General features: G+C 49.1%; 1 protein-coding gene and 1 non-coding gene across 2 annotated transcripts; one reads left to right on the forward strand and one right to left on the reverse strand.

The window, feature by feature from the left end:
• Nucleotides 1-9065: 9065 nt before the first annotated feature.
• Nucleotides 9066-42641, forward strand: UPRT (uracil phosphoribosyltransferase homolog). The gene is made up of 7 exons (XM_078607258.1): nucleotides 9066-9595; nucleotides 15067-15109; nucleotides 15865-15934; nucleotides 17554-17616; nucleotides 36615-36776; nucleotides 38490-38588; nucleotides 39785-42641. The coding sequence occupies exons 1-7, from the start codon at nucleotides 9081-9083 to the stop codon at nucleotides 39889-39891; spliced, it is 1059 nt and encodes a 352-aa protein (XP_078463384.1). The 5' UTR covers nucleotides 9066-9080; the 3' UTR covers nucleotides 39892-42641.
• TRNAA-AGC (transfer RNA alanine (anticodon AGC)) lies at nucleotides 18252-18324 on the reverse strand. The gene has a single exon. It is a non-coding gene; the product is annotated as a tRNA-Ala (tRNA).
• Nucleotides 42642-72089: the final 29448 nt, after the last annotated feature.

Consider the following 72089-nt stretch of genomic DNA (forward strand, 5'->3'; position numbering starts at 1 on the left):
GCTCACTCTGACTGCACTCGGTACACCTCGTTTGGAGGCCCACCCGCTTAACTGCTCGCTCCGGAGTGAGAAATGATATATGCTATGTGTTAACTTTACATACCTGTCAACCCGTACGGTTTATCTGTATTCTTGAAGAGGGAAATTGAGTTTTTCAGATCCATACGGCGTACAGCCGTTTCAATAAGGGCAAAAACATGTTTTTGGTCTGTTTGAGTTTCTCACTTGTGATGGGACTTTGTAGGATGAACGTTGAGATTTATAAGGGCACGTGGTGACCAATAAGGTCTGAATTGGTCAGTAATAAGGGGGTTGACAGGTATGAATGTATCACATGTTCGCATGGCCACGAGGCTGACTCGCGCTTTGAGACTCCGACCATATGCAAAGGCGCTTCATAAAATGCCTGTGCATACAACCGCGCCATGCGTCGGATTGCTAAACTAGCCATAAACATATGCAATTGATGACAACGGGTGGATGTAATTTTCGTTCGGGTTGGGTGTGATAACATTTATGTGTCACTCTGTTATGTTCGATGGTTAAACAAATACGCGTGTTTGTGCGTTGCAATAAACTCTGTCGCCCGTGTGTGAAACATGCTGGGGTGTTGTTCCTAATTCATGTTTTTGTTGAACCCGGGTGAGAGAATTTCTAACGGGCCGAGGAAGCGGAGACTCGTTCGCAAGAGAGACCTGGGTCAGAAAAACGACGACGACGACAAAAAAAAAGAATAAATTGCATTAAAACATAAACACCGATCTTGATTCGAAGCTTTCGTGACTGCAGGAATCCATACTCTTTGGTTCTTTCGGTAAAGTCACGTGGGTAGAAATAAAATAATAGATCACGACGTTTCGATCGCAACACAAGCAATCGTCAAAACTGCTGAAGTAGGCAGTTTTTTTCTTGCTGTGGTTGTCCCACCTGATGACGATTGCTTGTGTTGCGATCGAAATTATAATCCGTTTGGAAATGTCACAGAGAAATGCGTCCATTGTGTGGCGATCGAAACGTCGTGATCTATTAGTTTTTTCTACCTACGTGACGTTACCGAAAGAACCAAAGAGTATAAACACCAAGGACAACAAATGAAGTGAAGAGAAATCTGAGCGACAACAAAAACAAACGGAAGAAAAATCAACCGTCTTCACAAGAAGACATCGAAAACCAACAGTGCACAAATAATTATAACTCAAGAGGAGATCAAATACGTTTCCCGTCATTGGAACCTCATTTTCCAGTAAAAAAATATGATAATTGATTTTTTACCCTTCTATCTTGCAACAAAAAAAAAAGGTGTCAGTTTTGTTCCCAGATAGAAGTGTAAAAAAACAGTTATCATACGTTTCCCGTGTTAGAATTTAAATCAAGCGCGTGTTCTCTCTTTTTCCACTAAGCCAACCTGCACGGGGGCCACATTTGGATTCCCAATGCCAGTAGAACGTGGCATGTCTGCTCGTCGCATATCCGCCCTGACCAACTAACGCCCGCACCCACTACAGTATATTTTTAACCCTCACGTTTACAAATCCGACACTTTCACGTACACTAACATTCTTCATATCACGCACTGTCCATTTGCATACTTCTAAAAGCACATCTCAGCATTTGCCCACGTTAAAAGCAGCGTGCGCTTTACATGCGCACAGTTACCTATTTGTGTACGGCGTCACTGTCATTTTCTATGGATGTTCACACGGTGGCTAGGAGATGTTAACTACCTCGCCTTGTATACAGGAGGTCGTTGGTTCGATCCCGACCCTGACGCCTCTAATATCTGGAGCGTGTGTCTCTCTCCCCGTGGTCGCATGGATTTTTCTCCGGGTCCTCCGATTTTCCTCTCCACATTTAAAATGAACGTGAGTTTAGAGTATTTGGCTGCTACAAATTTACACAAGATGATTAGCCACTTCGTTGAGCTGTCATTTGTGGCCAGGTTGCTTCTGAAAAAGAGCTATATAGCTGAGTGGGCCTTTCCTGGTAAAATAAAAAAAATATCTGCCTATATATACCTCTGTTCCCAGCGAGTCGTTTAGGCGCCTGGTGCGCTGAATTACCGTATTCTCTTCATTATAAGACACGCTGCGACCCCCACCGATCCCCCAGTATTTTTAAGAAAACGTTTATGATGCGTCTAAGTGTCTGTGTGTGACCAGACATGTTTAACCTCATTGACACGGGGCTGAAATTTGGGATGCGTCTCACTTTAGAATTTTAATCTCGACAAAACGGTACCCAACTTTCACGATCCACTGTGAAGTGGACAGAGGAGGACCATATCGATTCTAGCGCCATCACGCAAAACAGTTGGCTGTGTTGTGCCCGTGTCAGAGTCCACCCGACAAACACAGTGCACTCCTTTACAGACTAAAAATAAATAACTAAAGCAGTTGGACTGTATGCCAATGTGGCGGGAGTGCGCAACCGTCACCCAGTAAACATGCAAACATTGGGTCAACGTCGGCTGTCATTGGGCCAACTTTGGCTCAATGTGCAGATGGTCAATCCCACTACAATTGACCAATATTTTACAACGCCATTTATTTTTATTTCCAGGAAAGCCTCCTATAGCGCTCAAGGCTCATCTTTCAGTCAAGGCCAGAGCGACGTCTTGCCCAAATGTGCATTAAAGCGCTGCTCTCCTCCTGTTCGCAGTGGTGCGTAAATCCTCACGACTGTTGTGGAGGCGAGTCTCTCAATTAAGACGACCACTGATGACTTCCCCACAAAAAAACGGCGAACTCATTTGATCAACCCCAGGGGCATGACGGGCCGAGTCAACCTTCAATTGGGATTTGAACTTCGCAATTAGCTTGCAATTGAGAGGCGCCTAAACGTTACCGAGTAAAAACGGCCACATCCAGGAGGCTCGTGCTGTGTTCCAGCAAGGTTCCAAGAGGGTTTTCTTTTGCATCGAGACGTTTGACCAATTGTTGAGCAAACTTGTGTGTGTGTGTAAACCTGCGAGCCCACAGAAAACCTCCACGCAGCGTTATCACTGCCACAAGTGCGGTGTGCCTCTGCTCCCTAACCATCAGCAATCATCCTGTCCCTACTATAAAGTACAGTGCTCATTAATGATTTACTTTTGGACCACTCAAAAGAGACCCCTTATTGCCGTGGACTCTCACCTGGCCATAACGCCTTTGATTTGCGTGTGCATGTTTAAGAAGGGAAGAGAGAATGTGAGAGGCAGATAATGCAAGAATGAGAGCCAGAGACTGGAGAAAAGTGACAGAATGAACTCACTAGCTACATCATTAAATTACGCCACTGCGTGGATCTCAACCACTTCACGTAAACACTTGCGAGCTTTTTGGCATGACCGCCCCTACTTTTATGCCTCAATACTTTATATACGTATCCGCAAATGATGGGGTCAAAGGGCACGATTTCGAAAATATTTCCTTATTATCGCCTTCCGATTAAATGCCACTCTGACTGTGCTCATCAAAAGGGGCACGACAAACTATGGTAGGTCTATGTCATCGTTTGTGCGAAGATAGGCCTGGTTACGTTGTTATTTTTCCAGTGAGCTCCTTTATGGTGTGAGATAATAGCACGGTTACAGAAATACTTCACGAGCAGCAGCAGCATCTATGCATGTTGTTGTTTCTAAAGGTTCACCTTCACACACCCAGACATGATGGCCTTTTGTCGCGCGATATGCAAATACGGTAACAATTGTTCATTTCGAATGACGTGGGCTAACCAGTTATTTTATATATATAAAACAAGCAATAAAGTACTGAGACGCGATTTTACCGCAGCGATGTCAAGCCCAAATGTAAATTTTCAAGATTGTCAAAAACTCAACGCTCTCGTGTCGGTGCAATGGGCCAGAACTGTTGCGATCTTGGTGCTCATATCTGAAGTAATGTACACAGCAGACTCACGATTATCCGACGTGAGGTTTATGCGCTTTGCGGATTAACCACGCACCTGCGATTTTGACATAAATTAATAACTCATGGATTTTCATATTCTTTGGTTCTTTCGGTAAAGTCACGTAGATAGCAAAAATAAAGTAATAATTAATTAATTTCCTTTTTTCTTTTTACAAAAAACAAAACTCACGAAGTTTCGATCGCAACACCCAAATGAATAAGTTAGGCCCAAATGAATAAGCTAAAACAGTTATACATTGTTATTCTTGGACATTTTTTATTCCAAACAAACACGTGCTCTGGTTAATCCGAAATCCACGTGATCGCCTCTACAGTACAGTAGTTGCATATCTTGACAACAGTGGGCGTAGATTGATGTTGATTGGTGTGGCTCTGCTATCCACTTCGTGGGCCGAGTCTTGTTCCGGGCGGGAGCAGGAAAGTGTTATCACCGAGCACTCGCATTGATCGGTCGATTGTGAACATTCGTTCTAAAACTGAAAGAGGAAGAATGAAAATCGTCAGTTGCGCTTCATTTTGATTGATTTATTTTGTGAGTTTTAATTTACGAAACTGTGCGATGGCAGAGAAACTGAAGATGGAAGCTTGTGTTGCCTCCGAAACGTCGTGATTTTATTTAGTTGTTTTTTCATTTATTTTTTTACCTACGTGACTTTACCGAAAAAACCAAAGAGTATGAAACTGAAGCGTGTTGTTTTAACTTCAAGTCAGGATTTTTTTAAACCTGTTTGAGTGTGTATTTCTATGGACCATTTGTAATGAAACAAGATCGATACATGCTTTACTACATATGTTGGTTTTGTTCATTAACAAACTTCATTTTCTTAACTTAAACATAACATATATTAGTGGTTTTTGGATAGAAATCTGCGGAAAATGGTTACATTTTTGGATTATCCACGATTTTTTATTATCCGCGGCCGTCCTCCCCGTCATTAGCGCGGATAATCGAGACTCGACTGGAAATCTAACTCAGTTCAAGCCTCGCGTAAATGACGCATCTTCTGAATCCCTCCTTTGTACTGTATCCGGAGAATACGGTACACCCTTAAAGTATTCCCGTAACAACAATGTAATTCACAACATTACATCAACAATCCCTTGTCAATCCGTGTTTGGTCGGTGTGGGTTGGTAAATAAGGCGCAAAGGCCTGGTTCAAATAACACGTTCCTTCGGAGTGGGCAGGTAGGAACTTGGTTGGACAGCGTATTCGTGCACGACAGACAGACAAATAATCCCTGGTGGGGAGTGTGGAACCTGTTGTTCCTACCTGTGTACAAGATAACTTGACTTGAGATAGCCAGGCAGCCAGCCAGGTAGCCAGCCCCCTTAACTATCGGCCCCTCCCCCTTGCTTAGGCACCTCCCCTTACCCCCCTTCACTTAGGCCCCTCCCTCCTTAGGCCCCTCCCCTGACCACCCCCCCATATCCTCAGGCCCCTCCCCTGACCCCCCCTCCATTAGGCCCCTCCCCTGACTACCCCCCATATCCTTAGGCCCCTCCCCTGACCCCCCCTCCCTTAGGCCCCTCCTCTGATCCCCCCCCCTCAGGCTCCTCTCATGACCCCCCCCTTCCTTAGGCCCCTCCCCTGTCCCTCCTCCCTTAGGCACCTCCCCTCTCCGTACCCGGCAGTAGGTCTCCACCAATCAAAGAGCTGTTTGTAAGGTCTCCACCAATCAAAGAGCTGTGTGTATTATATATTTATTTATGCACGACAGACAGACAGACAGTCAGACAGACAGACAATAAATCCCTGGTGGGCAGTGTGGAACATTGTTCCTACCTGTATCAGCTGTCAGTGATGTGAGCCATGGCAAGGAGTCAAGCCTCGGTTGCTGTGCTTTTGCATTTTGCAAGACATATAAAAACCGCCAAGGTGACGTGATGTTAACTACCTCGCCTGGTATACAGGAGGTCGTGGGTTCAATCCCAACCCTGACACTTGCTGTATATTTCGAGTTTGCATATCTCTCTCTCTCTCTCTGAGGATTTGTTTTGGGCCCGTGTGGATTTTTATGGGTCCTTCGGGGTTTCCCTCCACATTTAGAATCAATATACGTTTCGAATATTTGGCTACTATAAATTTACACAAGATGATTAGCCCCTTTGTTGAGCTATTGTTTGTGGTCAGGTCGCTTCTGAAAAAGAACTACTATATAGCTCAGCGGGCCTTAACTGGTAAAATAAAAAATAGTTTAGTTTACTTAACACCCAACACGTTATGGGGAGCCCTGTGTACAAGTCTGTCATTTCAGTAATTGGGGTACGGCGTGAAACTAGAGATCTCCCTATCTCATCCACCACCTAATCTCCTGTAACGCAATAACACATTGTCACACTGGCCATTGTGCATCTTGGGCACACATTGCATTAAATCTTAAGACACACTCATTGTCTGTTGTGGGAAAAATCTATGAGCAAAAACTCACTTTCTTGGTCTCCATGTATACAGTATATACATTTCACGTATGTTTTAGTCCATTAGACTTTCCAGGTCAAACACTATCCAGCAGCGTTCATTTAAACAAGCAAACTCTTGGACCCGTCTGAACTGTATGGGTCTCTTGCCGGGTCTCATCAGCAGAGATAGGCTCGTCAACTAAACACTGACACATGAATTCGCAGGTGAAATGGGGAAGAGTACACTCCATTAAAAAAATAACATGTCGTAGGGCTTTCGCGACCAATATTACGCATGATAGAAGTTTTTTTGGGTTAGATCTTGTCAATATAAATGCGTTGTTTAACCCGCCACCACCCGACACAGCAATTAGCAAGGTTTGAGACGTAAATATAAGTGCATAGTTTAGTCTTTATTCAGTGTCTACTCAGCGCTACTTGGCTTGTTTCTTTTATTCATTACATGGATCATCTCTCGTCACTGTTCAGTAACCTTCACCCTCCCCGCTGCCGCAACACGCAAAGTCAATTCTCTATCAGACGCGGAGGTTCCGTTACTCTGGAATTCCTATCTTCACACTGCCAAAATATCATTATCCCTCAACAACTTCAAGCATAGACTACGGTGTCAGCCTTATAAAGTCACTATGCTGGTTGGCGCCAGCTACTGCCATAAAGGTGGAATTGTAAGTCTTGAGCTTCTCTCTGGCACAGGAGCGGCTATGGCATGGAAGCGAGCCCTAGAGGGCATGGTTCGGAGAAGTTTTCAGTTTTCAGTTCAGTTCATTTATTTGGTATAGCCCTGTGAGCCATGCGGCTCTTGAATCGGGTGCAACCGCAACAAACAAAAACATGAACAAGAAACATCTTAAAGTGACTACACGCAACAGAAAAATCCAGGGAAAAAACAGCAAAGCCTTCCAGAAAAAGCACCGTATATCAACGCTGTGTGCAAAAATCCCAGTGGGATGCAAGTCAAACAATAACAACCATAAGACAATTTAGATTAAAGTTACGTCTAACTCTGTACTACAACAAACAGATATGGCTAAACCAAAACGTTTTCGAAATCACCAAACCAGAGCTATAAAAAAAAACAATTCAGAAGCTGTCTTTCCGACAGACCTGTTCTTCACCTGAGGACGGCTGCTTGCGTTGTGGCCGAAACGTCGTGAGAATTGTATTTTATTATGTTTTATTTTATTATTTTATTATTTCCCTTTTACGTGAATTTACCGAAAGAACCAAGAAGAAAAATGTAACAGTAATTCAACGGTCATAATAAGAGAGGCATGTGAGGACGTGACAGGCAGGCTGGTTGACCCCGAGAGGGGACGTGATCGGCACGGGGTAGCGAGGTGGGGGGCGAAAGAGGGCTTCGAGGGACAGACACATCATGCTCGGACGGGGACCTTCTGGGAAGTTCTAGAAGGAGGGAGGACCGAGGGCGGAGCGGGGCCACGCTCGGGAGAATAAAGGACAGGTCCCGAGAGGAATCGGGGCTGTTGTCTGGAATCAACCCTCGGTGCTTCGTCTCTTAGATCTTCGGTCCTTCGCTCGGCATCGTGGGTCAGTCAGAATGTGACTGATTGACCCGGTTGTGGGGCCGTCCATAAATGACGTCACGCGATTTTGGACGATTTTTGACCCCCCCCCCCCTTCGTCACACGGCGTCACAAAAAGTCAGACCCCCCCCCTCAAATATGACGTCACAAAGCTCTGCCCCCCCCCAAAAGAAAACATGCTTCAAATCGCTTTAAACTATTGTCATTGTAGTGCGTATTTAACGTGGCGCTGCACTCTGATGTTGTAGGAGAAAACATGTATTAAAAAAGTCTAATTAATTAAGTAGAACGTGTTGTCTATATCTATTTAAAGATGCGCATTTTGATGTTATGCAGTTACCCTGTTGGGGTCTAGTTAACTAAGAGTGTGTTATGCAGTTACCCTGTTGGGGTCTAGTTAACTAAGAGTGTGTTATGCAGTTACCCTGTTGGGTGTTGTAATGAAACGCGTTGCCCTCCCAGTTCAAAGTGTGTGATGACCACATTCGGTTACAGTGCCGAAAAGGGGGCCACGTTTGGGGCCCCGGAACATGCATGGCCAGTGCGGTGTGGGCCCCGGAACATGCACGGCGAGAGCGGTGGCGGCGGGGGGGGCCCGGAACATGCATAGCCAGCGCGGCGGCAGTGGGGGCCCCGGAACATGCATGGCCAGCGCGGTGGCGCCCCGGAACATGTATGCCCAGCGTGGTGGCGGTGGAGGGGCCCCAAAACATGCAAGGCCAGCACGATGTGGGCCCCGGAACATGCATGGCCAGCGCGGTGTGGGCCCCGGAACATGCATTACCAGCGTGTTGTAGGCCCCGGAACATGCATGGCCAGCGCGGTGTGGGCCCAGGAACATGCATGGCCAGCGCGGTGTGGGCCCCGGAACATGCACGACCAGCGCGGCGGCGATGGGGGGGGGGCCCAGAACATGCATGGCCAGCGCGTTGTAGGCCCCGGAACATGCATGGCCAGCGCGGTGTGGGCCCAGGAACATGCATGGCCAGCGCGGTGTTGGCCCCGGAACATGCACGACCAGCGCGGCGGCGATGGGGGGGGGCCCAGAACATGCATGGCCAGCGCGTTGTAGGCCCCGGAACATGCATGGCCAGCGCGGTGTGGGCCCAGGAACATGCATGGCCAGCGCTTTGGCGGCCCCGGAACGTGCATGGCCACCGCGAGCACGTGGTGCGTCGGGCGGAACTGACATTGGCTTGACCAATGCGCGGTCCGGGGCCCCGTGTGGTGTGTGCGCGCTACACGTGTGCGGGTGGCGTGGGGCGTTGTTGGTGTTACCACCACCATCACCAAGCCAGCCAGCAAGCAAGCACCACCGTACCTACAGCCCGAGGGCGGCCGCAGAAGAAGCAGCAGGCGATATTTGAAGTTACAATCGCTCAATTGCTATTAGTTTCCCCCCAACCCCCCCCCCCCTTTAATGCGCGTACTGCGACCACAACGAGCACAACGCAAATGGACGCTAGCGCTCGCGACTCGTCGTTCGCGAACAATAGCGGCGGCGTCGGCGGTAACAACGCGGAGAACAACAGTTGGACGAAGAAGAGGAACGCTTTGAACGATGACCACCGTCGTGGCGGCGACGGCGGCGACGACGAGGCGAGCGACGAAGCTTCGTTGAAGCAGATGAAGCTCTGCGTCGATGACCTGGGCTGCCAGCTTAAAGTTCTGCGGCTCAACGACCAAATACGCGAGCTGCAGACCATCATACGCGACAAGTGAGTTCCCGCCCGCTTTATTTTTTGTAAAAAAAAAAATGCTCGTAGACATTGAGCCGCTGTGTTAAAAAAAAAATGTCACTGTAAAAAAAAATTTCACTGGTAAAAAAATTCAGTTTAAAAAAAATTCACTGTTAAAAAAACCCTAAAAATTCACCATTGGATAACAGTCGCCCACACCCCCTCCACTGTGTCCGGTGGGGAGTTTTTCACCATCGCTGATCCGTGCGGGGTTTGAAGTGGGGAGTTCCTTCCCACCTTGCCCCGCCCCATGTCCGGGTTCAGATGTCACAACCCTCGCCCCCGGCGTGAATTGGTCGTGGTTGGGAATCGAACTTTGCCATCGTTGCTGGCTTCATTAGTGGCAGTGCGCCGACCGCTGCGCCACCGCTCTCCTCTCCAATATCTAATAATATACAGTTTTACTGTACTCAACGCCTTTACGTGTCACTGTCAAGCACATTCCACGTGCGGTAAACGTTGCGGTAGCTTCAAAGCGATGCTGTTCCCATTCTTAAGACGTGCCTGATGGACAAAAAAAAAACGAACTGCCTGTAAGATGTGTATCACACTGGCTGGGTCGTATAGCGTTACACATCCACACACCGAGAAAGTAAAGGTGTATATGTCTGTTGTACGGGCGTACCGGACACTTCGCCGACGATTAAAACAAAAACAACCAAACAAAAACTTGGATAAAGTCACGGTCGAAATGCGACTTCGACTTGGCCGCGAATTCAGAAGCGGTTTGGCTGGAGTTTGAAACGCACTGCGGCTTATGAAGCCCCCCGGGCGACAGGCGTGATGAGTTCGATTCGACGGCCACGCCTCGGTGTGTGATGTCTTTTGACACTTTGTCTGGGCCCTCTCCCATCGTCTCGCCAAACCCACGTTTGACCACGCCAAAACCCACGTTTGACCACGCCAAAACCCATGTTTGACCACGCCAAAACCCACGTTTGACCACGCCAAAACCCATGTTTGACCACGCCAAAACCCACGTTTGACCACGCCAAAACCCACGTTTGACCACGCCAAAACCCACGTTTGACCGCGCCAAAACCCACGTTTGACCACGCCAAAACCCACATTTGACCACGCCAAAACCCACATTTGACCACGAAAAAAAACCCACGTTTGACCACGCCAAAACCCACGTTTGACCACGCCAAAACCCACGTTTGACCACGCCAAAACCCACGTTTGACCACGCCAAAACCCACGTTTGATCACGCCAAACCCACATTTGACCACGCCAAAACCCACGTTTGACCACGCCAAAACCCACGTTTGATCACGCCAAACCAAACCCCACGTTTGAATTATGATCAAGCAAACCTCTAAACCACGAGTTTTGCCATCAGCAAGCAGTGGATGGCCAAGGGTCTGTCGATCATTTCAATGGCACAGGGATTTGTCTTTTTTAAATCCTTTATATTAAGTTCGCTTGCTTGCTTGCTTGCTTACGACCGTGCAAATCTTTCGGTCGTTTTTTAACCCACTTCCCGTGATCCAATCGAGCTGACATTTTGCACACAGACTCGTTGTGCGTGACAATTTATTTTCGTGAAATATTTTTTCAAAATTTTTACACTTTTTAGGAAAAAATAAATTATATTTAATTACCAATTGCTTAATGGTGGCAGGCAATCATCTGACCCATAGGTGGCAGCCATCTCAAGCCAGAGGACGAGAGGACTCTAGCCGCCACGCATATAAAGGATTTATAGTGAAAAACTTTGTTTTTACGGGTTAATTTTTTTCTATTTGTGTACACGCAATGAGAGCGTTGTTAAACAAGCTCCCGGAATGTACGTCTCAGCTGCTTGTGATCTTGTGCTGTGTGTCAACTCGTGTTATTGTCACTCGCCGTAGGAAAATTGCGGAATTTTCTTAACTGGAAATGAAACTATTTGACGACAGTACAGTATAACTATAAATGCTGATTTCTGTCACCGAGAGGAAAGGAGGAAATTTAATGTATTTATTTATTTCTCAGAATGGACTTGTTCAGAAATTCAGGGGCCTTATTTGTCATTATGTATGTTGTGTTGCACTTCTTTCGCACCGTACGTAGCCAACAGTACGAATTGGAGGTGCGAGGGAAGGACAACAAACTAAACACAACAACAACAACAAGAAGCAGTTCTCAAGAAATGAGGAGGATTACAGTGCCACTTGAAGGCTATTTTTTTTGGGGGGGGGAAGATCTGTAAAGGAATTGCTTCCGTGGGCCGTTCTCTGGCACATCGGACAGATTTCCTCTGCAACATTTCCAAACGGATTATAGTTTCATATTCTTGGTTCTTTCGGTAAAGTCACGTAGAAGGGAAACAATAAAGAACCAAGAATATGAATCCCTGCAGTCACGAAAGCTTTAAATCAGGATTATAGTGACATGACCTCGAAAGCACAACTGGTATTCGCGAAAAATATACTGGAAATGCTGGGTGGCTTGTATGCATATTTTTGTTCATGGTGGAATGACTAAAAAACACGAAATCAAATCATCGGTACCGTACTTTGCATGTGGTTTCACATGCAAAATATCGTCTGCAAAAGTAGTTAACGAAGTGGGGGGCAATGTTACTGCGTGGATTTGGCCAATCGGCCAACGTGCGGGGAGACGTTATCGTTTTGTCAAATTTATAACACGGATCTGGCACGCGTGGCCCTACCCCTTTTATTTACACGCTTTTATTTAACTCACTCTGTTGTATCCTCAAATCTTGTAACTCAATTTTAACCCGCTTCCCAATGTCGTATCGACTGCAAACTTGGTATACGTATGTCATACTGATGACAATATTCTATCATTAAAAAAAGAGAGGGTTGATGAGATCCATGGTAAATAGAAGCAACGGCAGCAGCGAAACAACACGTGGTGTGTGAAGGGATGTTGGATGGTGTGAAAGATTGAGGGGGTGGCTCCTAAACCGTGTACACGTTGAACTTCTTTCGCGCCATACGTAACCAACCGTTCTAATCGGAGGTAAAAAGGGCCACGTTTCTTTTTAAATCCTTTATATTAAGTTCGCTTGCTTGCTTAGGACCGTGAAAATCTTTCGGTCGTTTTTTAACCCACTTCCCGTGATCCAATCGAGCTGACATTTTGCACACAGACTCGTTGTGCATGACAATGAATTTTCGTGAAAACATTTTTCTAAAATTTTACACTGTTTAGGGAAAAAAATTAAATATTTATTTATCAATTGGTTAATGCTGGCACACAATCATCTGACCCATATGTGGCAGCCATCTCAAGCCAGAGGACGAGAGGACTCTAGCCGCCCCGATGCCACGCATATAAAGGATTTATAGTGAAAAACTTTGTTTTTACGGGTTAATTTTTTCAAGGCCTGTTCTGTCACCGTGCACCGGTAATGCACGTGTTTTTGTCACACAACATAAACGACTAGCTTGTTTGCCTGTCCTCGTACGGAAGCTGTAATATTTATGAAAAAATTGAGCAGAGTATAATTGTATCTTGTGGAAATTTAATGGCAGTGAATCTTGCACAAAAGTATGTCATAAAACACTTCACTGCACTTCACTTTAACACTATTAATGGCAGTGAATCTGGCACAAAACGAAGTCATGAAACATTTCACTGCAGTTCACTGTAGCACTATTAATGGCAGTGATTCTTGCACAAAACTAAGTCCTCAAACACCTCACTTCATGTCACTGTAGCACTGTATATAACTGACCTTTAATTTGTTTCAAATTCACGGCTCTGATACTTTATTCTCTTCTGCTTTCGGTCGCCGAGGTTGAAGTAAATTGGAATTCGATACAATATCTGGAAAATCTATTTTACCATAATGTAGCATTAGAGTTACCTTTTGTCTCAAGTGCTGAAGAAATAAATAAAGATACCAAATCCACTTTGTTGCTGCATAGACTTATTTATTAGAATAACTTTCAATAAAGAAACGTCAAACTTAAAACCAACTTGCGATTTTTTTTTTATTTCTGCTCGACCTTCTGCACGAGTGTAAAAATCCACCCGCTCATGAATATTAATGAGGGGGGGGGTGCGGCATGTGGAGTGACGTCACGCGCGTTACACACAAACAGACATATTCTTGGCTCATTATAGTAGTAATTCTCATAATTTCCTGCAGGATAGAATACAGTTCTCAAAATATTCGTAAGTAGTGCCACGCTTTAAAGCTTTCGTGACTGCAGGGATCTATCTTCTTGGTTCTTTCGGTAAAGTCACGTAGAAGGGAAGTAATACAATAATAAAAATGAAACATAATAAAATAATTCTCACGACGTTTCGGCCACAACGCAAGCAGCCGTCATACGCTCCAAGCTTGGTGGTGTTTCATTCTTCACCTGAGGACGGCTGCTTGCGTTGTGGCCGAAACGTCGTGATAATTATTTTATTATGTTTTATTTTGTATTATTTTATTACTTCCCTTCTACGTGACTTTACCGAAAGAACCAAGAAGATAGTGCCACGCTGTAGGAAGTCGACACCAGTGGCTGTGCATACGGGGGGGGGAGGGAGGATGCCTCCGACCAGTCTCTGCCTTCAGGCTGTTATCAGAGATGAGCACCACCACCCTGCTGCTCGTGTGAGCAGTGACGCGCTTTGATTGAACTTGAGTAGGTGTTGGTCTGCATTCCAGCCTTGTGCTGGTGGGGCCGTTGAAATGTCAGATTTGTTTGAATTTACTTGAATTTTTTTTTTACGAATAAGATTTTTTTTCTTGCTTAGGCTATTTTTTAATCCTTTATATTAAGTTCACTTGCTTGCTTGCTTGCTTACGACCGTGCAAATCTTTCGGTCGTTTTTTAACCCACTTCCCGTGATCCAATCGAGCTGACATTTTGCACACAGACTCGTTGTGCGTGACAATGTATTTTCGTGAATTTTTTTTTCCAAAATTTTACACTTTTTAGGAAAAAATAAATTATATTTCATTACCAATTGCTTAATGGTGGCAGCCATCTCAAGCCAGAGGACGAGAGGACTCTAGCCGCCACGCATATAAAGGATTTATAGTGAAAAACTTAGTTTTTACGGGTTAATTTTTATTATACCAGATAATGCCCACTGAGCTTTTTAGCTCCTTTTCAGAAGCGACCTGGCCACAAATGATAGCTCAACCAAGTGGCTTATCGTGTGGAAATTTCTAGCAGCCAAATACTCGAAACGCCACGTTGATTCTAAATGTGGAGGGAAAAAAACCGAAGGACCTGGAGAAAAATCCACGTGACCACTGGGAGAGAGAGAGACACGCAAACTCCAAATATACAGCTGGCGTCAGGGGTCTGGATAAAACCCACGACATTATACTCTTGCATTGATCGTAATGTTTGTTGCATGATAAACTAGAAAATGGAAATTCCCTAAGGGTGGAATTTAACCAACTGAAACGCAGAACCAAACCTAATTTGATGCTGTTTATTCGTGCATTCATTGTTGACGTTGGCGGTGTGCCGTCTGTATTCCGCAGGTCGACCAGCAGAGGGGACTTCGTGTTCAGTGCCGACCGGCTGGTACGTTGCGGTGTGCGCACGCGCGCGGGGCCTAACGCAAAGCCGGCCAGACGGGGAGCTTTAAAGCGTTGAAATGTCACGAGCTAGGGGCGGTAGCAATAGCAGCAGTAATAAGCGACGCTGCCAGCATCGGCAAATAAACGTCAAGGCCCTCTTTGCTTCGTTTGTTACGCTTTATTGAACAAAAGATAATAAACTGAGACTAAACGATAAATACATTGACGGTCGTTTTGCCGCACAGAAATGTCTTGCGAGTATGGCAGACCTAGACCTGATAATTGTTTTTTTACCCTTCTATCGTGCAACAAAACTGACACCTTTTTTACAAAGAGTCATGTTTGCATAGACCACAATACCTGCAGTCATAATGCAAACAAAAAATATAACTCTGATAATGTATGCACATTATATTTTTTGTTTGCATTATGACTGCAGGTATTGTGGTCTATGCAAACATGACTCCTTGTAAAAAAGGTGTCAGTTTTGTTGCCAGATAGAAGGGTAAAAAAACAATTATCATATTTTTTACTGGCAAATGAGGTTCCAATGGTGTAAAAGACCTAGACCTGTATGAGCGTGGGCGCGTGTGTTGGTGGCAAACCGTACTGTCTTGGTTAGCGCCGTTGCTCTACGAACATGCAGACCCGAGTTTGAGTCCCGCCCGCAACCAATATCGGCGTGAGGAATATCCGAAGGACACCCGGTGGGCGTCCTGTGCTTATGTGCGCTCCGCCCGTTGTGCGTGCACCGCGTAGATTCGCTTGGTCGTGGAAGAGGGCCTCAATCAACTCCCGTACAGCGACTGCACGGTGACCACCCCGACAGGTGAAGTCCTCACCGCTTGCCCGCCCGCCCGCCCGCCTGCCCACCCGCCCCTCCAGATGCCACTGATAGTCTTGACACCTGTGATAAAGAGCTTCAGAGGTCATCGAATCAGAATCGGAATTGGAATATTTACCCAGGAGAAATCCGATGAGCTATGGAGCTCTGTTTTTTCACACATGTCCAGTCGGGGCACTTGGTGAGAAAGTTACAATAACAAATAATATAAAACAACGATAGGAGTGCAAAGTATAGAAAAGGTAAACAAATCACTAAAATTTTGATTTAAAGCTTTCGTGACTGCAGGGATTCATCTTCTTGGTTCTTTCGGTAAAGTCACGTAGAAGGGAAATAATAAAATAAATAAAATAAAACATAATAAAATAATTCTCACGACGTTTCGGCCACAACGCAAGCAGCCGTCCTCAGGTGGAGAGCAGGTCTGTCGGAAAGACTGTCTGTCCCTTCTACGTGACTTTACCGAATAAACCAAGAAGAGAAATCACTAAAAGTAAATGCATAATCTAAAACTAAACAATTTTTATTTTACAAGGTAAAACCCACCGAGCTATTCTTTTTCAGAAGCGACCTGGCTGTAAATGGTAGCTCAGCGAAAGAGCCTTATCACGTGGAACTCCAGTCTAAAGAAAGATTCTGAGATGGTTTATAAAACCAGGGGAGCGCTGGTGGTTAGGCCATATAAATGATTCGGCCAAATTTGTGTTGTCAAGACCCTCCATCACCTGCTGCAGCCAAACAAAATCAAATTATCCACGTGTACTACAAGCATTTAAACGCCGATTGGTATTGTTCCAGCGAACTCACCGGTAAGTTGAAGAACAATTCTCACAGGTCATGCTTGGCAGCAATTAGACACTCGGCGTTTCACTTGAAACCATGTCGCACGTTGTCGGGGCAAGGTCCAGGAAGTCGGGAATAAACATCCAGGAGGTTCTGATGATGCTTGACACAGTGTCAAGCGAATAGTCTTATCTAATTACGGCTGAGAGAATATTGCTCAATTCACCGATGAGTGAGCAAAGACAATAGCAACTGGGGCTCTGTTACATGCTTGTACACCATGTGACATATTTCTAGATTTGAAGCTTTCGTGACTGCAAGGATTCATACTCTGATGTTTTTTCGGTAAAGTCACGTAGGTAAAAAATAAAATTAAAAGTTAATAAAAGTTATAATGGAAATAAAATAAAATAATAAATCACTTGATGCAGTAATTTTTGCTGTGACGGTCCCACCTGATGACGGAGCCTTGTGTTGCCTCCGAAACGTCGTGATTTATTATTTTATTTTATTTCCATTATTACTTTTATTAACTTTAAAATTTATTTTTTTACCTACGTGACTTTACTGAAAAAACCTAAGAGTATGTGACGTATTAATTTGTTTGGCTGTGTTGTCATGGCCTTGCCCAAAAACATCTATTATAAATCTTGACATTGACTGCAAAAATTGTACGTGTTATGTTAAAATAGCACTTTGCATTTCTATTGCTTCTAAATGACTCATCATCTCAAAATACACCTGTGTCGTCGTAAAAGGTGCGGTGCGGTCACGTGATGATGACTTCTTCCTCTGCCACCATGGTCCCCCTTGTGGTGCAGGTCACAAGTACGAAGGCGTAAAGTTTGAGAAGGGCAACTGTGGCGTGAGCATCATGCGGAGCGGTGAGTCCATTGCGGCGCCGAGGAGCTGGGCCCGGCAAGGCTCGGATCGGCTGCAGAGAACACAGCCATGAGCCGATCAACCTCCCTCCTCACGGGGGGTAGGAGGGGTGATCGATTCTCTAGAGTCGGGCGCGTCGATTCGTGCGGTGTCGATTCCTATTGTGTGCGGGAGGAGCTGGGCCCGGCAAGGCTCGGATCGGCTGCAGAGAACACAGCCATGAGCCGATCAACCTCCCTCCTCACGGGGGGTAGGAGGGGTGATCGATTCTCTAGAGTCGGGCGTGTCGATTCGTGCGGTGTCGATTCCTATTGTGTGCGGGAGGAGATGCGTGGGATTTCGATTCTATTTTTAAGTGAGGAAATCGATTCTTGCGGTGTCGATTCCTATTGGGTTGGGGGTGATGCTTGGATGGGTTTCGATTCATTCATATCCCCCCTTGCCACGAGACTGAACACAACACAGATACCCCCCTTGCCACGAGACTGAACACAACACAGATACCCCCTTGCCACGGGGCTGTGCGCGGTCATAATAATAAAGACGCTTCCCTTCCCATCCCGGCAGAGTCTTCCAGATGACGCTGGGTCAAAGTTCACCCCCATTTAAAATTTGATTTAAAAAAATGTATTGGCCTTGGGGGATGCGGGAATCGATCCCGCCACCTCTCGCATGCTAAGCGAGCGCGCTACCAACTGAGCTAATGCCCCTCGACGTGGAACATGTCAAGTCCCTTATCTGCGACACCGTCTCATCAGGGCGCATCCATCTCAGCTCCCCCCCCCCCATCGCGTTCACTCTCTCTGTATCTCAGAGTCGTAATCTTTATTCAGACCGGAGGAATCCGATGAGCTATGAAGCGCTTTTTCACAGACGTCCAAGTGCAAAGAACGAGATGAGTGCAAAACAACGACGTGGCAAGCAAGCCACTGACAATATATGAATATGATAAAGTATGTAAGGACAACTTGCATAGGTACAGTACATTGCAAAGAAGCCATTGGACTCGGCGTAGCTCTTTAATACAGATTGTCTTGGCGCGTTATTATCGCATAAACAAAATGTTTTATTACTTTAAGCGCAAATGGCTTCTATGCTCGTGAATGTAAAAACGTAGTTGCCTTTTTGAGAAATATAGTCTGTGTGGAGGACGCGGGTATCGATCCAGCGACCTAAACATCGGAGAATTCAACACACTTTGTGGCATGAGCACGCTACCAGGTACGCTGATGTCTCCGTAGCATCGAGAGGCCCTAGTGTCGTTGGTAGCGTGCAAGCTGTGTGTTATCTTCTTGGTTCTTTCGGTAAAGTCACGTAGAATGGAAGTAATAAAATAAAAAAAATGAAACATAATAAAATAATTATTTTAGTATGTTTTATTTTGATTATTTTATTATTTCCATTCTACGTAATAAAAATAAAACATAATAAAATAATGATTTTAGTATGTACTAGCAGAAGTACCCGGCGTTGCCCGGGTGAAACAGGACCCTGCGGGGTGGGCTGGTAGGAATAATACTTAGTACCGGTACAGGGATATCGACCGGGTATAGAGGAGTTAAAGAAAAAATTACTGTATTCTAGTGTAACGTTAATTAAAAGTGTTTGTTTTGACAAGAAACGCTATGAGATTTAAAGACCCCCCAACACCACCCTCAACACCACCCCTCCCACCAGCCCTCACCACCCCCCACCACCCCCCACCACCACCTTCTGCACTAGGCCTCGCGAAGCCTGCCGCACTAGGCCTCGCGAAGCCTGCCACACTAGGCCTCGCGAAGCCTGCTGCACTAGGCCTCGCGAAGCCTTCTCTGCAGTAGACTTAGCGAAGCCTTCTGCACTAGGCCTCGCGAAGCCTCTACAGTAGGCCTCGCGAAGCCTTCCCTGCAGTAGGCCTCGCGAAGCCTTCTCTGCAGTAGGCCTCGCGATGCCTTCTCTGCAGTAGGCCTCGCGATGCCTTCTCTGCAGTAGGCCTCGCGAAGCCTGCCGCACTAGGCCTCGCGAAGCCTGCTGCACTAGGCCTCGCGAAGCCTTCTCTGCAGTAGACCTAGCGAAGCCTTCTGCACTAGGCCTCGCGAAGCCTTCTCTGCAGTAGGCCTCGCGAAGCCTTCTCTGCAGTAGGCCTCGCGATGCCTTCTCTGCAGTAGGCCTCGCGAAGCCTGCCGCACTAGGCCTCGCGAAGCCTTCTCTGCAGTAGACCTAGCGAAGCCTTCTGCACTAGGCCTCGCGAAGCCTCTACAGTAGGCCTCGCGAAGCCTTCCCTGCAGTAGGCCTCGCGAAGCCTTCTCTGCAGTAGGCCTCGCGATGCCTTCTCTGCAGTAGGCCTCGCGATGCCTTCTCTGCAGTAGGCCTCGCGAAGCCTGCCGCACTAGGCCTCGCGAAGCCTGCTGCACTAGGCCTCGCGAAGCCTTCTCTGCAGTAGACCTAGCGAAGCCTTCTGCACTAGGCCTCGCGAAGCCTTCTCTGCAGTAGGCCTCGCGAAGCCTGCCGCACTAGGCCTCGCGCCGTGCTTTTCGTGCACAAATAAGGCGATTAAATGTATCTCGTCTCTGTGTTAATAAATGTATCTTGTTTCTGTGTTAAAAAAACGTGCTGCGTTTCAGTAAAGTAATTTTTTTTAAAAACGTGCTGCGTTTCAGTAAAGTAAATTTGAAGCGAAGTTTAAAGTTTCGCCGTGAGGCGCCGGAAGCGACGGCCATCTTGTTTAGTTCACAGATCGCAGGGGGAGCGGGTGGCCATCTTGTCGGACAGGGTCATGCCAAGTGTTTGCAGTAGGGGGCGATGTTGATACACGGACGGACGGACGGACACATTAATCTATTGGTGGTCTGGTCCACTTCGTTCCTACCAGTAAAATATATTTCTTAAAAACCTTACATATGTAATGCGGGCGTAAACGGCTTCGCGAATATGACGTCATGGGGGGGAGGAGTTAGGTCACGTGTGAGAGAGGGGTGAGGTCTTAAGGGAGAGATACCGGAAGAGACGGGGGAGTGTGGGAGATAGAGTTAGAGTGAGGCCACGCAGGGCGGAGGTCGAGGAGTGGCGAGATCGCCACACACACGGAGAGTAAGACTTGGCACCGTCGGCCAGCGGTGACCAAGCACGGAGGAACGACGGGCAGCGGTGGAGCTGCAGTGAGGGCAGCGGTGGAGCTGCAGTGAGGGCAGCCGGAGGACTGTACAGGGGTCTGCAGCGGAGCTGCAGAGGTGTGGAGGCTACGGGAGCGAGGGCAGCTATGGAGCTGCCAAGGGGAGAGCTCTGAGCGAGGGCCGTGTGGGAAAAATGTAAGAACCCGAATAAAGGACAACGGAGACAGACCCAGGATCGAGTCCTTTATTACACTGGTTTCAGAAGTGAAACGGCATGTCAAAACAGCTCAGAAGAAAGAATATTCCTGCGCCATCATCTGCTACATCATCCGACGACGACCACCTTCCTCCGGCGGTCGACCTGCCTGCGATGGAGGAGGAGATCCGTGCGGGAACAAGTGCGGGTCCGGGAGTCCAAGATGTCGCCGCGTCGGTGGACCCGTCTGCACCAGAGGACGCGGATGGCCGATGGACGCAGATGGCGGCGCAGCTGGAGACACTGAAAATCGTGCTCGCGCAATTGTGCGAGCTCGTCACGCCGAGGACGGCGTTGGGGAGAGCCGATGGAGGTCCGCACGTCGCTGCCTTGCCTCCGCTGTCGGCGCCATTGGCCACGCGGCAAGAAGACGCCATCTTGGGCGTGGCAGGAGAAGAACGGCGGGAAGCCGCCATCTTGCGCTCTCCGCAGCGAGAGGCCGCCATCTTGAACACGTTGCGATGCGACGCCATTTTGAATATGCCGCCTGGTGAGTCTTCGGCTGAGGACGGTGCAACAAGGAGTCGCAGTCGTCATCTCACGACCGTCAAAGAATTCTCCATCGGGGGCGATTGGAGTGCTTTCGCCTGCAGATTTCTGGCGGCGGTACGCTCAGCAAGGTGGACGGACGCTGAGGCATTGGAGGTTTTACTGACTCTTCTCGATGACGAGTCGGTGAGATTCTTCCGCTCCATAAAGGCCGAGAAGAAGAAGACATTGAGAGGAGTTTTCGACGAGATGGCAGATGCATATGAGCCACCGGATGATGCTCATCGCCGGTTTGTTCAACGTCAGCGAGCACCCGAGGAGTCGCCGGTGGCATACAGGGGTGCGGTATTGGAGTTGGCCATGGCTGCATACCCAGAGACGGAGCCTGACCTGCTCGAACCTCTCATCTTGGGTAAGATGCTCGAGCTGTCCCGGGATTTGGGGATTCCTATGCCGGTGTGTGGCCATGATAAGCTCACATCCCGGGCGGCCGCTAAATGTCTTGATGCCCAGTTCAACCTGCGCCGTTGGAAGCAAGTCACGGCGTGGACGGGGGGGCCCATCGTCGAAGGGGGTGCCGTGCGTGGGTTGGGATCCCAAGAAGGCGGTGTACGTTCCTGACGGGGGGGGCCCGCAGGAGCTTACAGCCGCCTCTGCTCAGTGGTCGGCCCGCAGTACGCCGGGGCCGCGATCTGCGCCGCCGCCACGGGAGCGTCGGGACGGGGTGCTTGCGGCGCGGCGCAACAACATCGACTGCTTCCGCTGCGGCCGTAAAGGCCATTACGCCAAGGACTGCTGGGCCCGCGTCCCGGGTCCGCCCCAGCAGGAGGCCGCGTTAGCGGACGTGCCACGGAAGGATCCTCCAGGACAGGCAAGTCGGTGCGCACCAGACACCCGGCAAGGCTTGACACCTCACTCATCACCGTTGTTGTGCGATCCGGGGCGTCCGCGACCATTATATCGGATGTCATTTTCCATCTGTTGAACATCCCACCTGAGGCCGTGCGTCCGGTTTACGATTCCTGCGTCGCTGCTAACGGGGGTAGCATGGGCATTGTGGGCCAGGTGGACGCTACAATATCTATCGGGGGAGTGTCGGCCTCGGGAATTGTGTTAATTTCGAGGTCCCTCGCGGTTCCTTGCTTGTTGGGAACTGACTTCCTGGCCAAGATGCCCATTCTAATTCGAATTAATCAAAACTGCATTGAATTACCGGGTGGGCGAAAAATTACATTTCTACCGTCGCCCTGGGGGCGACCTGCTCCGGTCGCTCAGGTGCAGGCGCTGTCCGAGGTATCTGTTGATATTCCACCTGGATCACAGATGCTTATCCCCTTGCGATATCGGAAGCCTGTACCTGGTCGTCAGGGTGCAATTGGGGTTTTGTTGTCGCCGTCCGCCACTATAACGGGCGGAGCAGCGCTCGTTGGGGCGCAAACTATTGTCCGGCCTGACCAGCAGCCGTTTCTGCAGGTGCTTAATGCAAGTACCGAAAATGTGTGTGTGCCGGCTGGTACGGTTGTGGCACATGCCACTACGGCGTTTACGGCACAAGATCATCTGGGCAGCCAGGTCATGGTTGGTGGTGTTTCAGGTCCTGGTGCCGCAGATAATCGCTGGATCGCCGAATTGTGTGGGGAAAATTCTTCCCTTTCTGGTGAACAACGTTGTGCGCTTCGTAAATTATTATTGAGTTATTCTGATGTGTTTAGCTCCGACGATTTGGATTTGGGACGCACCTCGTTGCTTTACCATCATATTGACACAGGGGACGCTGCCCCTATTCGGTTAAACTCGCATCGGATGAGTCCGGCGGAGCGAGATCAGGTTCGAGGGGCAGTGGATGACATGTTGGCTGCGGACATAATATCTCCATCTATCAGCCCATGGGGCGCGCCTGTTGTTTTGGTTAAAAAGAAGGATGGCAAATTGCGATTTTGTGTCGACTTTCGAAAATTTAATAAAGTGTCTGTGACAGATGCGTACCCCCTGCCGCGTATGGACGACTCCCTCGATGCCTTGTCGGGGGCGAAGTTCTTTTCAACGCTAGATCTCTCTTCGGGATTCTGGCAGCTTCCCCTTGACGAGCCCTCGCGGGAGAAGACTGCTTTCCGTACGCCGCAGGGGTTATTCCAATTTAATTGTCTTCCGATGGGGTTGAATGCTGCCCCTGCCACATTTCAAAGGTTGATGGAGTTGGTGTTAACGGGGTTGCAGTGGGAGACATGTCTGATATATTTAGATGATATTATCATCTTCAGCCGCACATTTGATGAGCATTTACTGCGGTTGGAAGCGGTGTTCGCCAGGATGCATTCCGCTAATTTGAAATTTAAGCCTAAGAAATGTCACCTACTGCAACCGTCCGTGCGCTATTTGGGGCATATCGTAAGTGCGGATGGGGTGGCCACGGATCCGGACAAGACAGCATGCGTCCGTGACTGGCCAACCCCGGCCACGGTGGGGGATGTACGTCGGTTTTTGGGGTTTGCCTCATATTATCGGAGGTTTGTTCCGGATTTCGCGACGATCGCGAGGCCCTTGCACCTCCTTACGGGTAAAGGAAGGAAATTTGCTTGGGGACCGCCGGAAGAGGCGGCGTTTCAGGGCCTGCGCGATCGACTGGCTACGGCACCGACGTTAGATTATCCTGATTTCGATCACCCCTTCATTCTGGATACGGATGCGAGTGACACGGGCATTGGGGCCGTGTTGTCTCTGTCAAAAGGTGGTGTGGAACGCGTGGTGGCGTATGGTAGCCGGGTTTTGTCTCCTGCAGAAACTCGCTACTGCGTCACACGCAGGGAACTTTTGGCTATTGTTTTCTTTCTCCGCCAATTTCGACCGTATCTCTACGGTCGTTCGTTTATTGTACGCACGGATCATGCGGCCTTGCAGTATGCTCTCAAGATGGACCAACCATCCGGCCAGTTGGCGCGGTGGTTGGACACGCTGCAAGAATTTTCCTTCCAAATTCACCATCGGAAGGGGGTGCGTCACGCGAATGCGGACGCGCTTTCTAGGTTGCCGCAGCGATCCCCTTGCGCGTGCGCGTCGGGGACGCATAGATGTGCGCCGATTCAGCAACCCCCTCAGTCTGTTGCGTTGGCGGTCGACGTGCCTGAAGCTCCAAAGGAGACGGGACCGGCTGATGGGATTCTGAATCTTCCAAGGGCTGTGTGGATTCGGGAACAAATGTTGGATGGTTCATTGGTCTCGTTACGGAATCGGACTGCGAAGAAGAGTGGGGGACTGGGTACGGGAGGTATGCCGGAAACCGCTCTCCGCGATGGTCTGCTGATGTGGAGGGAAGGGTTACAGGAACGCTGGCGTCTGGCTGTACCGGCATCCTTGCGGTACGAGTTGATTAGGACTCTGCATGGGGACACGCTTTTACATCTGGGGGTGCAGAAGACCCTATTGACGCTGCAGCGAGACTATTTTTGGCACGGCATGACAACGGATGTCGTCGGTCACGTTCGCGCGTGTCCCGATTGTGCCCGGCGAAAACCACCTAAACAACCATATGTGCCGCCCATACAGTCTATTCAGGTGTCTAGAGTTAACGAATTGGTGGCGTTGGACATTTTGGGACCCTTCCCGCCATCCGCTAAGGGAAATAAATACTTGCTAGTTGGGGTGGAGTACCTCTCCCGCTGGCCGATGGCCTGGCCTTTGCCTGACCAGTCAGCGGCGTCTATCACAGACGCCTTTCTATTCGGGTACGTTATGGACAAGGGGGCGCCGGAGAGGCTCCTCACAGACCAAGGCCGGAATTTTTCTTCTAAATTGTTGGGGGAGGTGTGCGCGGCTCTTGGAACTAAAAAGATACGGACATCTCCCTACCACCCGCAAACGGATGGTATGGTCGAATGGCTAAATCGGACTTTGTCCGCCATGTGTCACACCGTGAGTGAAAAACAATCGGATTGGGATTTGCATATCCCTGGGGTACTTTCGGCATACCGAATGACGCCGCATGCGGCTACAGGATATTCGCCGTTTTTCCTTATGTACGGTCGCGAGAACGTGCCGCCAATGGATGTGCAGTTGGGAACTGGAGTGAGGGGACCTGCTAAGCCTCTTCCTGATTACATTCAGGATACCGTTCGCCGGGTTACTGAGGCGCGGGAAGGGGCCCGCATGGCTACTGCCAAAGCCCAGGCCCGGAACGAGCGGTGTGCTCGACGCTCGAAGGGGGAGTGTCCCTGGAAGGTGGGGGACATGGCCTTGCTCCATTGCCCGCAGGTGCGGCCAGGTACCTCTCCTAAATTACACAAACCATGGCAAGGGCCGGTTCGCCTCATCGAGATTCCCAACCCACAGTCTGCGCGTGTTCGGTTTGGATCTCGGCGTTGGTTCGTTCACACGTCGCGCTTGAAACCATATGTGGCCCCTCGAAATGATGCGTCATCTCCCGATGTTGCCTTGCCGGGGTTTGTGGCTGCCGACTCATCCTTGCCTGTGCCTGTTGACCTTGCAAGACCGCCTGTCGTGCCTTTTACAGACAAGCCGGCCGTGACATTGCTGGAGACAGGAGACTCTGCTCGGGGTGTGCCTACCACGGCTGCGGGGACTCCGAGCCCCGCCGCCCTTCCGACCCCGTCGCAGACACGATCGCGACGCACCCCCGACGCTGGGCCTTCAGGGACACGGAACCGGGACGTTGACGGGCCTCCAATAGCGACAGGAGGACTTCATCCTGTCGCTCCTAAAACCCCGTCACGTTTCCGGTCTGCAGGAGGGCCGCCGCCCGTCCGGGACGGACCGGCGACCCGAACGCGCTCAAAGTCCCTTACATTTCGTTGAATTTTACTGTTGTGTTTTGTTGTTGTTGTTATATTTATTGTATGCTTCGTCCTTGAATGTGTGATGGTTGTGTTCGCTCGCATTACTTGTCTCGTTATTGTTCAGCCGAGGTCGGCTGGATTTTCTCTACGGGGGAGGGTGGTGTAATGCGGGCGTAAACGGCTTCGCGGATATGACGTCATGGGGGGGAGGAGTTAGGTCACGTGTGAGAGAGGGGTGAGGTCTTAAGGGAGAGATACCGGAAGAGACGGGGAGTGTGGGAGATAAGTTAGAGTGAGGCCACGCAGGGCGGAGGTCGAGGAGTGGCGAGATCGCCACACACACGGAGAGTAAGACTTGGCACCGTCGGCCAGCGGTGACCAAGCACGGAGGAACGACGGGCAGCGGTGGAGCTGCAGTGAGGGCAGCGGTGGAGCTGCAGTGAGGGCAGCGGTGGAGCTGCAGTGAGGGCAGCGGTGGAGCTGCAGTGAGGGCAGCCGGAGGACTGTACAGGGGTCTGCAGCGGAGCTGCAGAGGTGTGGAGGCTACGGGAGCGAGGGCAGCTATGGAGCTGCCAAGGGGAGAGCTCTGAGCGAGGGCCGTGTGGGACAAGTGTAAGTACCCAAATAAAGGACAACGGAGACAGACCCAGGATCGAGTCCTTTATTACACATATATACACAGATACTAAGGTATTGTCAAAGCCCGGTGGGCTTTGACAATACTTTTCACCACTCACCACTTACAACTCACCCTCACCACTCATCCTCACCACTCCCACTCACTACTCACCCTCACCATTCACCATCACAACTCACCACTCACCAATCTCCCTCACCCTCACCACTGACCCTCACCACTCACCCTCACCACTCACCAATCACCACACACCCTCACCACTCACTCTCACCACTAACCCTCACCACTCACTCTCACCATTCACCCTGACCATTCGGCCTCACCACTCACCCCTCACCACTCACCCTCTCCCTCACCACTCATGCTTACCACTCACCCTCACCACCACCACTCACCCTCACCACTCACGCTCACCACTCACTCCCTCTCCACTCACCCTCACCACTCACCCTCACTACTCACTAATCACCCTCACCACTCACCACTCATCCTCACTACTTACTACTCACCTTCACCACTCACCTTCACCACTGACTCTCACCACTCACCCTCACCACTCATCCCCACCACTCACCCATAGCCACTCATCCTCACTACTCACCATCACCACTCACTCTCTCCCTCTCCACTCACCCTCACCACTCACCCTCACTACTCACTAATCACCTCACCACTCACCATTCACCACTCACCCTCACCACTCACCCTCACCACTCATCCTCACCACTCACCATCACCATAAACCCTAACCACTCGCCCTCACCACTAACCCTCACCACTCACCCTCACCACTAACCCTCACCACTAACCCTCACCACTAACCCTCACCACTCACCCTTACTACTCACCACTCAACGTCACCACTCTTCGTCACCACTCACCCTCACCACTCACCCCTCACCATCACCACTCACCCTCACCACTCACCATCACCACTCACCCTCACTACTCACCATCACAACTCACCCTCACCACTCACCCTCACCACTCACGCTCACCACTCACCCTCACCACTCACCCTCACCCTCACCAATCACCCCTCACCACTAACCCTCACCACTCACCCTCACCACTAACCCTGACCCCTCACCACTGACCACTCACCCTCCCCACTCACCCTTCCTACTCACCACTCAACCTCACCACTAACCCTCACCCCTGACCACTCACCCTCCCCACTCACCACTCACCCTTCCTACTCGCCACTCAACCTCACCCTCACCACCCACCACTCACCCTCACCACTCACCCTTACCCTCACCACTCACTCTCACCACTAACCCTCACCACTCACTCTCACCATTCACCCTGACCATTCAGCCTCACCACTCACCACTCACCCTCTCCCTCACCACTCAAGCTTACCACTCACCCTCACCACCACCACTCACCCTCACCGCTCACCACTCACTCTCTCCTTCTCCACTCACCCTCACCACTCACCCTCACTACTCACTAATCACCCTCACCACTCACCACTCATCCTCACTACTTACTACTCACCTTCACCACTCACCTTCACCACTGACTCTCACCACTCACCCTCACCACTCATCCCCACCACTCACCCATAGCCACTCACCCTCACTACTCACCATCACCACTCACTCTCTCCCTCTCCACTCACCCTCACCACTCACCCTCACTACTCACTAATCACCCTCACCCTCACCACTCACACTCACCACTCACCCTCACCACTCATCCTCACCACTCACCATCACCACTAACACTCATCACTAACCCTCACCACTCACCCTCACCACTAACCCTCACCACTAACCCTCACCACTCACCCTTACTATTCACCACTCAACGTCATCACTCTTTGTCACCACTCACCCTCACCACTCACCCCTCACCATCACCACTCACCCTTACCACTCACCATCACCACTCACCCTCACCACTCACCCTCACCACTCACCCTCACCAATCACCCCTCACCACTAACCCTCACCACTCACCCTCACCACTAACCCTGACCCCTCACCACTGACCACTCACCCTCCCCACTCACCCTTCCTACTCACCACTCAACCTCACCACTAACCCTCACCCCTGACCACTCACCCTCCCCACTCACCACTCACCCTTCCTACTCGCCACTCAACCTCACCACTCACCCTCACCACCCACCACTCACCCTCACCACTCACCCTCACCACCCACCACTCACCCTCACCACTCACCCTTCCTACTCACCACTCAACCTCACCACTGACCACTCACCACTCACCCTTACCCTCACCACTCTCACCACTCACCCTTACTATTCACCACACACCCTCACTACTCACCCTCAACATCAACACTCACCCTCACCACTCACCATCATCACAAATCCTAACCACTCACCCTCACCACTCACCCTCACCACTCACTCTCACCACACCCTCAGCACTCACCCTCCCCACTCACCCTCACCACACACCCTCACCACTTAACCTTACCACTCAACCTCACCAATCACCCTCACCACTCTCCCTCACCACTCACCGTCACCACTCACCACTCACCCTCACCACTCACCCCTCACCATCACCACTCACCCTCACCACTAACCCTGACCCCTCACCACTGACCACTCACCACTCACCCTCACCACTAACCCTCAACATCACTCACCCTTACTACTCACCACTCAACCTCACCACTCTTCGTCATCACTCACCCTCACCACTCACCCCTCACCCCTCACCCTCACCACTCACCCTCACCACTCACCCTCACCACTCAACCTCACCACTCAACCTCACCCTCACTACTCACCATTCATCCTGACTAATCACCACTGACCAATCACCACTCACCACTCTCCACTAACCCTCACCACTTAACCTTACCACTCACCCTCAAAACTAATGACTCTCTCACCACTCACCCTCACCACTCAGCACTCACCCTCACCACTCACCCTCACCACTCACCCTGACCACTCACCCTCACTACTAACCCTCACCACTCACCCTTACCCCTCACCACTAACCCTCACCCTCACCACTCACCCTTACTATTCACCACTCAACCTCACCACTCTTCGTCACCACTCACCCTCACCACTCACCACTCACTCTCACCATTCACCCTCACCATTCAGCCTCACCACTCACCCTCACGACTCACCCTCACCACTCACCACTCACCGTCACAACCACCACTCACCCTCACCACTCACCCTCACCACTCACCCTCACCACTCAACCTCACCACTCAACCTCACCCTCACCACTCACCATTCATCCTGAACAATCACCACTGACCAATCACCACTCACCACTCTCCACTAACCCTCACCACTCAACCTCACCACTCACCCTCAAAACTAACCACTCTCTCACCACTCACCCTCACCACTCAGCACTCACCCTCACCACTCACCCATCACCACTCACAACTGCCACTCACCCTCACAACAACCACTCACCCTCACCACTCACCCTCACCACTCACCCTCACCACTCACCCTGACCACTCACCACTCACCCTCACCACTCACCCTCACCACTCACCCTCACCACTCACCCTTACCACTCACCCTCACCACTAACCCTCACCATCACCACTCACCCTTATTACTCACCACTCAACCTCACCACTCTTCGTCACCACTCACCCTCACCACTCACCCCTCACCCTCACCACTCTCCCTCACCACTCACCACTTACTCTCACCATTCACGCTCACCATTCAGCCTCACCACTCACCCTCACAACTCACCCTCACCACTCACCGTCCCAACCACCACTCACCCTCACCACTCACCCTCACCACTCAACTTCACCACTCAACCTCACCCTCAATACTCACCATTCATCCTAACCAATCACCACTGACCAATCACCACTCACCACTCTCCACTAACCCTTACCACTCAACCTCACCACTCACCCTCAACACTCACCCTTAAAACTAACCACTCTCTCACCCTCACCATTCAGCACTCACCCTCACCACTCACCTTCACTCACCCTCACCACTCACGCTCACCACTCACCCCTCACCGCTCACCTATCACCACTCACAACTGCCACTCACCCTCACCACTCACCCTCACCACTCACCCTCACCACTCACCCTCACAACAACCACTCACCCTCACCGCTCACGACTCACACTCACCCTCACCACTCATCTTCACCAATCACACCCTCACCAATCACCACTCACCCTCACTGCTCACCCTCACCACTCACCACTCACGCTCACCCTCACCCCTCACTAATCACCACTCACCCTCACCACTCACCCTCACCACTCATCCTCACCAATCACACCCTCAACAATCACCACTGACCCTCACCACTTACCACTCACCCTCACCATTCACCCTCACCACTCACCCTCACCACTCTCCCTCACCACTCGACCTCACCACTCGCCCTCACCACTCACCCTCACCACTCACCAGTCACGCTCACCACTGACGCTCACCACTCACCCTCACTACTCACCCTGCCCACTCACCACTCACCCTCACTCACCTCATCGCTCACCACTCACCCTGACCACTCACCACTCATCCTCACCAATCACACCCTCACCAATCACCACTCACCCTCACCACTTACCACTCACCCTCACCACTCACTACTCACCCTCACCACTCACCCTCACCATTCACCCTCACCCTCACCACTCTCCCTCACCACTCTCCCTCACCACTCACCCTCACCACTCACCCTCACCACTCAACCTCACCACTCAACCTCACCCTCACTACTCACCATTCATCCTGACCAATCACCACTGACCAATCACCACTCACCACTCTCCACTAACCCTCACCACTCAACCTCACCACTCACCCTCAAAACTAACCACTCTCTCACCACTCACCCTCACCACTCAGCACTCACCCTCACCACTCACCCATCACCACTCACAACTGCCACTCACCCTCACAACAACCACTCACCCTCACCACTCACCCTCACCACTCACCCTGACCACTCACCCTCACCACTCACCCTCACCACTCACCCTCACCACTCACCCTTACCACTCACCCTCACCACTAACCCTCACCATCACCACTCACCCTTACTACTCACCACTCAACCTCACCACTCTTCGTCACCACTCACCCTCACCACTCACCCCTCACCCTCACCACTCTCCCTCACCACTCACCACTTACTCTCACCATTCACGCTCACCATTCAGCCTCACCACTCACCCTCACAACTCACCCTCACCACTCACCGTCCCAACCACCACTCACCCTCACCACTCACCCTCACCACTCAACTTCACCACTCAACCTCACCCTCAATACTCACCATTCATCATAACCAATCACCACTGACCAATCACCACTCACCACTCTCCACTAACCCTTACCACTCAACCTCACCACTCACCCTCAACACTCACCCTTAAAACTAACCACTCTCTCACCCTCACCACTCAGCACTCACCCTCACCACTCACCTTCACTCACCCTCACCACTCACGCTCACCACTCACCACTCACCCCTCACCGCTCACCTATCACCACTCACAACTGCCACTCACCCTCACCACTCACCCTCACCACTCACCCTCACCACTCACCCTCACAACAACCACTCACCCTCACCGCTCACGACTCACACTCACCCTCACCACTCATCTTCACCAATCACACCCTCACCAATCACCACTCACCCTCACTGCTCACCCTCACCACTCACCACTCACGCTCACCCTCACCCCTCACTAATCACCACTCACCCTCACCACTCACCCTCACCACTCATCCTCACCAATCACACCCTCAACAATCACCACTGACCCTCACCACTTACCACTCACCCTCACCATTCACCCTCACCACTCACCCTCACCACTCTCCCTCACCACTCGCCCTCACCACTCGCCCTCACCACTCACCCTCACCACTCACCAGTCACGCTCACCACTGACGCTCACCACTCACCCTCACTACTCACCCTGCCCACTCACCACTCACCCTCACTCACCTCATCGCTCACCACTCACCCTCACCCTGACCACTCACCACTCATCCTCACCAATCACACCCTCACCAATCACCACTCACCCTCACCACTTACCACTCACCCTCACCACTCACTACTCACCCTCACCCTCACCATTCACCCTCACCACTCACCCTCACCACTCTCCCTCACCACTCTCCCTCACCACTCACCCTCACCACTCACCCTCACCAGTCACGCTCACCACTGACGCTCACCCTCACTACTCACCCTCACCACTCACGCTCACCCCTCTCCCTCACCACTCACGTTCACCACTCACCCTCACCACTCTTCCTCACCACTCTTCCTCACTCCTCACCACTCAAGCTCACCACTCACCCTCACCACTCACTAATCACCCTCACCCTCATCACTCACTACTCACCCTCACCACCACTACTCACCCTCACCACTCTCCCTCACCACTCACCCTCACCATTCACCCCTTTCCCTTACCACTCACGCTCACCACTCACCATCACCAACCATCCTCACCCTTACCACCACCACTCTCCCTCACCACTCTCCCTCACCACTCACCCTCACCTTAACCACTCACCCTCTCCACTCACCCTCAGCACTCACCACTCACCCTCACCTTCACCACTCACCCTCACCACTCTCACAACACACCCTCACCACTCACCCTCACCATTCACCACTCACCCTCACCACTCACCCTGACCACTCACCATACACCCTCACCACTCACCCTGACCACTCACCCTCAGCACTCACCATACACCCTCACCACTCACCGCTCTCCCTCACCACTCACCCTAATCGCTCGCCACTCACCCTCACCACTCACCATCACTGTGGTGGTGGTACCTGCTATCATGACAGTAGTACAAGTTGACGTTTTGTATGTGTAATGTAAAATCTAAATTAGTGAATGTGTGTGTCTGTAAGACATGTGAAGCATACTTGGCGACACGTGAGCAAGTTTTTTAAAACGGGAATAGGGTGAGTGGTGGTGGTGAGGGTGTGATTGGTGAGGATGAGTGGTGAGTGGGCAGGGTGAGTAGTGAGGGTGAGTTGTGAGCGTCAGTGGTGAGCGTGACTGGCGAGGGTGAGTGGTGAGGGAGAGTGGTGAGGGAGAGTGGTGAGGGTTACTGGTGAGGGTGAGTGGTGAGGGTGAGTGGTGAGGGAGAGTGGTGAGGTAGAGTGGTGAGGTAGAGTGGTGAGAGGTGAGTGGTGAGGGTGAGTGGTGAGGGTGAGAAGTGAGTGGTGAGAGGTGAGTGGTGAGAGGTGAGTGGTGAGGGTGAGTGGTGAGGGTGAGTGGTGAGGGTGAGAAGTGAGTGGTGAGAGGTGAGTGGTGAGAGGTGAGTGGTGAGGGTGAGTGAGAGGGTGAGTGGTGGTGGCGAGGGTGAGTGGTGAGGATGAGTGGTGGTGGTGAGGGCGAGGATGATTGGTGAGGGTGAGCGTGAGTGTTGAGGGAGAAGGGTGAGGGTGAGTGGTGAGGGAGAGTGGTGAGGGTGAGTAGTGGTGGTGAGGGTGAGTAGTGAGGGTGAGTGGTGAGGGTGAGTGGTGAGGGTGAGTGATGGTGAGTGGTGATTGTGAGTGGTGAGTGATAGTAAGTGGTGAGTGGTGAGGGAGAGTGGTGAGGGAGAGTGGTGAGGGTGTATATATTTTTGCCTATGATGACAGCAGTACATGCTGACGTTTTGTATGTTAAATGTAAAAGCAAAATGTGTGAATGTGTGTGTCTGCGACACGCAGTTTGTTAAAAAGGGAATAGGGCGATTCTAAAGTAATCTACAACCCTTGATTCCTTCGCAACAATTGCAAAGAATCGCTTCTTTTCGCGCTTGGGCTACATTTTTAATTACAGAGTTTTATTTGCATTGGTATGTTATGTTTGAAAGTTTTCAGGAGTTTTTAATTATATTTTTGCCCCGGTCAACGCCGGATATTTCCCATTCGTAGCAGTTTATATCGACTCTATAATCAACTTATTTTAAACGGGAACAGGGCGATTCTAAATGAATATATAACCATCGATTCTCTTGCGCGTTTCAGAGAATCGATTCTTGGCGCGTCGGGTTTAAAAGTAATTACACAGTTGTATTTTCATTGGTATGTTATGTTTTATATTGTTCAGAAGTTTTTAAATGTATTTATCACCCGGGCAATGCTGGGTATATCGAGTTTATAGCACAAAGTGCTCGCCTGACACGTGTGGGGTGTCGAGGCCTAGTACCGTGCAGAGCCTCCGGCCTCACCTAGATTGCCCAGCCGGCCGAGGCTGGGTATTGGGGTCGCCTTCCCCCCCCCCCGGCGCTAGAATAATACTGTCTAATCGCTATAATTTTATTATCTGCAGACCCTATAATAGTAATTGTGCACACTGGAGTGGGGGGGGAGTGAAGAGGGCGTGAAACTTTGATGTATTTACCTCAGCGTCGCGTGTTAATGCGTGTGCATATTTTTTACGGGAATTAAAAATGGCGTCCACCCCGCAGCGAAGGCGTCGCTACCCGTCAAGGGCAACCGCCGTGGTCCGCGCCGGTCGGCAATAGTAAATAAATAAATAAAGAGAATTCGCACAAAATCGATAATCGGACCGATTTAAAGGCGACGGACGAAAAATCGGAAATGCCTACGTTCACCGCGGGGCCGGGGGCGTGCCCACCTGCAAAAAATTTTCCTCCTAAACCCCACGGCCCGAGCGCCAAATCCCTCAGCGAGCGTACGCAGAGGGACAGACGGACAGACGGACAGACGGACAGACAAAAAATGAATTATATAGGTTAGATTTTGTCACGCTCGTTTACCCCGGGGGAGCCTTGCTGGGCGCCCACACTCGTGTTTCAGGAGGATCCTGCTAAGTTTTAACAGTTGGTAGCGGGGGGGGTGACAGCATTTGTTTTGTACATTTGTAATGCGGGCGTAAATGGGCAGGTCGGATGTGACGATCCGAGAGGGAGGAGTCAGGGTCACGTGGGGGAGAAGTTATAGCGGGGAGACAGGAAGACATCGGGGGCAGTTGGGGGAGCGAAGAGGGGAGACCACGTTGGGTGGTCGCCGTGCCTCAGCCTGGTGGCTGAGGGGCTCATGACGGCGCCAGCCAGCGGGGTGGAAGAGAGAGTTGGGGATAGAGACAGGGAGAGGCCACGCAGGGCGGAGGTTGGAGAGTGGCGAGATCGCCACAGAGGCCACGCAGGGCGGAGGTTGGAGAGTGGCGAGATCGCCACAGAGGCCATGCAGGGCGGAGGTTGGAGAGTGGCGAGATCGCCACAGAGGCCACGCAGGGCGGAGGTTGGAGAGTGGCGAGATCGCCACACACGGTAAGACTCGGCACTGTCGGCCAGCGGTGACCGAGCACGGAGGAACGGGGAGCAGCGGTGGAGCTGCTGTGAGAGCAGCCGGAGGACTGCACAAGGGGAACCTGCAGCGGAGCTGCACCGGAGCGAGAAAGGCTACGGGAGCGAAGGCAGAGGTCGAGCTGCCAAGCGGGGGAGGCTCTGAGCGAGGGCCGTGTGGGACAAGTGTAAAGAACCCAAATAAAGGACAACGGAGACAGACCCAGTGAACGAGTCCTTTATTACACATTTTTGAACTTTGGACCGTGATGCCCCCCGGCACACAATACAATGGGCCCCCACGCGTTTGGAATGACATGGCGGGATCTTTAACGTCCACTGCGATGTCCAACCGCAACGACGAGTCGAACCGCGACACCGATGGGCCACGCCGCCGCCGCCCGTGACACGTAACGGTTGCCCCCCCCCTCCCCCCCACTGTGTAGGAGAAGCCATGGAACAGGGTCTCCGGGACTGCTGCCGCTCAATCCGCATTGGCAAGATCCTCATCCAGAGCGATGAGGAGACGCAGAAGGCCAAGGTGTACTACGCCAAGTTCCCGCCGGACATCGCGCGCCGGAAAGTGCTGCTCATGTACCCCATCCTCAGTAAGTTTGCAACCGATTTCACCGCCCACTGCCAAGGCTCGGATGCTCTACAAACAGCGGTGGGAAATCTGCAATCCCACGGAGCCCCTCCTCGTGGTGGCTCGGTCGAAGTGTTTCTAATGCAGCTGTCGGCAACCAAAATAACAAGAAGAGCCATTTTTAACAAATTCGGTAAAACAAAATATTTCCAGAGTCGCAATGCAAGTGAGCACAAGGCGTTCCTTCATGAATAATGTCAAACCATTTTTTCTGTAGTCCCTATTTCAAGAACAGCACACGCACAATCATTTGTAATGCCGCACTACAAATCATTGTTGGACTTTTAGGCATTCGCCGTTTATCGAATGTAATAAGGATTCATCTTCTTGGTTCTTTCGGTAAAGTCACGTAGAAGGGAAATAATAAAATAATAAAACATAAAAGTCTATTATTTTATTATGTTTTATTTTTATTATTTCCCTTCTACGTGACTTTACCGAAAGAACCAAGAAGATGAATCCCTGCAGTCAGGAAAGCGTTAAATCGTAATATGGATTGTTGATTTTTTTTTACTTTAAGTGGCGGTGACGTCAGCACGGCGGTTGTGCCAGACCAGGTGCACTTTGAGGCCACGTGAAGTGTTGAAGGCTCGCTGATAGGAAGTCACTGGGATGGACCCCCAGGTGCCATGGGTTGACCGAGATATAACTGGCAGATGTGTAGTGGGTTCTAACCAGGCGCTCACCAAGTCTTGGAGGCAACAAGTTTACTTACCGACACAACTTGAACCACTAACACAACCAACAACTACTCAACGTTCCAAGGTTAACTATGTACATTCCGGGCAACTATGTACATGACGGGTTAACTGCGTAAGGTGGTGGCCACCGTTCCAACCACTTGAACGCAATCACTATATGTTTGAACCAGAACAGCCGACACGCCGTCTGGTTATCGTGTGCGGAGACTGAAGAGCGCGGATCGAAGAAGGCGGCTTCATTCCCGGGGCGACCAGCCCCGCTCCCTCTCGGGACTGGGCTTATACCGCCCCTGGTCACGCCCCCTTCTCGATCCTTCGTGGAAGCTCTGGGTCCACATCACGTGGCTCGCTCACCCCCTTCTGGGGGTCCCCGTACCCCCTTCTGGGGGTCCCCGTGCCCCCTCGTCCAGTCACGTACTCTTGCGGGTTCACACAGACTGTCATGTCCTGACCTGACCTCCGTGACATCCGGAACCTGTTCTCTAGTGAGCCCCGAGGTGTAGTACACCCACTGGCGCCATAGAACGGCTCATTTATGTCCCAACAGATGCACCAGCTGTACGCCCTACTGTGCCAACTCGCTGCATTTTAGCCGCCCGGTGCTCCGCTCGTTGCGAGCCCCAAATGTGCGCACACAAGTTCACACGTAGACCTCAGTCACTTGTGCCACTGCGAGCATCAGGGAAGGAGATGTGAGCTCGGGGCATGTGTGTGTGTGCGTGTGTATCACAGGCACTGGCAAATACGGTGATCGAGGCAGTCGACTCAGCCTGAAATGAGTACCTGGTGTGGTGTGTAAAAAAATATCACCACCGAGGAGATGAAAAGGCGGTCGGGCGTGGTGCTGGCCATCGACCGCCTCGTACCATATCGGCCTTGATAGGTGCTCGCTCTGAACTGCACTTGCCGCAACAGTCTGTGAAGGCTATGCGAGGATCTTTGTCTTGGTTTGTTTTTTTGTGCGTGCGTCGCAGGCACTGGCAACACGGTGATTGAGGCGGTCAAGGTGCTCATCGAGCACGGGGTGCCCACAAAGCACATCTTCCTCCTGAGCCTCTTCTCCACGCCACACGGTGAGGCCCTCCTATACGTAAAAAAAAAAAAATACGTGAACAACAATTCGATTTAAAGCTTTCGTGACTGCAGGGATTCATCTTCTTGGTTCTTTCGGTAAAGTCACGTAGAAGGAAAGTAATAAAATAATAAAAAATTAACCCGTAAAAACTAAGTTTTTCACTATAAATCCTTTATATGCGTGGCATCGGTTTAATTTTATTATTCATTTCTGTTTTTCTTAAGTAAGAGTTTCATTTTTATCACATTTGTATTTTAAATTAAATATGAAAAAAAAATTTTCCTAAAAAGAGGAACATTTTGGAAAAAAATTTTCACGAAAATAAATTGTCACGCACAACGAGTCTGTGTGCAAAATGTCAGCTCGATTGGATCACGGGAAGTGGGTTAAAAAACGACCGAAAGACTTGTACGGTCGTAAGCGCGCAAGCAAGCAAGCAAGCGAACTTAATATAAAGGATTTAAAAATAAAACATAATAAAATAATTCTCACGACGTTTCGGCCACAACGCAAGCAGCCGTCCTCTTCACCTGAGGAACAACAATTAGCGTATAGCTCGCGAGAGAGTGCGTCACATCACATATCCGTCTCAGTCATATTCCACTAACCGGCGGTAATAATAAATTAAAGTATGCTTTTTAAATGTATTATTTTTAGATTTTTTCGGTAAAGTCACGTAGGTAAAAAATACAATTAAAATTAAAATTTTTTACCTACGTGACTTTACCGAAAAAACCTAAGAGTATGAATCCTTGCAGTCACGAAAGCTTCAAATCTAGAATTAATTAATTTATCTTTAAATTAAATAAAAGAATGCTATTTTTTTGTTTATTATTCCCTCTTTAAATTAAATAAAAGTATGCTATTATTTAATTTATTGCTTTCTCTTTAAATTAAATAAAGTATGCTATTATTTAATTTATTACTTTCTCTTCCCACGTGACTTTACCCAAAGAACCAAAGAGTAAACCAATCTGTACTTGCTTGTGGTAGAGACCGACTTGACACTCGAGCAACGGTCTTGCTGGGCGATTCGTAGCTGCGACACGTCTCGCCGCTCCGTGCACACGGCGACGAATCGCCGAGGCGGACCGATGCGGACCGATGCCGTGACGCCCGTGTACGGAGCAGACGCGGTCCGCCGACGCCGTGTGGCGCTCATTGCCTCGTCTCTGTGCGGTCTGTCGCCGGCAGGAGCGAAGTCGATCATTCAGGAGTTTCCGGACATCACGGTGCTCACCACGGAGGTGCACCCCATCGCTCCGACTCACTTTGGGAAGAAATATTTTGGGACCGACTGAGTGGGGGAAGAGAGAGAGAGAGAGGGAGGAGGGAGAGTGAGACTCCCCCCTCATGGCTGCATGTGGTGGCTATGGGCATTTTCTTGACGTTTTGTTTCATTATTTAACATTTTCACGTGAACTACAGGGTGATCCATTCATAGAGGCCCCACCTGTTGTGACGGAATATTCTCCCCATTCCTCAGTCTTTGATGCGCGTTCATTTATGTTTTTAATTCGAACGCGCGTCATAGAATATTTTGATTTGATTTGTAAATCGCTTTTCCTTGCAGTGGCACACTTCCCATGCGTCTCCTCCTGCAACAGACGTGTGCGTGGGGCGGCGTGTGTGGGGAGTGGTAGTGTAGCGTCGGCACGCTGTGCTACGAACCCGGCGACCAAAGTTTGACAACACCAGTGACGATTATCTAAACTAGTCCTGGGCCCTCCCTATATTGACTCGGCCTCAAATAAGTAACTGGTGCAGTGTGTAAACATCGCCACGAGGGAGACAAAGGCGTTTGGGCGTGGTGTTGCCCACCCAGCCGCCCGTTTGTGCCGTGCCGGCCCTCATAGGTGCAACTCGCTAACAGCACTTGTCTCAACAGTCTGTTCAGGCTATATGGGGGATCTTTGTCTTAAGGGGGTGTGTGAGAACCACAGATCCGTGAATCGCCACCCATGCTTTCACCTTCTCTGTTCCTCTGTAACATATGGAACCATGACTTCCACAAAATTTGGTCGAGGCATCAACTCGTTCGTACATTTGGTAGTCGTGCCATTCGCCTACAGCGCAAAGCGATCACCAACAGACAGTTGGCAGTAGTTTGTGACCAACAATTTTCCCAAGCTCTGTAGTGGGAAGAGACCGGAGCACAGAGAAAACCCACACGTGCAAGGGGGAAACGCTCTATCCCATGCAAGCGGAACATGTGTCATCCAAATTTGCTGTAGCACCTCCTGGCGAGCCTGAGAATGGGTGCCACCTCCACACCCACGGGAAGGGAGTTTCACATCTTGTGCGCACGAACCACAAAACCATTTCCCCGTGACGTTAGTTATGAATGGATCACCCCGTATCTTCCAAAGGGTTCTGAATGAGTTTGGTGGAAGGCACAGGAGACGGATACGCTGTGTGTGCCAGCATTTGAGCCAGGCACTCGCGTGTAGATCGCACTACAGCCTTGAACCGGTCATCTGTGACTACCACCCTGCAACAAAAACTGCCATTGTAGAAATGAGTTTTTGGAAATTATTTTGCTCCGTTTATATGTTTATTAACATTTTTTTATTTGTAAATGTTTTGAAGGTGATGGTCATCTATGTATCTATATTTCTTTTGACTGGCACCTTGAAACTAAAACGGATTTGATGCAAAAGTCAAGCCCCGCACTCCCACCGATAATATAATCCGACCGAGTGGATTAATCTCTCGGAAAGGTTTGTATGTTTCGATTTAAAGCTTTCGTGACTGCAGGGATTCATCTTCTTGGTTCTTTCGGTAAAGTCACGTAGAATGGAAATAATAAAATAATAAAAATAAAATAATTCTCACGACGTTTCGGCCACAACGCAAGCAGCCGTCCTCAGGTGAAGAACAGGTCTGTCGAGAAGACTGTCTTCAGAGTCTTCTCGACAGACCTGAGGACGGCTGCTTGCATTGTGGCCGAAACGTCGTGAGAATTATTTTATTTTTATTATTTTATTATTTCCATTCTACGTGACTTTACCGAAAGAACCAAGAAGAGGTTTGTATGTGTTGTGCTCTCGGGCGACTACGACTGCCTGTTACTCTTTGGGGTTTACCGCCCAGATGCTGTTTTGCCACACCATAGGAGTTTGCGAGGCTTGTACAGATGCTGCTGCTGCTGGTTGCGGATTGCAATAGAGTGAGCACAAGTGGGGGGGAGGTTACAGGGCAAGTAGTCTTTGCACGTGGTTTTGTGTCTCGGAGGGGTGAGGGGGGAAGAGTGTCTGACACCCAAGTGTCAAACTCGAGCCAGTGTGTCTTAACGCCACTATTTTCCCACCACTGGCGCATCCGAGCAGAGCCAGCGCAGCTCTGGTGGGTTTTTTGTCCCCCCCCTGCTGCATATTTGCCGTGCAGACACCGAGGCTTGCTAGCGATGGCCACACGAGAAGACGTCCGAATCTAGCTGGTGGCCAAGCAGGGTCCTGGGAGCGGGACTCGTGCGACGTCGGTGTAAACGCGCCATGAGGGATGTAGCGTCGCAAGCTCATACGTTGCGGTTGACAACGACCATGTCAGCGGCACGGCTCTGCCGTGGAAAAACAACCTGAGCCATGCTCGGCTGGCTTGGCACGGTGACGGCGGCCGTGGAAAAGTCGCGACTTGGTCTTCAAACCAGCAAAATGGGATGCTGTCCCGGTTTGAAGTACCTACACAAAGATTGCGACTTACGTACGATTAATCGATTGTAAAGTCGCTTCTTGCAATCGCGATACACGGATTGGAGCGCGCGTATGAGAATCGGCAATTTACTCGTTATGGAAATGGTGTGCGTATGGTATAGTAGCATTGTTACAATCACGTTCATGGACGGAGCCAGCAAAACTCCACGAGACAAACGGAATAATAGAAACGAGACCAAAAAATATTATTTATTGAATTGATTGGCAACTTCTAGATTGCAGTTATGCATGGCATTATTGGCTGGCGGTGGAGGGGGGGGGGGATTATGAAAGGCCTACTGTATACTAGAGATGTACCGATGCATTGATTTATCAATAAAAATCCGTTCTTAACCTGACGATATGCATGGAATGTCATTGATTCGTAATAAAATGTATAGCGCGTGCGGCATTTAACTGAAAAGATCTTGCAGAGGCACGGAAGACGAAAAGCAAAAGTCTTTGGATTTTGACAGACGAACAATGCCGATGAGCAAGGCGGTGAAAGAAGGGGAGCTGAGCTCCAGAGGACAGGAGCTGTGACGGAGAACCGACGTTCACCTCGTTACTTTGGGGGCGAGGAGGAAAGGAGGGGGGAGGCAGCCGCTTGAGGCCGATCGGAGGCTGTGGCATTGGAACGCGATGAAACGGCGCAAGAGAAATAGGATGACCCGGAACAAATACTACATCAACCGGCTCGGAGAAGTCATTTTTTAAGTTTACGTTCTTATCGTGAGCCATGAGCTGTCGACTGCTCGATAAAGCCTCCCCCCCCCACCCCAAGCTGCGAAACAGCTTAAGGCTGGATTGTTTCACAAACTAGTGAACTAAACGATACTTTTTATTTTTACCAGGTAAGGCCCACTGAGCTATTTAGCTCTTTTTTTGGAAGTGACCTGGCTATTTCAAATGATAGCTCGGCAAAGTGGCTTATTACGTGGGTAATTATAGCGGCCAAATACTCTAAAACGCACGTTTCTCAAATGTGGAGGGGAAATAACCAGAGGACCCGGAGAAAAGTCCACGTGACCAGAGTGAGAAGCAGTGAACACGCAAATTTCTAAATATACAGCAGCAGGCATCAGGGTAGGGATCGAACCCACGACCTCCTGCATACCAGGCGAGGCAGTTAACATTTCTGCGGAGGGAGCTGCTAGGAACGTTGGGTTGCTCGATCAATTGCCAGGGTCAACGGCGGCGTGGTGTATTCCGCAAATATGGCCGACTGTGAGGGCGGGCACAAGCCGGCGTGAGTAGGTTAAACGTTGAGTTTTATAAGGGCACCACGGGGTGACCAGCCCCTCCCCACCCAGCCCCACCCAGCCCCTCCCCACCCAGCCCCTCCCCACCCAGCCCCTCCCCGCCCATTTTTGGATGCACGACGGACGGACACAATAATCCCATGTGGGCTGGTGGAACCAGGTGGTTCCTACCAGTAACATCTCCGAGCCACCGTGGTGTGCCCCTGTCGCCGCCTTCCCACGTGGTCTCGCGATGCATCAACCAATCCGGATGGTCCACGCGAGCTGCGGTACCCCCCCCCCCCCCCGTGTTGCCAATGTGGCCACCCCCGCTGTACTGCCGTTGCCTCCTTTGCCCTTTGCCCACACGGCTCTGCAAGTTCAAGGACCCCCCCCCCCCTCCCCGAACCGGCCTTCGTTCCTTCCAGCCCCAAAGTGTCCTCCCGACGCCTCCACTTTTCTCACATCCCCCCACTCCCCCCCCCACACACTCAACACATTCGTCAAATTTCGATTTAAAGCTTTCGTGACTGCAGGAATTCATCTTCTTGGTTCTTTCGGTAAAGTCACGTAGAAGGGAAATAATAAAATAATTAAAAAAAACATAATAAAATACAATTCTCACGACGTTTCGGCCACAACGCAAGCAGCCGTCATCAGGTGAAGAACAGGTCTGTGGGAAAGACAGCGTCTGAAATCATTTCACATTCGTCAAATAATGCTGTGTGCGACTTTACACGGACAGGGTCGCACCTGGGAGGCAATCGCATCGATTCATTTGTAGGGAGTTTGAATTGTGCTCCTGCGCCACTGCCAAAACCACGCGTTTTACTTTCCTCACGCCGGTCAATGCAGTGTCTTCACGCGCGCGTGGTGGTTCTCTAAATAAGCCAACGTCATACATTTCCGGGCCCCAATTCCCAAACACGCGCATTTTTAAAAATCCTTTATATTAAGTTCACTTGCACGCTTGCTTGCTTGCTTACGACCGTGCAAATGATAATTGGTTCTTTACCCTTCTATCTGGCAACAAAACTGACACCTTTTTACAAGGAGTCATGTTTGCATAGACCGCAATACCTGCAGTCATAATACAAACAAAAGAACATAACTCTGATAATGTGCACTGGCGTCATCTGGTCCAACCCATATGAGACTAGGCTCTAAGGAAAGCTGTCTCGGGTGTGGATCAATCAACTTTAAGGACAGTGCACATTATCAAAGTTATGTTCTTTTGTTTGTATTATGACTGCAGGTATTGCGGTCTATGCAAACATGACTCCTTGTAAAAAGGTGTCAGTTTTGTTGCCAGATAGAAGGGTAAAAAACCAATTATCATATTTTTACTGGCAAATGAGGTTCCCATAGTGTAGACCGTGCAAATCTTTCGGTCGTTTTTTAACCCACTTCCCGTGATCCAATCGAGCTGACGTTTTCCACACAGACTCGTTGTGCGTGACAATTAATGTTCGTGAAATTTTTTCCCCAAAATGTTACACTTTTTAGGACAAAAATATTATATTTCATTACCAATTGCTTAATGGTGCAATGCAATCATCTGACCCATAGGTGGCAGCCATCTCAAGCCAGAGGACGAGAGGATTCTAGCCGCCACGCATATAAAGGATTTATAGTGAAAAAGTTTGTTTTTACGGGTTATACTTGTTTCACGGCGCTCTGTGCACGCGTTTCAGCTTTTTGTCAGCGTCCTCTGATCCCGCGTGCATGCCGCTCGTAATCAGCGCGGATTAGGAACGGCGCTCTTTAACGACACCGCCTTTCATTATAAAGTTCAGCTTTCAAATAGCACTCCATCCCCGTGTGCCTTCGTTATGTAATCTTGCTGTTCAGTTATCTACCGTGGCTTTGCAAATTGTCCTGTGTCATCCAGTTGTGTCCCTTCGATTGGTTAACGAACTTGTTTTACACGTTATTTAAAACTCAACACTTTCGTCAATACATATCGATATTTCAAGGAACGTTGCTTGGCTGGCTTGGCGTGCGGATTATCGGCATAAGGCACTACCACTGGAGTAAAAGATACTCCTATTCCATAATAATCCAACGGACGTGTTACCCAGCATTATTTAGTACGATATATCCCTTTAATTCGATGTTATATACCAGAGGATAATCGATATTCATATTCTTAGGTTTTTTCGGTAAAGTCACGTAGGTAAAAAAATTTAAATTAATAAAAGTAAAATAAAAATAAAATAAAAATCACGACGTTTCGGAGGCAACACAAGCTTCCGTCTTGTGTTGCCTCCGAAACGTCGTGATTTTTATTTTATTTTACTTGTATTAATTTAATCTTTTTACCTACGTGACTTTACCGAAAAAACCTAAGAATATGAATACTTGCAGTCACGAAAGCTTCAAATCTAGAAGGATAATCATCTAAATCAGCTCAGTAATCATGTAAATCACGTGACTCCCGTGTGGCCACGCCCACTCTGAACACAGACGCTGCTCCGCGTAGCAGCGTCGAGGCCCTTGTACAGCTCAGCCTCTTCCTCATCTCTCCTGATCGCTCTCGTTGGCAATTAATTATTCCACCCTTTTCCTCACTTCCCAATGATTTCGCATCTCAGTTTAGCACGTAGTAGGCTTTCCCGACCAATATTACCCATAAGAGGTTTCGATGTTAGATCGCGTAAATATAGAACATTGTCGTTAAACGCGCCCCCACCCGACACAGCCAATTAGAAAGGGTTGTCACGTAAACATAATTGGCATGTTTGGTCTACGTAATAAACCTTATTAATTGGCGATGCTGGGTTGTGGCGGGTTTAACGACACATTTAACCCAAAAACCTCCACGTGCATAGTTTCGCGTCTCTCTTCCCTATCCCCGTTACTTTTTCTGCACATCATCAACTCGACACTTTTCTCCCTGTCCCGCGGTGCGCCACGGGTACAGATCTTAGATTTTTTTCGGGAAAGTCACGTAGGAAAAAATAATAAAATTAATAAAAGTAAAATAAAAATAAAAATTACGATGTTTCGGAGGCAACACAAGCTTCCGTCTTCAGGTGGAACCGTCACAGCACGATAGCTCTTACTTGATACAGCTATCGTGCTGTGACGGTTCCACCTGAAGACGGAAGCTTGTTGTAGCCTCCGAAACGTCGTGATTTTTATTTTATTTTTTATTTTACTTTTATTAATTTTAATTTAAAATTTTTACCTACGTGACTTTACCGAAAAAAACCTAAGAATATGAATCCTTGCAGTCACGAAAGCTTCAAATCTAGAAGAAATAGGGTACAGATCTCTTCGTGAGGAGGACAAACCAAGGCAGGCGAGGTGGATGTTGCGTCGCGAAATCTAATTCACAGAGTAACCGTTTCGGAACGTAACCGACTGAAAGTGTTCGCTGGTTGTACCCTACGGGATAGAGAACGCGAGTGACGAAGCCACGGAGACCAGAGGCCACGACCACGTGCACATCTTTCGGCGTTCACCAATTGACTCCCCCCCCCATTCAAATGTAAAACTCTGTCGTTCCACTCAGCTGCATTCGCCCGATGATTGATAAAATCACTCCCCGCGTGACGCGCTCGGCAATTAGCGCAAAGCCTGCACACGTGCACCACGTGGAACAAGGCGCACGTGGGACACGTGTTGCACGCGCACAGATCTCAATTTAAATTTGAAGCGGCTGGAGAAAGGAGGGAATGGAAGGGTTTTAATTCTAGATTTGAAGCTTTCGTGACTGCAAGGATTCATACTATTGGGTTTTTTCGGTAAAGTCACGTAGGTAAAAAATTAAAATTAATTAAAGTAAAATAAAAATAAAATAAAAATCACGACGTTTCGGACGTTTCAAGTGATACAGCAAGCGTGCGGTGACGGTTCCACCTGAAAACGGAAGCTTGTGTTGCCTCCGAAACGTCGTAATTTTTATTTTATTTTACTTTTATTAATTTTATTTTTTTACCTACGTGACTTTACCGAAATGGAACTCAAATCGGGGAAGATAGAGGGGCAATTTGTCCAGCAGTGGATAGTTCTAGGCTGACAACAGCAGCAGCAGCAGAATCAACGATAGCGCGACGTTCACATTCCCTAGCTGGCTTTTCATACCTCTTCTTTTCTTCTTCTTCTGCTGGAGTGAACTTGCATGGATTTCCTCCCCCACCACCACCAACAAAGCCAGAGAGCGATTAAACCACAAATCGCTTGCGGAAACAAAGACGGACGCGGAGAGCGTGCCGTGATTGAAGCGGACACGCATTATAATCAGTGTGCATTGTCCCACACCTGCGGTGAACGCCACCCTCCCCTCCGCCACCCCCCACTAATTAGTGCTATTGTGCACCCCGGTACCCATCACTGATCGCTGCTGCTGCTGCTTCGCTGTGTCGGAGAAGGAAGCCCGCGGGTTTCAACAAAGCGCCGGGGTGGGCTCGCGATGGTGATGGAGTGGGGAGTTGGGTGGTTAATAGCATTAATTATACGGGCCTAACTTCACTGATGCAACTCACCTCGTCTGCCCGCAGCATTAACAACGATGATGATGATTCGGCATCACACCAGCAGAGAAGATGCGTTAAATAAGGCACACAAATAAACAAACAGACGTACAGTCCGTCACATTTTTTTTCAAGTGGGTTCTCACAAACGATCTTATAGGTAAAGGCTCTCTCTTTATGATATGGGTCCTAGGTCACGTAAAATTGAGTCGTTAAACCCGTCACCATACAATGGTTCACTCAAAATCATCTTTATCGTTCTTGTGGGGACTGTAAAGAAACTAAAAATAACAGGACGCTACATCTTCAAGTAACAACTCTCCCATTTAAAAAAATTCAAGTATTTCTCTATTCTACCCATCGGCCGCACAGCCTTCTGGGAGTGTGTGATATCAGCAGCATTGATTCAAGACAAGCAAAGCTCTGGACCAGTCTCGACACATCGTGTCTCATCAGCAGAGTCGGGCTTCCCTACATCAATGTTGATCATCTGCCGCCGGTCTTACAAGCAACAACCATCTCTGAACAATATGGTGGTTCCAAATTCGACGCAAAATAATGCGTAGTACAGGGACGCCTCTACTTACGAACGAGTTAGGTTCCAGAGTTCTATTCGTAAGTCGATTTGTTCGTAAGTCCAACTTTACTCCCGTCGATTCCAAACCTGTTGTTCGGCACGTGCGCTAAACACGGGGGAATTGCTTCAAAAGTTATATCATCTCCTGTAGATGTAGATGCCACTGGTTCTTAATGTTCTGCAGATATAGATACCACCGCCACTCATTGAACTTACGACACTCGGTCCGAATAGGCAACTGGACACATGGACATTGTTCGTATTTCTGAAAGTTCGTAAGTCGAATGCTAGTAAATAGAGAAGTCCCTGTAGTACATAACTAAATCATTAGCCTGTAAGATCGGCAGTTCAGTATCGGTTCAACACTCGACGACGGCTCTCCACAGCAGTGCCGCATTTATGTCCCAGTGTCCACGGTATCTATATGTATATTGAACTTATTTCGTAACCGTACGTAGCAAACCGTCCTATTTTCCTTAACTTACATTTTAACGCTTTAGTTTTCAGCTCTCCGGCGACGCGTTCCTACATTCCTACATAACACATAGTTTGATTGTATTATGTTATCGTCTTATCAACATTAACCCAACACAAAACGTTGGGGTGCGTCTTACTTTCCCACGCTGTCGTGTGATACAGAGAACACGGTGAAACGTGACTTGACAAGCCGTGTGGGCCCTTGTGGGTGGGTGGGTGGAGGTGGGTGGGTGGGTGGAGGTGGGTGGGTGGGTGGAGGTGGGTGGGTGGGTGGAGGTGGGTGGGTGGGTGGAGGTGGGTGGGTGGGTGGAGGTGGGTGGGTGGGTGGAGGTGGGTTGGTTGGGTGGATATCACGCAAATGTTGCCCCGGGGGGAGACTTGATACAGCTGTCGGGCTGTGACAGTTCCACCTGAAGACGGAAGCTTGTGTTGCTTCCGAAACGTCGTGATTTTTATTTTATTTTACTTTTATTAATTTTAATATTTTACCTACGTGACTTTACCGAAAAAACCTAAGAATAAAAAAAACCTAAGAATATGAAAAATGGGAGACTAATGCTCAGCTTTGCCCAGCAGGGGGCAACCTCTGCCCAGCTGGTGAATCACGCGGTCGAAGAATGTGGTGGGAGGCGGGGGGCGGGTGGCCCATTCCGTGCCACAGCAGTGAATGTTTGACAAACTTCGTGGGCTTGTTGTTATTGCTGCTCTGGAAACCGGCACACTGCACCGAAACACCCAAATCTCACAGAGCGACAACGAGAGTGCCCACGTGCGGGAGTGGAAGCTGTGCCGTTCATACGAGTGTGTGTGTGTGGTTGGTGGTTGTCTGTGTGTGTGTGGTTGGTGGTTGTCTGTGTGTGTCTTTGTGTGTGTGATAGTGTAGCGGTTAGCGCGCTGCGCTATGAACCCGGCGACACGAGTTCGATTCCCGCTCACGGCCAACACCAGTGACGATTATCTGAACCGGTTTCCGGGCCTCCCCTAGGTCGACTCAACCTCAAATAAGTACCTGGTGAGGTGTGTAAACATTGCCACTAGGGAGACAAATGCGGTCGGGCGTGGTGCTGGCCCACCCACCCCCTCGTGTACCGTTCCGGCCTTCATAGGTGCTCGCTAACAGCACTTGCCCCTACAGTCTGTTCAGGCTACATGGGGGATCTTTGATCTTTGATTGTCTCTCCTAGGAGCGGTGGTGGAGCGGTTAGCGTGTTGCGCTGGGAACCCTGGCGACCCGAGTTCGATTCCGGCTCACGGTCAACACCAATAACGATGATCTGAACCGTTCCTGGGCAACCCCGAGGTCGACTCAGCCTCAACTGGTGCGGTGTGAAAAACATTGCCACTGGGGAGACAAAGGCGGCCGGGTCGTGTCAGCGTTCATTGGTGCTTGCTAACTGCACTTGCCCCCCGATCCTGTTAAGGCTACACGGGGGGTCGTTGTCTTTGTGTGCGGCGGTGATGGCTTGCTTCCTCCATTTCAAATGACAAACTCTTCGTGAGCCGTTTGCAAGACCAGAGGTGCAGAGATGAGACGAGAGTGGGGGGGGGGAGACAACCACGATATACGAGAGACGACACCAACGTGATTAACTTTGTTGCGTCAATTAGCCTTTTATGTTTATTTTGATCTGAATCAAAGCTGACATTTCATGCATCATCGCTAAGACTCTGCTCATGGAATCGGGAGCCCCTTGGACCACTTGGGGGCCCTACACATTTGTCTTGGTTCGCTTCCTATGCCTCGCGCCGTCACTGCGTGCGTGTGCGCGTGTGTGTGGACACAAAACGGCCCCGGGTGACAATTGTGTCTCAGAGTCTGCAGGCTCTTTGGCTGGCTTCCCGGCCAAACGAGGTGGAAATTAGCGGCGTTTATTGCAATTAATGGTTGTGTGTGTGTGTTTTTTTGTAAATGCGATGGGAGACGCGTGAGTGGACGGGACAGCTCTTGATTTTGATCGTAGAGTGAGTGAGGTGTAATTCGTCATCGTCGTCGTAATCCTGTCGTGGTCAATCCATTGCGAGGATAGGTGCCTTCCTAGTCCGCCGCCACTTCTCGACATTCATGCGATGGAATAATAACCCATCCTGCATCTGCACACAAACTGAAATCATCGCTCCATCTTCATCACGGTGGGGATTTGGAGCGATCAGGCGCGTTCCATTCCTTGGCTACCACTCCGTTCTTAGTCTCAGTGTTCTGCTTCGCCGATGTGTCATTAAGACGACGTTTGAAACATTAGCTTGGTGAGCATGAGCGATTAAAAAAAAACCCAAAATGTTTCAGTGAGACATTGCTGATTGATGGTGATGCTTGTTATTGTACGGTATGCATTTAGAATTGATCGGTGTAACATCGATGGCGCTGGTGATGGTGGTGGAGGCGTTGGTGATGATGAGGATGACGGGTGTTAAGATATGAATTCACGCTATCACGATCTCCCCCGCAACCCCGATGAGCACGGTACGGCTACGTACGGTGCGAAAGAAGTTCAACATACACACGTACATCTCAGCGTTGCGATGTTCGTGGCGATGGCGTACCCCGTGTCAACCCTCTACCCCGTATTCTTGTACAGGGAAATTGAGTTGCGAGGTCCAAACGGCGTACAGCCGTTTCAATACGGGCACATTAATTTTGTCGTTTTTGTTCGTCTTTCTACCCTGTGATGTGACTTTGTAGGATGAACGTTGAGATTTATTAGGGGCACGGGGTGACCAATAGGGTCCGAATGTGTCTGTAATAAGGTGAGGGCACTGATAAGGGGTTGACGGGTATGCGATGGGGAGGAAAATACAGATGTAGGATTCCACCGATGTCTCCACACGACCATCCTAACCAGCCCGATTTAATACAACATCGACCACCACCCCCTACCCCAACATCAACCGCCCCCCCCCCCCCTTATCCACCATCACGCCCGCCCCACGACTCCATACATAACGCCCACTTTCAAAGGCAACGCAATTAACAAACCCCACTATATCCATCCACGGCCCACACAACACGTACGCTTAAAAAACAGGCAGACCCCCCCCCCCCACACACACACTTCAAAGGATAAACCATAATTAAGCATCGCCTTGTCGAACGCTCTTACAAAGCCGCATTCAATGTCGAAATAAAGGATCCCCCCCCAAACCCCCCGCTCCCCAACAAAATAAAATAAAGGCGATGCTTTTTTATTTCAGTTCGCCCCCCCACCCCACCACTCCTGCCCTTTCTTCCCTCGCCTCCAAAGCGAGAGTCTCTTTTTAATGGAGTCTTGCAGCCCATTTCTCCCTTTCACAATCACGTCTACTTTGATCCGTAAGGATTCATTATTTTCCACAAGAACAAAAAAAACAACCGACGCGAGGATAGGCTTTGTAGAACATGCCTGTGTTTTTTTTTGCTTCGTTTTCGGACACATTTTTTTTAAAGACATATATTACAAAAAAATAATAAGGGCGGCGAAATATTGCTTAGTGTTTATCCCCGCGCGCGGACGACGCGTGAGTTTCCGGAATGCGAAGTTGTCGTTTCGACCACGCAAGAGACAACAACAACAACAACGCCAAACAGAAGAGCCGGTCCCCTTATTTATTTTATGGCACGAGGTGTCAAAGCAACAGACGGGGGGGAGGAGGAGGGTGGGGCAGTTCTTACGGGATACTTTTGGTCAAAATCAAAGAGACCCCCCCCCCGCCTCTAAGAGGTGATCATGGCGATGATATCACCAGACCTTGACAAACCCCTGCCACCCTCTCGACCGGATGCCACAGCTGCCGGGCATGAGACACACGCAGCGGACCTCCCGTTGTTGGTGGCCATGCTGCCACCTTGAGCCCCGATTCCCCACGGCTGGGGTGGTGGCGGGGGGCCCACGAGCTCGCGGGGACTTTCGCAAAATATTATTTGAAAAATATATTTTTTGTCAAAATAAAATTATTTATTCCACATCCTCCCCTCACATCACACATCGCAGCAGCCTGACATTCTGGACGGTGTTACCAGGGGCATCGACGACATCAGGCAAACCGGACAGAGCAGGCGGGGGGGGGGTCTTCTTTGGCGGAGTGGCGGTGGGGGGGGTGGCCAGGTCATTGCCGTTCTGATTTAATTTATTTTAATTTTTCTCAATTTTTGATTCTTATTTTTATTTAAAATTTTCACCCACGTGACTTTACCGAAAGAGCCAGAGAGTATGTATTTAATACTGTTGTAAAGTTTAGGAATGAACCCCATGCACGTGTTGCATTCTTCTTCCTTGTCTCCGACCTCATAGCTCAAATGCTCCTAGTGCTGAGATTTGGCCTCATGAATTCAGGCCATCGAGTACGGGAGGGGGTGGGGTGTTGTGATTCTTCCACGTGCTCACTGCGGTGCGTAAATCATTCTTAAAACAAACGTTCAACTGGGTCACGCTTGGGTCCGCGTGAAATATTCTTGGTTGTCATTTTCGTCGAGTTTCGTGGTTGGCAGCGAAACGAAGTCGCCGCGTTCTAGCCGCTCGCGTGCTTTCTCAGTGTTTGTGGATGCCTCCTGATGGACCAGCCGCCACGGTGGCTAGGAGATGTTAGCTACTACCTCGCTTGGTATACAGGAGGTCGTGGGTTCGATCCTTATCCTGGATTTTTCTTCGGATCCTCCGGTTTTTTCTTCCACATTTAGAATCAACATCACGCGTTTAAGAGCATTTGGCTGCTATAGATGTCCACGTGATAAGCCACATCGTTGAGCTATCATTTGTGGACAGGTCGTTTCTGAAAAACAGCGATATAGCTCAGTGGGCCTTACCTGTAAAATAAAACATAGTTTATAGTCATCAACAGATTATTACTCAGAGTCCCACACAAACCGATTGGGAGAGCCATTGGCCTCTGAGGTGCTCATATGCCTTTAGTTACCTTTAAAAAACCTGGCGGGTGAAATCCCATTCACTTGTGACCAATATGCAAGGCTGTATTTAAATTGCGCTGCCAATTTTCAGATGATGAAAACAAAAATCACTAAAATTCGGTCTAGATATTAAGTCTCGGATTATGGAATTTTATTTCGTATTTATCCCATATCTAAAGCGGATCCTAGCATATAAATATCTGGCCGTTAACCAGGATAGTTTGAAACAAGCCTGACTGCTGATGAGACACTGATGGTTGAAACCGGTCCGGACATTGCTTGATTCAATACACCTGCTGTTTTACCACGTGAGCCGAGATCGTACGGTCAGGCACAGGTTGCTATGCCAGGTGTGGACATTCCGATGACAAGGACCAGTAGTGGCTTCCCACAAAGTGGAATCTATGTAAATAAATACCTTAATCTGTATGTCTGAAAAAACCTCGCGGGTAATTCCCGACAAGGTAGAAAGCTGAAATTTGGGACGTAGGTCGCTTTTAGGACACAAACAACAGGAAACATCTGAAAATCGGAGATTTTTTTTTATTTTAAGGCCCCCAAAGCTCAATGTTTAGTGCCTCGTAAACTTGTTTGTGGGTGTTATTCAGAAACCGACCAAAATATAAGATTGATAGAGCGTTAAACAGCAAATAAAATTAAAGTGAGAGCCATTGTTTTATATTTGATTGTTTTTGAGATATTTCGGATTCAAGCCGCTCTGAACTTTACATTAAATGTTCAAATCTGAATAATTCGAAGACGGTACAAGATAGAACTCCCCCTCAAAGAGTATGAAGTTTATAACTTTTTGTTCTTTCTAATAAAAAAAAGAACGGAATCTTTATTACATTGAGCGATTTACGATGGGTACATCTTTAAATATACGACGTTGAATCAAGTCAACACCTTTTGCAGAAAAGTACACATTTCTGGAGGAGTTGTCCGATCGTAGATTAAAAACTGTAACAAAAAATCTTATCAGGTTAATTCTTATATTGATTGAAAACGTTTTCCTGGCGAAGACGGCTTTATGGCCTAGTATGAATAAATAATGGAATAAATGTCAACTTTCGATTTAAAGCTTTCGTGACTGCAGGAATTCATCTTCTTGGTTCTTTCGGTAAAGTCACGTAGAAGGGAAATAATAAACTAAAAAAGACAGCGCTGTCTTCCCGACAGACCTGTTCTTCACCTGAGGACGGCTGCTTGCGTTGTGGTCGAAACGTCGTGAGAATGATTTTATTATGTTTATTTTAATTATTTTATTATTTCCCTTCTACGTGACTTTACAGAAAGAACCAAGAAGAGAAATGTCAACTTGTGACGTGCTGCACCAGAGTGAGTCGAGAGGCACGTGGAGGAGCCACAGGGTGGCAGGAGGGCATCACCAGCAGCAGCCAGGCGGTGAAAACGGCGTCAACGCCCCCACGCAAACTCTGCGCTCCTTTATACACGAAACCTGTTACTGTATTCTTAGGTTTTTTCGGTAAAGTCACGTAGGTAAAACATTAAAATTAATGAAAGTAAAATAAAACAAAATAAAAATCACGACGTTTCGAAGGCAACACAAGTCTCCGTCATCAGGTGGGACCGTCACAGCCGAATTAGCTGCATCTGTTACTGGCCAATGAATGCGGAAGGAAACTGGAGCGCCAGGAGGAAACCCCGCACGTGCAAGGGGGCAACACTCGATCCCATAGCGAGACGGAACGGGTGGATTTCGCTGCTCACCCCGAGCTATAAATGGTCTGATAGTGCATTGTCTTTGAACTGTTCGCCTTTTGGCGTTCTCTGATTTGACACTGGTGAGACTGGGTCATAAGGAAGGTCGTCTCTGGTGTAGGCCAATCAGTTTCAAAGACAATACCATACATTAATTATCAGAGCGTGCTTGTTTGCATGCTCACCACGAGTACGTGTGGTTAATGCAGACTTGATTCCTTGCAAAAGCGATCGATTTGGTGTTCGAACATCTTAACACATGTCGTCGTGCCAGAAAGGGGAAACCTATTCCTATGTTTCACGCTTTGATACTGGCCAAAAAAAGGTTCCATGAGACGGAACGGGCGGAGTCCACGTTTACCGTACCACCTTCTCATGCTGGAGGGTAACACTGATGGCTACTCTGTGCTTCTAGTGTTCAGAGGCCTGCTTAAGGCGCGGCTCCGGCTGGAGCACGCATACCACACACATGTCGGTGATGTGCACGTCTTCTTCGAACGCTGAGGAGCTGGACAAGCCCTCTGTACCAGCGTGGACGGCACCCTCGTGGTGTTCACCTTCTGAAGCGCTCGCTCGTCACCGTGGCGTGCGCGATGACCACCACCACCACGTGACTTTTCTTTTGTATTGTGCGAGGTGCTTTTAGTTCCACGGCGCGTCGATTTGTAGCGTTTATTTTCTTTTGTTTGCTGGTGACTTTGTGTATTTCATATTGAAATCGCCTCCAGTGCTTTTGCTGCTGGCGGCAATAAAAGTTGTTTAAAAGTCAAAGTCTCCTAGCGAGCCAGAGTACAGCTCTTACTCCTAACATGTGCGTGATCCAGCAACCCTCGCTGCTGCCCCCACACCGCTTTGTCTACAGGACCACGTGCGTAGCCACTACCACCAGCTGGTGTCGTCCATCACTGCGCTATAAGTCGACGTGGATATCTACGCTACAAAGACGTGTGCAAGCAAGACCTCAAGTCCGTCGCCATCAACACCGACGCCTCGGAAGATGCTGCCCAGGAACGTCTTCACTGGCAGCGGGTACTTCCCAGCAGGCTGCTGATAAACGGAAGAACTGTGGCTCGCCAACGAGAAGCAAAGAGAGTGAAGAGGAAGGAACATCGTGACACATAGTCACTTTAAGATGTTTTCTTGTTCATGTTTTTGTTTTTTTGTGTTTTTGTTTGTTGCGGTTGCACCCGATTCAAGAGCCCAATGGCTCACAGGGCTATACCTAATAAATGAAACTTGAACTTGAAAACTTGACACCACCACAACATCGACAACATCCAGAGTCGGCCTACAAAAATGTGACAACTGCGGCCACGTATGCCTCTCACGAACTGGAGTTCACTGCCACAGCAGACGCTGCGCTAAGACCATAACCTCCTCCCAAGGCACGTGTCATCTGTGGTCTCCCGAGACTGCGATGCCGACGACGATGATAGTTTAAAATAAAACAAAATCATTTTGACTTAAAGCTTTCGTGATTGTGGTGTTTTTTGTTCTTTTCTTTGAACCTATCTACGTGATTTTACCATTTGTTACGTAATGCAAAATAATGAAAAAAAAATATTAAATCAAAGTTTATTGAAGTGTTGGGCAACAATTACATAAAGGCCAATTTCCCGGAATTGTTTTTCAATGATGTAAAAAATAATTCTGCTCGTAAAACGTATAACTTGACATTATTATTATCCTCTATTTATTCTATGGGTAAAGCCGCGTAGATAGAAACATACTTTTACAATGACTGTTCTTGGAAAAATACACATTTTTATTTGCACTTATCACCGCACCTTGCAGTTTCAAAAAAATGTGTTACGCGTTGTGCAACATTGGGCCTAATCGCTTAGAGTGGCTTTTAAAAAAAAAAGTCCCACTACACTATACACTTCTGCAGATTCTAAGGCCGCTTTAAATACAATTCCACAAAGCACGTGGCTTGTCTTCGCCAGTCAATAGGACGTCTCGAACTCGCGTTCGTCCTGTCGATCCACGTCCTCCTTTTTCTTCCAATCTTTCCGTGCAAAAAAATATACGTTAGTTTATAGTTGAATTCCAGACGCGCTAAACTCTCTGCATGCCTTCTTTGTGCACTCTTCAGCTTTTGTCCCATCTTCTTTGTCGGCGACTGTCTTTTTTGAACCGTACGCCAGAGCAGGTACTACGCATCGATTCTAAACGTTTTGTTTAGACGCATTAGGATGGTTGCTTTTCATTGTGAAAAGGTTTCCCCCCCCCCCCATCTCCAAAAGCAATCCAACCTGCTCTCATCCGCATTTTAGTCGAATAATTGTCGTCTCGGTCTGCCTTCAATAACCGCCCTGAGGTATCCACCATTCCCTGATGTAACAAAAAATATATATTAAACCGATGTCGATAACAAAAAAAATATCCCACAAGGTCACAATCAAAATAATGTTCGGCAAGTTTGACTGATAGCAGCAGAAGTGATGCAGCGATGTGGCAACCGTGGCCCGGTTTAGTCCTCATTAGGACTCATCAGCACCGGTGACCGTGCGAACGGTGCTGCATTACTTTCTGCTGACCGTCAGTCGGTCGGTCACGTGCGCTCAAATTGATTCTGACGGGCGACGCAGACAAGAGGAGCGGCAATGCAGTGCTTCGGGAACTGCTGATGGTTTTGCTTTGCACGATGCGCGCAAAGGCCGATGGCTCTGGGTGCACGTGTTTAATGTCACGTGTTGCGTCAAACTTAGAATCCGGCGTTACGTTTATGAGCGTGAGTCATCCTCCCCGCGAATCGCTCCCGTGCATAACAATACTCCCGATATAACTCCGGTGCCATGACGCCACGGGCGCAAAGGGCTTTTATTGTAACCATTAATATTGGTTAACCGCGTGCATTTCTTTTCACGCGTGCTCCTCAAAGGTCAACCAACCGATGGTGCCGTCCCATAGTCCATTCTCGAGGTTACTCTGCCTCAATCGAGGCTCCAATCTTGCCCCATGTCCTGCCAATTCTTTGCGATGAACAAATGCCGCCGCTTGCTGGATTACGTTTTCTTTGGGGCACGGAGCTGTTTATATACAGGGGGCTTACATTTTTTTAAAACACTTATACGGGACTATCGTTTTGAATGGAAAAGGAACGGATAATACACTGTAACATGATGACAAATGTAATGTTAATAGCTTCAAAAATCCAAAGAGTATCCACTTATTCGCCATAATTGTCAACACGTGCCTGGAATCTTCTCCAGGTGGTCTCCAAAGCCCGGAGGCACATTTATTGTGTGGTATTGTTGAAGAAAATTCTCAGAAGTCTTGACATTTTTTTTGAAGCACCATGTATTTTGATTATGGCATGCGATGTAATTTTGCATTTGACGCATATTTAATACACTCAACGGGACTGCGTCTTCTTCAGGAACACGTTTGGCAACAACACAGTGAACCTTAAAAGACCAACAAATCTAATAGGTGACATTTCAGGGCTATTAGCCCTTCTAGAGAGGCCAGATTTATATGGATAATCTCTTTGGCCTATATGACATGAAGGGCCATTGCTCGAAATATCACCCTTTATATATAGTATGTTTTAAAGTCGTTGTGTTAAAGACGAATATGTTCATTGTGCCTGTGCACCACTGCCAAGGCCGCATCAGCAGCCATAATTTCGGCTCGATACAATCATCACTTTCTCAATTTCCACCCCTTAGATTTGCTGTCATCAGGGCCATGTTAGGTTTGAGAAGGGAGCCTGGGGCTCTTTTAGCTTTTCTTTTGTGGGGGGCAAGCGGGTGTGCACTTTGTTTATTCAATTCCTTCTGGCTTACCCCCCCACGCCCCAATACCAAACACTCCAACTGTTATTCACGTTTTGACTATTGCAGTTAGTCCCATTTTCACGGCGGTGTGCGAATTCTGAAGCTAAACGAACGACACGAGGAGCGAAACTGCACTGGTTTCCAACACACAACTGGTAACGATGCACATCATGTTCGCACTCTGGCTTTAACGGGCATAACGACATTACAGAATCCATCACTGTGCAATGCATTCCAAGCACCATGAAGAAACACACCTTGTATGTGGATTGGGATAGGCCCTCGAAACTAGGCTCTGTGTTTCATTCACACTTTTTTACACGTGCAATGTCAGACTGTCGTCTCGACAGACCTGTTCTTCACCTGAGGACGGTTGCTTGCGTTGTGGCCGAAACGTCGTGAGAATTATTTTATTATGTTTTATTTTTATTATTTTATTATTTCCATTCTACGTGACTTTACCGAAAGAACCAAGAAGATCATTGTAAAGTATTAAGCAATATGATGTCATGCACATTATAATGCGTCAAGCAAGAGGATGCCACGTGCATTATAACGCATCCACCACGTGTCCATCTACAAGCTTTAACTGAAACGCGACTTTCCAGTTCGTGCACAAATTGTCACGAGCTATCCACTGCTCGAGGCATGCATCTCCGTGTGTGTGAGTGTGAGTTTGTATTATAGGTGACAGCCGTAGTGTAGCGGTTAGCGCGCTGTGCTACGAACCCGGGTGACCCGAGTTCGATTCAAGCTCACGGCCAACACCAGTGACGATTATCTGAACCGGTCCTGGGCCTCCCCTAGGTCGACTCAGCATGAAATTAGTACCTGGTGGGGGGTGTGTAAAAACATTGCCACTGGGGAGACAAAGGCGGTCGGGCGTGGTTGCTGGTCACCCACACCCTCGTGTGCCTTGCCGTGCCGGCCTTCATAGGTTCTTGCTAACAGCACCTGCCCCTACAGGCTATACGGGAGATCTTTGTCTTTGCTTGAAACAATAAACTCCGGTTTATTGTGGCATTGCGGTGACACACGTCGAATTATGTTTTATAGGCCGCGCTGTATTGTGCAAAGCCAAATATGACACGTTATTGCCGTCATTAAACAATTTTTTCTGGCCTTCACAAGGCCGCACCCAAGAGCAGTGGTGGATGCGTTTTTTTGTTGAGAAACATGCGTCGACATTCATTATTTCGATTCGTACACTTAAAGTCATCTCTTTGGGAAATTACCTACTACTGTATAATCACCCAGAAATGTCTGTCCGTCCCGCGCGTGACGTCACTCCACATGAGGCCCAACCCCTCCGCGTGACGTCACTCCACATGAGGCCCACCCCCTCATTAATATTCATGAGTGGGTGGATTTTTACGCGGGTTTAGAGGAAGGTCGTACTGAATTAAATAGGGGAGGGGCTGGATGGAGATGGGAGGGTGGGGAGGGGCTGGGTGGGGAGGGTGGGGAGGGTGGGGAGGGGTTTGGTGGGGAGGGGAGGGTGGGGAGGGGCTGGGTGGGGACTGTGGGGAGGGCCTGGGTGGGGAGGGGAGGGTGGGGAAGGGCTGAGTTGGGAGGGTGGGGCTGGGTGGGGAGGGGCTGGGTGGGGCTGGGTGGGGGGTGGGAGGGATGGGGCTGGGTGGGGAGGGGCTGGTCACCGGTGGTGCCCTTTTATAACTCAACGTTTAACCTACTCACGCCGGCTTGTGCCCGCCCTCACAGTCGGCCATATTTGCGGAATACACCACGCCGCCGTTGACCCTGGCGATTGACCGAGCAACCCAACGTTCCTACCAGCTCCCTCCGCAGGAATGTGTTTGCAGTGTTTCACATCGCATGTTCGTAGGTGTTCAGGCATGATCATTATTATATAAAAATGACTACTATAGTTAGTTATTCTCATTCATATTATTACGGTCGTATCGTTACCGTCACTGTGGTTGTGCGGCAGACTCCCAGTAAGCATGCAACGTTTGGGCGTGTGGTTGAAACCATGGGGCCCAACGTTCGTTATTTACTGGGATTGTATCGCCGGTTGAGACTTCGCCTTCTCATCGGAAGATTGTAAATACTCACAATATTTGTTCTCATGCGCAAGGCAGAGAGAATACCCAATTTTCTACAGCAGACACAACGCCATACGTCACTGTTATCATTCTCGTCGCGTAAGGTGGCTTATTGGCAGGCAAAATTGATGGATTTTTGGGTTGCCGATTGGCTGGCTGAATGGATTGCTAATTTGGTGACAGATTGGGTGGTTGATTAGGTTGGTCATTGAGTGGATTGTTTATTAGGTGGCCGATTGGCTGGCTAATTGGATGACATTTTGGTCTGTTGTTAGGCTGGCTAATTGATTATTGGGGTCGCGTAATCGGTGGATGGCTGATGGATGGCTGGACACACTGGCTGGCTTCACAACTTTTAATTATTAACAGATTAACCCACAATATTTGGCCCGAATTTGTGGTCAATGTAACGGACCTCTCGTGGCAGCAAGGGTTAAATGCAGCTATTGCATGCAAGGCATATGAATAAAAAAACAATTCTTTCATGCAGGAATCAAGAATATAAAGCTATGCGGTATGTATATGTGTTGGTGTGTCAGTGCATGTGAGACCAGATTTCTATAACTTTTAAAACGGGCACAAGATTGAGGTGCGTCTTACTTTCAGAGCATCTTATAATCTGGAAAATTAAGTTAAAGCATCCGATTGTGGTTTGTACTATTATTCTTGCTTTTACTATTTCCTTTAAAGTGCTCAATGAACTCGACACATCCATCAACAACGCTGCCTTAACGCGAACGACAAGTAATACGTGACGTTATAGGCAATGACCCTTCTTCATGGCAACATCGAGAAGAAGGGCTTTTGCCAGAAACATTGCCGATTATTTATTGTTTCATTTTAAGGCCGCGGTGTTATTGACGATTTACTTGATGTTTTTATTGTTGTTGTTGTGGTTAATTGTGCTTGTGGACCACCGCCACTACCGATGCCAACGCAGCACCAAATCATTTGTGCAATTTCTCTAGACTGCTCAACTGTTGCCGTGCACTGTGCGAGCAACAACAACGGTGGTGGTGGTGGCGGCGTGGGAATCATTTGCAAGGGCAGAGGCGGTCGCATTCTTGTCCTGGGTCACTGGAGAAACAGAAAATATGCGAGGCATCGCAACAACTCCAACGATGCGTCACGAACTCCTTAACAGCCGAGCCATAGGAGTCTCTTTCAGTTCTCTTATGTGAACTAAACTTTGTATTTTTACCAGGTAAGGCCCACTGAGCTATTTAGCTCTTTTTAAGCAGTGACCTGGCCACAAATGATAGCCCAACGAAGTGGCTTATCACGTGGAAATGTATAGCAGCCACATACTCTAAATGCTTATGTTGATAATTAAATGTGGAGGGAAAAACTGGGGGACCCGGAGAAAAATTCACGCGACCACGGGGGACTTTTCTTGAAAGGTTTCTTGGTAGGTCCCATGATGCAGCTGCTCACCCCAAGCTATAAATGCCCTGATAGTGGCATTGTCTTTGTGCTGTTCGCCTTTTTGCGTCCTCTGGTCTAACACGGTTTGAAACTAGGCTATAAAGAAAGTTGCCTCTGGTGTGGACCAATCAGTTTCAATGCCATATATTACCGGAGCATGTTTTTGTTTTCATGTTCACCACAAGTATGTGTGGTTAATGCAGACATGATTCCTTGCAGAAGGTTTCTGTTTGGTGTTTTAATATCTTTCCACCTGTTTTATTGCCAGAAAGGGTAAAACCAATTCTTATATCCAAAACCGTTTGACGGTCCCCTTTACAGGAATGTGGAATTTCCACCACTGGCTCAGGGCAGGCAAAACAGAAATGAGCACTGCCCCAGTGCTTAATAGAGTGTGGAGGACACTTGTATTTGGCTGAATTGGTATAATAAACAAGCCATTCTGACCATCTTATTGATGATATCTATGGGCAGCACAATTTGATGATACAAGGCCACTAACAAAACCTCTTTTCCACTGCACATCCGAGCTGTGACCAGGGCCATGCCAAGCCAGTCCCGATGCAGCCCAGGAGGTGCTAGGATTGTTTTTCCACTGCACAAACCCAGCTGTGCCGAATCAACGCAGTGACAAATGCGATGAATGCCGCCCCTTTGCCCTGCTTGGTCCAGAGACAAATGCAGATGTCTTGCTCACACAGCATAGCACGGCTTGGTTCTATTTAAACTATTACTACTATTTTGTATTTTACCAGGTAAGGCCCACTGAGCTATGTAGCTCTTTTTCAGAAGCGACCTGGTCACAAATGATAGCTCAACGAAGTAGCTAATCATCATGTGGACATTCATAGCAGCCAAATACTCCAAACACATGTTTCTAAATGTGGAGGGAAACACCGGAGGACCAGGAGAGAAATCCACGCGACCACGGAGAGAACATGCAAACTCCAAATATACAGGCGTCAGGGTCGGGATTGAATCCACGACCTCCTGTATACCAGGCGAGGTAGTTAACATCTCGCCATGGCACCCTGCCAAATAGTCAGTGGAAAATCATCGGTACTATGAGGGCCCTGCATTGGCTAGGCTCTGATATCAGTAAAAAATGGCCATGGAACCAGGGCATACCCAGGGCAGCAGAATAAATAATAAATTGTACAAATCTGGTCTCACACACACACACCTACCGGATCATAAGACGCATCTCCAACGTTTGCTTTAATCACAATGTGGAGAGAATAAGTATGCGTGTATTTGTTTGGGTCTTTATTTCATTTGCAGGTTACATGGCACCGATGTCAATTTGGACGACCCCCTCACCAACGTGAATGACAGATGATGATGACGATGATGACGATACCACCTTTTCAACAAAAATGGCAGCCACTTCATTAAGGCTTCTTGAGAAAACCTAGGCAAACTCAAGTGTTTTGGGCTCGCCATGGAACATTTTTACTAGCCATCGAACAAAGACGGTCACTACACCGCGCGCTTTCGGATGCGCTTCTGCGGCCGTCTAGGAACGCTCTTTCTTTCCATATTAGGGAGCCACTGATGCTCAGGTCTTTTAAATCTAGATTGAAAACTAATTTATTTAAAACTGCTTTTTGTGTTTAATTTGTCCTGCCCTCGCACCTTCGATTTTGCACTGTTGGCTACGTACGGTGGTGCGAAATAAGTTCAACATACACGCAAGTTAGAAATCAAATATAATTTGATGGCCTTTTGTTTGTACAGTCATTGGTGACCCACGCTGAGACCATCAACTCGCTAACATTGAGAACCCGGTTTCGTCACAGCTGGGTGAAACCCGCATTCGAACACAGGATCTCAGGCAGTGCTAAACATTCTTAAACACAGCCATCCAGGATGTTTGATTTTAACTCAATTACAATTGTGCTTTTGCCATGATGTCAAAGAGATGAAGCAATTTCCATTTCCAACTTCTTGAAGCGAGCAGTGTTACCACCCAGTGTCAGAACGTATCCCCGGAAGATGTCAAAGAAATACTTCTGAAGACGACTACGGTACTTCAAATATGCCTCTTTATTCACACTAGAGGCAAACCTTTCACATGCCCTGAAAAAGTGTTCGCACATGCTGATCAAAGCAAACATTTTTTTTTTTAATATTTCCAAATGAATCGAACACCAAAATTGTATGCTATGGGGGTTGTTTTTTTTTGGCGCCGTCATTTGGGTGACCGAGCTGAGGCCGTCAACTCTCCCTACACTCGAGGACAGCGGCGGTTAAATTGTGGGAGGTTGAAACTTGGTTTCAAACCCTGGGATCTCAGCGACGCCGGGCGAAGTCCGTAACTCCCGAGCCAAACCCTGGGCACTTCATTGTTACAATTTTTTAATGGTCGCAGGGGTGTGCATTGCCAAGAGCTGGGACGACTATTCGAGATCAAGTCGATGTATCCACTTAGAATTATCGTCGGCTACTTAATATCGAAGTACATTTACCCGGGCTCCATTTACGCGCCGACGGAATCGACAAGCTCTGCCCGTCACCTCCCGTCCAGCGTCACACGCCGGGGAACAGAGGGAAGACTTTTTTTTGTGTTCTTTTCTCCAAACTACATTCGTGAGCAGTCGAACCGATAGTTCATTCGAGTGATCGATCGCTTGATCATCGGATATCCCAGCTCTGAGGCCCATCACAAGCCAGGTTGGCCGTACTCTCAATTTTATCTGAAATGTTTATTCTCGAAGAGGGCTCGCTATGTTTTGACTGGGCTCGGGGCAGGCCACGTGATTGTAATTCGCAATTTACAAACGTCTGCAGCCGAACGTCGATTTAAGACTCTACAGTATTCAGATATTCGGATCGTTAAGACTACGCACCATGGGCTGCGAGAAGGAATCATGAAAGGGTTAAACAACAACACAAAAACTTGAAATACGTTTTCAAAATTATTTTCTTAACGGCCTGAGACAATTCAGGTGTTTTCTAGAAATGCATAAATTATTCTGACGCTGTTAAAAATACTGCACTGTACAGAACATTAAGACTTAAGAAATAAAAACAAAACCTTGGGTTTTATATTAATTGCTGTTTTAATAACGGTGTGAGATGGTATTGATTGATGCCAGGGAGATAGAAATTAAGACTTTTGAGAGATGGACATTTAGAAAAGGCACAGCAAGGCATAGGGGGGAGACGAGTAGATGTAAGAGAAATATATAAAAATAGAGATGATGTGGATATAGTTAAGACTTAAGTAGGAAGAGGGGCGAGAGACGTGATGGAGAGTGTGAGACGTTGCCGTGGTTCACGCACACTGTGCTACAAACCAGGCGTTCAGCGTTCGATTCCCGGCCATGACTAATATCAGTTGCCGGTGATATCGGAACCAGTCTCCAGGCCTCGCATGCTCTCTCCCCCTCCACTCTCGCCTCACCCTCACCAACCCCCATGACTGACAAGGAGAGTAGAGGTCTTCATCCAGTAGTGGACTGACAAAAGATGAAAAGTGGGGTTTTTTTTTTTGCTTAGTAATCAGAGATGGAGTGATGCGGTATGGAAATTCGTAAGACGTGTACAAGGTTCATTAAGACGCAGAGGGACGTAGATACAAAAGGTAGTGTAGAGGCACTAGCATAAGGCCAACTTGTATCGTTTGAAAAATGTAAAAAAAAGAAAGGTTTAAGACATTAAGGTTTTTTTAAGAGTTCCAGATTTTTTTTCGTTTTCATTCACACAAGCAAAAAAAAATTCCCAGGAATATGATTGGCGAATTATGTAATTGTGTAACATCTTTTTTTAAAGCCAGGTTTTTAATGGGGTTTGGAGAATCTGAATGAAATTAAACACACGGAGATTTAAAGGAATCGGACTTTGTCCCTATTGCAATAGTAACGTCCCTTTGGAACTAAGTGCTACATCAGATGCTTAACAACCGTCACCGTGTGTGGCCACCTTTGGGGGAGACAGAGGCGGCCGGGGCGTGCTCCCTCGCCAAACCACCCGTTCGTGGCTGCACCGTGGTAGCCTCCGCTGGCGCTCGCCAAAGCAGCGCTTGCCTCCAACAAAGGCCAAAACCATTGCCGAGCGTGTGACCCCCAAAGCTGTAAGCGCGGGTTCTCCCTTGCGGCGTTAGCATGCGTGGGCGTTAGCACGCGTCTCCAAACTCAGGGCCAGTGACGTTCCATGAACGCAAGCGCCAAAATGCAGTGAGCCCACTCTAAAATCGCTCTTAAGAGCCACGCGGAGACTGAGCTCACTTCATAGCCAGCATCATGGCCAACGGGCACCAGATGACGTAGGTTATGAACGTCAGTGGGTGGTTAATAGTGCAGCCCTGCAATGTCTTGCTCAAGACACTGCCTCTAGATCAGTGTTCTTCACTACTTTACAGAGGGGGGCCATTTTGACTGATAAGACATCAGATCAGTGTGAGAGCCGCCACCCCGCCAGCAAGGGTTTTTTTCAAATGTGTGTATTGTCGGGGACCGCACGTCACGGGCCACTCTAAAGGGCAGCAGGGGCCGCCAGTGGCCTGCGTGGCCTTGCTATGAAGAACGCTGCTCTAGAGAGTGTATGGCCTACTCTTCCAGGCTTCAGTAAGCTAGATTTCATTGGGCCATATATTTTTGAAACCCAAACCCATAAAACCTGGCGAGATGTTACGGAATAAATGTAATACTTTTTTTCTTCATTTGAGGGTAAATATGAATTTAGTATTCCTGGAAATATTTATTTTGGTTGAAGTGGGTAAAAGCCAAAAAACTAGGAAGTGTTTAAGACATTGTTAAGTATTTGGTGACTCAAGTTAAGCGGTTCCTATATTTGCGATCGGTAGTGTATTACTACGTTCCTGAATTCTTTCCATACCAGCAATGTCTTGTACAGACCACTGTTCAAAAATGCATTACCATACTGCATTGTAAACCGCCTGCTTAGGATCTAAGTACTGAGTTTACGCAAAGCCTACCTAGGCCATAAGTTTACACGCCTTCATTTGTAGTTTTCTTTGAAATTATTCAGCATTATTAGTATTATTCAACTTCCCACTTACACACACCAATGTTGTTCATCTATAAATACTTGTTACAGCACAAGAAAGTAAAGTGCTACTCAGTGTCACATGCAAAAAATAGTTTTTGGCACAATCGAGACACCATAGCAATATTCGCGGGACTACTTTTTTTGTCGCTCATGAAATCGGTCTAATATGTCAACTAAAAAACATAAGATGACACAAAAAAGTTATAGTAAAACGAACGAGACTCGAAAGGCAGTAAAACAGTTCAGAATCTGACTGTGGTCTAAGATGATCTATAAACATTAACAGTTGCGGACTACAGAATCAAAATTCAGTCGATTCCAAAACAACAAGGCCCCGAGATGAGGCCTGTAGTCAAAAAAAATCAACACTTGTTGCGTGGGACTAGTTCACTAGGCCTACTTGTCTATAGCAAGCATTCAAGGGCTGCTCGAAAGGCAGCAATTACAACGAAAGAAGAGGGAAAACAAGTTAACACTTTTTCGCAACACTTTTCTTCGTGTGTGCCGTTGCTGATAAAAACAATCCCTTTTACAAGAAACGTCAAAACAAACGGGAAAAAAACGCATCTTGTACTGAGGTCGTCTCAAGATTACAAGCGAAATCACCGGAACGCACGCGTCCATTTGCTTTTACTGCTAAGCGTTGAGCTCGTTGTGAAACTTAAACGCAGCGAAACCAACCCCCCCCCCTCTTTATTAGCGTTTCCACGAAAGTCAAAACAGTTCGTCCCAGCGCCAACAACGGCGAGACTCTCGCTCGTCGTTATAGGCCCAACATTAAATTACGTATTTGATTACCGACTTAGGGTTCGCGCTGCCGTTACCCGAAGTAAACTTGGACCGTGCAAGCGCTTCGTTGTCGTCTTATCAGTCTTTCTTATGCCGTGCGTCTTTAAATTTTTTGATAACATTTTTAATCTCACCCCCCCCCAACCCCGCTTTGCCCACCCGCTACGCTACCTTCGCTCTCAGGAGTCAAGAATCAAAACATTTATTTATACTGGAGGAATCCGACGAGCTATAAAAACTCTTCCCCCCCACCCCCCCAACAGTTGTCCCAGTAGGAGTCAGTTTCCCGCGAGGCCGAATCCGCCGTTGTCGGAGTGCACGGTCTCCCCTTCGCTCTCGTAGTCCGAGGCGGCGCCCCGCGCCTCGTCGTAGTCCTCGTAAAGCCGCGCCTCCGCGCCGTAATACTCGTCCTCGCGCGCCGTGCCCCCCACTGCCACCACCCCACCGCCGCCGCCGCGGTAGTCCATCCGCTCGAAGTCCCGGCGGCCCCCCAGGGTCTCCACGCGCACCGCGGCGGCGCCCCCGCCTAGGCCCAGGCCCAGGCCCAGGCGGCCCGCCGCCAGCGCGTGCACGTGGAAGGGCCGCGGGCCGCAGTCCGGGCTCGCCGAGCCGCTCGAGCACTCCGATTGGACGCGCGACGGAGAGTGGGCGGCGGGGCCCGCTGCCACCGAAGAGGCCGGGCCACCACCGCTGGTCACCATGGCGATGGCGGAGGGATACACCGAGCCGGGCTGTGTGAGGGGCACCTGAGACGTGGGACTATTCGGAAGGAAAGAGCACAAGGGGGGGGGGGGGGGGAGGTTTTGGTAATGGTTAGACGAGAGATGGATTTTTGTTATTTAAATGCAAACATTAACATCTTTGCAGATATTGGAATAAAGCGGCGATTTTTGCCTTCGGACCCGGTACACATGGAACGTTGGGACAACGTTGGGACAACATTGGCATGTGGTTCCAACGACAATGCCGACGTTGGGCGGGCAATATTTTATTTTACATCCACCTCGTACACGCAAAGCTCCGCCGTGTAGCCTTCGACGGACTTATGAGTTGCCTCCTTTTAGTGAGCACCGACGGAGAACGCCGGCTCGGCACCCAAATGGCCGCGGTGTGGCAATTACCACGGAAGGCTGCTGACAGTTTTCGCGCCGCAGCAAGGCACTCGTGTAAGACCGAGCCAAACGCTTCGAACGTCACTCGCCACTGATAAGAGGCCTGGCCAGAAATCAAAACTCACCGGGTTTATACTGGCAATGCACTGCGCCATTGCTTCTTATGCAAAGACAAAGATCCCCCGTGTAGCCCTAACAGACTGTTGGGACAAGTGCTGTTAGCGAGCATCCATGAAGGCCGGCACGGCACACGAGGAGGTGGGTGGCCAGGACCACGCTCGGCCGCCTTCGTCTCCGCAGTGGCGATGTTTATACACCACACCAAGTACTCATTTGAGGCTGAGTGAACCTAGGGGAGGCCCATGACAGGTTCAGATAATCGGCACTGGTGTTGGCCGTGAGCGGGAATTGAACTCTGACTGCCGGGTTCGTAGCGCAGCGAGATAACCGCTACACTACCGTTCCACACACAGACACAGATGCACACATGCGTACACGCAAACAGGGCGACCAAAGGTGAGACATAACGGTGACATTGTGGTATGGGCAGAAGATCTCAAAGGCAAGCAGTGCGGCGTAGTCAAGGACGGTTATAACTACTCACCACCGCCAACATCTGCTTACCCGATGTACCACAACGTAAACGTGACCCCGGAGGTCATCCGTGTGACCCGCCAACTGCTCGCTACGATAACTCCTTTCATTAAACGTGTACATAACATTCGCTCATTACGATAACTCACCACGAGGATTATTTTGCAAGGGAAGTCCATTGAACGTCAATACTATTGGTTTGTTGTCCTTCCCTCGCACCTCCGATTTGCACGGCTGGCTACGTACGGTGCGAAATAAGTTAAAAATACATACATGTTATTTGTTTCGTTTATTAATTTGCACGTATGTTCATATTCCGCCCGCGATGATCATATTACGAAGACGAATAAAAGCATCCGCTGACTTGGTTTAGCAGCTGCACAAGACTGGGGGGGAGACACTGTGTCAATAAAGGGTTGCTGTCATCCAGCAGTGGAGAACGAACGGCTGCTGCTGATGCTGGTGTCGATGATGTCCGCTGCCTTTCACATTATCATTCCCCACCGTCTAAACACATCCACGGAGAACGAGCGACGGAGAAGTGACACATGTAACAACTGTTGCCTTTGCTATGCCAACAGTTGGGCCCCGTCTCTATTCAAGGAACGCTATGTGAAAGTGTGGGGGATCCGACACCAAATATAACCGTCGGATTAAGAAGTCGTAGCTCAAACACTGCTCTCGGCTCCCCCCCCTCCTCCTCTTCCCGTCTGGGAGAGAGCCTCGGATTGTCGTCGAATCTCCGCCGCGATTCGCCGCCGGGATGTTTCAATGCTTTCCCTTTTTTCTCCGACCGAATGTTAAAAGCCCCCCCCCCTCCCCACTGCCCCCCCCCCCCGCCGCCATCTCGGAACACCGGTGACCAACTTGAGTCTACAAAGCAAGTGGCTTCACCCGCCTCCCCAACACCCCCCCCACCCCAACACTCCCCCCTCCCGCCCCCCCACACACCAAATCACGAGGGAGGTCTTTGGCTTTGACCCGCCGGGCACGCTGGAGCAGATCTCGAGTGCGCAGGCGTTGCAACGAGCGGTGGTGTGGACACGATGGGGGCCCTGAGCTGATATTATTTTTGGGTGCCCCCCCCCCACCCCCAACTTCTCTCGCTCCGCTCCGCCCCGCCCCCCCTCCCCACCCCGCCGCCCATTCTCCCCTCCTCCTTTCAATGTATACATTCCGAGTGAGATGGAAAAAAACGATACGTGGACAAGAGATGGAGTGAGACGAGAGAAGCGTGGACAAGAGGCAAGAGATGGAGTGAGATGAGAGATGAAGAAGAGACGGCGATCCGGCGAAGTGATACGAGATGTCGGTGAGAGATAGAGACGCAGCGAAGAGAGAGATAGAGACGCAGCGGAGAGAAAGATAGAGACGCAGCGAAGAGAGAGATAGAGACGCAGCGAAGAGAGAGATAGAGACGCAGCGAAGAGAGAGATAGAGACGCAGCGGAGAGAGAGATAGAGACGCAGCGAAGAGAGAGATAGAGACGCAGCGGAGAGAGAGATAGAGACGCAGCGGAGAGAGAGATAGAGACGCAGCGAAGAGAGAGATAGAGACGCAGCGGAGAGAGAGATAGAGACGCAGCGGAGAGAGAGATAGAGACGCAGCGAAGAGAGAGATAGAGACGCAGCGAAGAGAGAGATAGAGACGCAGCG

This window comes from Lampetra planeri, chromosome 27 (assembly GCF_965212315.1).
Source record: "Lampetra planeri chromosome 27, kcLamPlan1.2.h2, whole genome shotgun sequence".
Classification (NCBI taxonomy): Eukaryota; Metazoa; Chordata; class Hyperoartia; order Petromyzontiformes; family Petromyzontidae; genus Lampetra; species Lampetra planeri.

Bases quoted from the DNA above. Each gene is read 5' to 3' on its own strand.
- UPRT (XM_078607258.1), top strand. From the start codon at position 9,081: ATGCGCGGTCCGGGGCCCCGTGTGGTGTGTGCGCGCTACACGTGTGCG. The intron at 15,110-15,864 runs GTACGTTGCGGT...TGCACCGCGTAG, and splicing joins TGTTCAGTGCCGACCGGCTG to ATTCGCTTGGTCGTGGAAGA. The intron at 38,589-39,784 runs GTGAGGCCCTCC...TGTCGCCGGCAG, and splicing joins CCTCTTCTCCACGCCACACG to GAGCGAAGTCGATCATTCAG.